This window comes from Scyliorhinus torazame, chromosome 1 (assembly GCF_047496885.1).
Source record: "Scyliorhinus torazame isolate Kashiwa2021f chromosome 1, sScyTor2.1, whole genome shotgun sequence".
Lineage (NCBI taxonomy): Eukaryota > Metazoa > Chordata > Chondrichthyes > Carcharhiniformes > Scyliorhinidae > Scyliorhinus > Scyliorhinus torazame.
The window spans coordinates 340,412,559-340,484,647 of record NC_092707.1 but is presented as its reverse complement, the minus strand read 5'-3'; the positions used below and the strand labels follow the sequence as shown (position 1 = coordinate 340,484,647).

The 72,089-nt window shown below is 47.9% G+C and overlaps 1 pseudogene; it reads right to left on the bottom strand.

Annotated features, from left to right (window-relative positions):
- Positions 1 to 47,220: 47,220 nt before the first annotated feature.
- Positions 47,221 to 49,526, bottom strand: LOC140421703 (nucleosome assembly protein 1-like 1 pseudogene; annotated as a pseudogene).
- Positions 49,527 to 72,089: the final 22,563 nt, after the last annotated feature.

Here is a 72,089-nt window from a genome sequence, read left to right as displayed (position 1 = left end):
GGTGGCGGCGATGTCGATGCTGGCCCGATGTTCAGTGACTCCGGGAGCATGTCGAAATCCTCTTCATCCTCAGGCATGGGCAGGGGAAGGACGGATGGTCCTGCTGGGGTTAATGCTGGGAACGCCGTGGGAGGGGAGGGTGGCGCCAGGCCGGAGGGGTGTGTGTGTGTGGAACCTGCTGGTGCCAGGTCCCTGAGGGAGACAGTATCCTGGCGGCCGTCGGGGATGCCATGTCGGCATACTGGGGGTTTGCATGTAGCAATTGCACCCTCTCCACCAACGGGTCCGCCTTGTGGGGTCGGACGTGCCTTCAGAGCAGGATCGGTCCTGGAGCTGCGAGCCAAGTCGGGAGTGACACCCCGGATGTGGACTTCCTGGGGAAGGCAAAAAGACGTTCATGGGGTGTGTTGTTAGTGGCGGTGCACAGCAGTGACCGAATGGAGTGGAATGCATCAGGGAGGACCTCCTGCCAGCGAGAGGCTGGGAGGTTCCTGGGCCGTAAGGCCAGTTGGACGGCCCTCCAAACTGTCCCATTCTCCCTCTCTACCTGCCCATTTCCACGGGGGTTAGAGCTGGTCGTCCTGCTGGAGGCGATACCCCTGCTGAGCAGGAACTGGCGCAGCTCATCGCTCATGAATGAGGATCCCCTGTCACTGTGGATGTAGGCGGGGAAACCGAACAGAGCAAAGATAGTGTTTAGGGCTTTGATGACGGTGGCAGACGTCGTATCGGGGCATGGGATGGTGAAGGGGAACCTGGAGTACTCATCGACCACAATGAGAATATACGTGTTTTGGTCGGTGGAGGGGAGGGGCCTTTTGAAATCCACGCTGAGGCGTTCAAAGGGGTGGGAGGCCTTCACCAGGCATGCACGGTCCGGCCGGTAGAAGTGCGGCTTGCACTCTGCACAGACCTGGCAGTCTCTGGTGATTGTCTGTACTTCCTCGATGAGTAGGGCAGATTACGAGCCTTGACAAAATGGTACAACCGTGTGACTCCCGGGTGACAAAGGCTGTCGTGCAGGGTCCCGAGTCGGTCTACTTGTGCGCTGGCACATGTACCTCGGGAGAGGGCGTCTGGGGGCTCGTTGAGCTTGCTGGGGTGATACAAAATCTCGTAATTATAGGTGGAGAGCTCGATCCTCCACCTCAAGATTTTATCGTTTTGATCTTGCCCCGCTGTGTGTTATTGAACAGGAATGCTACCGACTATTGCTCAGTGAGGAGGGTGAATCTCCTGCCGGCCAGGTAATGCCTCCAATGCCGCACAGGCTCAACAATAGCTTGGGCCTCTTTTTCGACGGATGAGTGCCGAATTTCTGAAGTGTGAAGTGTGCGGGAGAAGAATGCCACGGGTCTGCCTGCCTGATTGAGGGTGGCAGCTAGGGCGATGTCCGATGCGTCGCTCTCTACTTGAAAGGGCAGTGTCTCGTCTACTGCGTGCATCCCGGCCTTGGCGATATCGGCTCTGATACGGGCCAAGGCCTGTTGTGCCTCGGCCGCCAGGGGAAAGTGTGTGGACTGTATGTGTGTGGCCTTGTCCGCATAGTTTGGGACCCACTGGGCGTAGTATGAGAAGAACCCCAGGCAGCGTTTGAGGGCCTTGGGGCAGTGGGGAAGGGGGAGCTCCATGAGGGGGCGCATGCGGTCGGGATCGGCCCCAGACCCCGTTCTGGACCACATAGCCAAGTATGGCTAAGCGGGTCATGCTAAACACGCACTTCTCCTTGTTGTAGGTGAGGTTTAGGAGAGTGGCGGTGAGGAGAAATTTGGCAAGGTTGGCATCATGGTCCTGCTGGTCATGGCCGCAGATGGTGACATTGTCTAGGTACGGGAATGTGGCCCGCAAACCGTACCGGTCGACCATTCGATCCATCTCCCTTTGGAAGACCGAGACCCCGTTAGTGACACCGAAGGGAACCCTGAGGAAGTGATAGAGACGACTATCTGCCTCGAAATCAGTGTATGGACAGACTGATTTACGAATGGGGAGCTGTTGGTAGGCGGATTTGAGGTCTACCGTTGAAAAGACCCGGTACTGTGCAATCTGATTGACCATATCAGATATGCGTGGGAGGGGGTACGCGTCGAGCTGCGTGTACCAATTGATGGTCTGGCTGTAGCCCACGACCATTCTGTGTATCTCCCCAGTTTTAACGACTACCACTTGGGCTCTCCAGGGGCTGTTGCTGGCCTTGGTGATGCCTTCCCGAAGCAGCCGCTGGACTTCGGACCTGATGAAGGTCCTGTCCTGGGTGCTGTACCATCTGCTCCTGGTGGTGACGGGTTTGCAATCCGGGGTTAGATTTGCGAAGAGAGAAGGCGGATCGACCTTTCGGGTCGTGAGGCCACACACAGTGAGGGGTGGTAAGGGCCCGCCGAATTTGAGGGTTAGGCTCTGGAGATTGCACTGGAAGTCCAGGCCTAGTGGTAGAGCAGAGCAGAGGTTAGGGAGGACGTAGATGGTGGCGCCCACTGGTCACGCGTGGTCCGTGGAGATGAAGATGGCGGCGCCCATTGTTTGTAGACTAGGGGGTTGGGGGCGATAGCGGCGACTGCGCGGGCCTGGCACACCGCAGCGAAGTACCCCTTTTTGCCGCAAGTCTCGCAAAGGCCCGCACGTGCTGAGCAGCATTGGCGAGGGTGTTTCTGCTGGCCACAGAAGTAACATTGGGGACCCCCGGGGTGCGCGGCTGGCGCGTGGCGCAGGCGTACTGGCTGGGTAAGACCCCCGCTGGGGCGGCCATCTGTGAGGTCCACGATGCGTAGGAGGGGTGGGCCACGCAGCTGAGGGGGTAGGCCTGACTGTTGCGCGAGGCGACCGTCATAGAGAGCACTAGCTTCTTTGTCTCAGCTAGATCGAGCGTGGCCCCTTCTAACAATCTTTGGCGTATGAGCTCCGACCCAATCCCCGTAACGAACGTGTCCCACGTAAGGAGATTCGAATGTTCAGTGGCCGTAATGGCCTGACAATTACAGTCCCAGATGAGTGGGATTAGGGCCCGCCAGAAGTCTTCTGTGGACTCACCAGGGAGTTGAGAGTGAGTGGCGAGTACGTGCCTGGTGAAGAGCGTGTTCGTCTTCTGTGCGTAGTTGTCTTTGAGAAGCGCCATGGCGTCGGCGTAGTCGGGGCGTCCTGGACCAGCGGAAACACGTTGGAGCTCAACTTGAGTACAGGATCTGTATCTTCTGAGCTTCCAGAACAGGGGTGGTCGCTGTGCTGATATACGCCTCGAAGCAAGCTAGCCAGTGATTAAAGTCTGTTTTGGCGTTGCTTGATTGCGGATCCAGCTGCAGGCAATCTGCCTTGATGCATTAGAAAATCTTAGAGCAATAAATTGATGCACGATCAATTGAACAAAGACTAGAGTTGGATACAACTGAGGCTTTATTGCTCTAAGGTGTGTGGCCTCCCACAACAGCTGGCGAAATGGCTGCTGAATGGAGGACACACATATTTATACTCCGCCTACTGGGCGGAGCTCGCAGGCAGGGACTACCGGCATCTGGGGGCTCATTGAGCTTCCCAGGTCAGTACAAGATATCGTAGTTGTAAGTGGAGAGTTCGATCCTCCACTTCAGAACCTTGTCGTTCTTGATCTTGCGACTCCTACGTATTACACGTAATAATACACTCCTGCGTATTATTAAACATGAAGGCAACCGACCATTGGTCAGTGAGGAGAGTGAATTGCCTGCCGGCCAGGTAATGCCACCAATGTCGTACAGCTTCCACAATGGCTTGGGCTTCCTTTTCGACGGAGGAGTGCCAAGTTTCGGAGGCATGGAGGTTACGTGAGAAGAAAGCCACGGGCCTGCCTGCCTGGTTGAGAGTAGCGGTCAGGGCAAAGTCCGACGCATCGCTTTCCACCTGGAACGGAATGACTCGTCCACAGCTTGCATCGCAGCTTTAGCGATATCTGCCTTGATGCGGTTGAAGGCCAGGCGGGCTTCAGCCGTCAGGGGAAAAATGGTGGATTTAATGAGTGGGCGGGCCTTGTCCGCATAATTGGGGACCCACTGGACATAATAAGAGAAGAACCCCAGGCATCTATTCAGGGCCTTGGGGCAGTGGGGGAGGGGAAGTTCCAGGAGGGGGCGCATGTGGTCGGGGTCGGGCCCTAGGACTCCGTTTTCCACAACGTAGCCAAGGATGGCTAGGCGGGTTGTGCAGAAAACGCATTTCTCCTTATTTTATGTGAGGTTAAGGAACTTAGCGGTGTGGAGGAAATGTTGGAGGTTAGCGTCATGGTCCTGCTGGTCATGGCCGCACATGGTGACATTATCTAGGTACGGGAACGTGGCCCGTACTGGTCAACCATTCGGTCTATTTCTCGCTGGAAGACCGAGACCCCATTGGTGACGCCGAAGGGAACCCTGAGGAAGTGGTAGAGGCGGCCATCTGCCTCGAAGGCAGTGTATTGGTGGTCCTCCGGTCGGATAGGGAGCTGGTGGTACGCGGACTTCAAGTCAACTGTGGAGAAGACTCGATACTGCGCAATGTGTTTGACCACATCAGATATGCGGGGAAGGGGGTACGCATTGAGCTGCGTGTACCGGTTGATCGTCTGACTGTAGTCGATGACCATCCGGGGCTTCTCCCCAGTCTTGACGACCACCACTTGGGCTCTCCAGGGCTGGTACTAGCCTCAATGATCCCCTCTCGTAGGAGTCGCTGGACTTCCGACCTGATAAAGGCCCTTTATCAGGCACTGTATCGTCTGCTCCTAGTGGCAACGGGCTTACAGTCCGGGGTGAGGTTAGCGAAGAGCGAGGGTGGGGCGACCTTAAGGGTCGCGAGGCTACAGATGGTGAGGGGGGGCAGGGATCCACCGAACTTTAAGGTAAGGCTTTGGAGGTGGCACTGACAGTCGAGTCCCAGTAATAGGGCAGCACAGAGATGGGGGAGGACGTAGAGCTTATAGTTGCTGCACTCTACGCCCTGTACCGAAACGGTCGCGACACAGTACCCCCGGATTTCTACAGAATGTGACCCGGAACCCAGGGAGATTTTCTGGGTCGCAGGTAAAATTGGGAGGGAGCAGCGCCTTGCCGTGTCTGGGTGGATAAAGCTGTCTGTGCTCCCGGAGTTGAAGAGGCAAGCCATCTCATGCCCATTGATCCGGACGGTCATCGTGGATTTTGTGAGATGATGAGGTCGAGACTGGTCGAGTGTGATGGAGGCGAGCTTCAGAAGGTGGTGGGTGGGCCGGTCGGAGGTAGCGGTGGCCAACATATGACCGGGTGAGCAGGGGTCCCGGGAGGCAGCGGAGTGGTTCAAAAATGGCGGCCCATGAGTCGCACGTGGCGGGTGGCATCGAAGGTGGCGTCAAAGATGGCGGCCCCCATGGGTTGCAGATGGAATAAAAGATGACGGTGAAGATGGCGGCCCCCACGGGTCGCACATGGCGGATGGCAGCGGAGATGGCGGCGCCCACAGGTCGCACATGGCGGCTGGCATGGCAGATGGGGGGGTCCCGACAGGCAACAGGCAGCACTGGTGGGCCTAGGAACTTTAGGGACAGGTCGGGCCTGGCAGACTTTGGCGAAGTGGCCCTTCCTCCTACACCTGTTGCAAATCGCGTTCCGTGCAGGGCAGCGTTGTCTGGGGTGCTTACCCTGGCCGCAAAAGTAGCATTTTGGGCTTCCGGAGTTGGCAGGCTGCTGCGTGGCACAGACTTGCGCCGCACTCGAGTCGGGTGATGGCGGCGCCCACGACGTCCACGAGGGTGCCGCGTGGTCAGAGGTGCAGGCCTCCATGTTCTGGAAAGCCACTTCCAGCGAGTTCGAGAGCTGACCTGTCTCTGGGAGTCCAAGTGTACCCCCTTCTAGCAAGCGCTGGCAGATGTAGTTTGATCTAATGCCCGCAACATTGGCGTCCCTGGTCAGCAGCTCCATGTGTTGGACAGCCGATACCGCCTGGCAAGCACACTTCCGGCCGAGTACCCGTGATTCTCGGCTTGTGATTCTCCGGGACGTTGTCGCCTTGTGGCAAGGAGGTGCCTGGCGTACGCCTCGTTTACTGTCCCTTCAGCAGCATTATCGCCTCCGTATACGAGGGGGTGTCTCTGATAAGAAGGAAAACTTGCGGGCTCACCCGTGCATTGAGTATTTGAAGCTTTTGGAAGTCGGTGACGTCATCGGTGGAGGATCCGAGGTACGCTTCGAAGCAGCTTAGCCAGTACTCGAATGTCGCAGTGGCGTCGGCTGCTTGTGGGTCCAGCTCCAGGCGATCAGACTTGAGTGATGAATTCTTCTTCAAAGTTTAGCTTATTAAATTGATGTGCCATCAATTAACACAAGACAAATAGTGAACGAAACTGTGGCTTTAATAAGCTAAACAGGAAGCCTCCTGGCCACTGATCCCGAACTGGGGCAGAGCCGGAGGTCAGCCACCTTTATATGAGCCCGAGGGGAGGAACCACAGGCGGAGCCATCAGGCAGTAGTTTACCACAATACATGTAGTACAGTAACAGTTTACCACAATACATATAATACACTAACAGTGGTTTACCATAACATCTCAGTCAGATGTTGTTTTAAACTCCTTCCCACAAAAGTAAAGCAACCCAAATTTAGAAAGACAGAACTTGGAGTACAATTTCTGCTCTGGGTGCAACTGGCAATGCAGAGACAAATTGCGCTCAAAATTGCAGCAACCTTCCAAAATTATGTGAGAGTTCAAGTTGCCATTCAAACTCACAATCACAGCATGAAGCCTTTGTAATCCTACACAATGAGGCAGGGTTTTTGAGAATGTAAGTGTGTTGTTTTGCTCTGACATTAACAATGTTTCTGGACATGGTAAAAATTGGGAACCTGGTGAAGTTTTCTCAACACAGCTGAAAATTGATTCATCACAAAAAAATATACATTTTTAATCAGTTCACCACTTACAAATAACTCAGAGAGGGCGGGATTTTCCGGACCCCTGCGGTGTATTTTCCGGCGGGAAGGAGGCTCTCCTTTGGTCGCCATTGGCATCTCCCAGTCCTGCCGATGTCTATGCCATTTTGCATGACTCGTTGATCCTTCCACAGGGGAAGCCAAAATGTGTGTGTGTGTGTGTGGGGGGGCGGTCTCCTTCAGCGGGGCCAGAACATCCCTCCAGTCGGACAGACTGCAAGATCTCAACCTCAATCTTAAAATGTGCAGAACTATTTCCTTGTTGCACTTATGTAAGCAACATGATTTTCTAGCAAATTAAATCATTTTTAATATTTTGAAACTATTAAAGATTACTTAGGGTGCCTTTGCACCTGAAAATAAAGTGTAATTTTGGAACCTCGTGAAGGGGCTGGAAACGAGTGAATCGGCTGAAACTCACCATGGTGAGGGGTAGGTTAATGGAGGTGTTTAATGAATGCCCCAATCGGGTAGATGCAGAAAAACTATTTCCTCTATCAGGGTTAACAGAACAAGGGGACATAATCTTAAAATACAAAGTGGGTCAGTTCAGAGTGATATCAAGAAGCATCTTTTTTCACATGTAATGTAGTGGGGAGTTGGAAGTCTCTCCCCCCAGAAATTGAGGATTTCTACAATATGATATAATCTTTATTATTGTCACAAGTAGGCTTACATTAACACTGAAATGAAGTTCCTGTGAAAAGCCCCGAGTCGACACACTCCGACGCCTGTTCGGGTACACGGAGGGAGAATTCAGAATGTCCAATTCACCTAACAGCACGTCTTTCGGGACTTGGGAGGAAACCCGGAGAAAACCCACGCAGACACGGGGAGAACGTGCAGACTCCGCACAGACAGTGACCCAAGCCGGGAATTGAACTAGACTGAGATTGATTGATTTTTGCTGGGTTAAGGTATAATGAAATATGAGAAGAAAGTGGATTTGAGGTACCGATCAGCCATGATCTAAATGCATGCAGATTTGAGGTGCCAAATGGCCCTTTACTGCGTGGCTGTTACGTTTTGTTTCTCCTTTTACTTATTATTTTTTGCCAGTGCCACACCTTGGTGACTTTATCAACTAAATGTATCTCAGCATACAGATATATTCCTTAAGACTGGCTTATCTGGTTATCAGCAGTGTAGCCTGTAATTGAGAAAAATAGCCGAAGAGCAGGAATTTGCTATGAACTCCAGGCTGATGACTGGTATGTCTGTTATCTGTCATCACTCCCCACATACGTGGTTTAGTAATTTGTTACATAATTATAAATCTAACACTTCTGGCAGGTCGTCAAAAGCAGGACAGGTACGACAGAAGCACTCCAGGCATTTTCTTTTTATATAATGGCGTCTCTGGCCATGTGAAAATGGGCAAGCTTGGCTTACTCAGTCAGCCAGAAGAACGAGACTGAGATTGATTGATTTTTGCTGGGTTAAGGTTTAATGAAATAATGAAAACCTTTCAGACTGGATAACCACCATTCCATTGTCCCTGTAACATAGTAACACATTCACATTGTGTGAGTCAGAGTGGAAGGCAGGATTTAAGGTGTCTCCTTCTTCACCATGCCCTCTTTGTAGAATTAATCCACAGCAGCAGGTACCATCCAGTCCCGGCAAGTACTGTATGCAGTCATTTTCATTCACTTCCACATGGGTCTCTGATCACCTTCGGCGATTTGTTCCACCACTGGGGAGCAGGGGTCAGTGGAGTAAGAACCCTGACCTCCACGTGACTTGCTGTTTGGAAAGTGCATCTTCTGCTGGCAGGCCTCCACCCTACTCATACCGACAACTCATGACAGATAAAAATGTGATGCTGAGCTATTATGACAGGGATGAGAAAAGTTTTGCTTTGTATTGTTCATGGAAGAAATCTTTTCTGCATTTTTGATACTTGTGGATTGTTATGCAGACATATCCCACGAGCAATAGATTTTAAACGGTCATTTAGTAGTGGAAAATGTAAATATTGCTGAAGGGAGAGGCAGTGGCGTACTTGTCCCTAAACTAGAAATCCTGGGTAATGATCTGTGGATCTGCATTTGAATCCGACCGTGGTAGATGGTGAATTTGAATTCAATTTTTTAAAAATCTGGAATTAAAAGTCCAATGGTGACCATGAAACCGTTGTCAATTGTCATTAAAAACCCATCTGGTTCACTAATGTCCTTTAGGGAAGGAAATCTGCTGTCCTAACCTGGTCTGGTCTACAAGTGATTCCAGACCCACAGCAATGTGGTTGATTCTTAATTGCCCTCAAGGCTGGGCAATAAATGCTGACCCAGCCAGCAATGCCCACTTCCCATGAACGAATTTTTAAAAAATTATTTGCTGAAGCTTTTCATCTTGATCTCGGTAGGAAAAACACATGAATGCCAAATTTCAAAAGGCCACCACAATTTATACTGGAGGACCAAAGGGTGTTGATTGGCTGATGAGTTGATTGTCAACTTCACCTATTAGTCAGGAAATAACAACTGTACACAAGTGAGACTTAAGGATGCCTGTCACACACACAAGACTTATTGCCAGAGCTATGGTACAAGGGCCTGCCTCATGTAGGTTTTATGTGAGACTGAGTACAGTACCACGTGCATGGTGATGTAAGAGAGTACATGACCAGTACCCAGAATCAATTGAGTGTTGGACAGAGCTGTGTGCACCAGCAGCTTGGAGACAGCTCCTCAATTGTACCCTTTACTCGATATTTGAAAGTAGTTCAAAGAGTCAATAAAGACTCACAGTTAACTTACATATGAACACGAGGATTTCTATAGACTCACTGAACTGTAACCAACACCTTACAACAAGGTGGTAGCTTGTAGAAAAAGCCAAAACCTCGCAGGAAAAACTAAAATGCTGGATAACTCAGAAAAAAATCAGCAAAACATCCTGGCCTAAAAAGAAGTTCCAGCAGCACAGCGCAGAGCAAGCTCCAGAGAAAGACTTTGAAGGCCGAAAGCAAAGATTTAGAGTGCCTTACTGCAGCAGAACACTCCCTTGGTTCTCTTTGGAAGTCCAGCTTCAAATCTCAGAGTGCAGAGTCAGCAGGGTGAACTAAATCTGTTAAAACTCCAGGCTACAGAAAGTCCTGAGAAATCTTCAAATAATTTAGAGCTAGATGTGGAGTATGAAAAAAACCTGTTGCTAAATCTTGATCCTCGAGTCAGCATGGCACCCAAACTTGCTCTGGAATGGAAAGAATAATCAATTAAGTGAACTGAGAGAGAATCGTGACTTCTAAACGCAACTGAGAGAGCAAAAGCCAGGGTTCAGAAAATTTGTGACTCGAAAGTAAAACAGTGAGCAAGTGAACTCTGCAGGCAGCCGTTCCATCCTACCACTGTTGAAGAATTTTGTTCAAGTTGAGCGCAATCACCATTGCCGTGGAGCCCACCAAAACTGGCAAGTGTAGAAAATCCCTTTTGTCTCCAAGAGAAGGGTGATGCAGTCTTGAAATTCTGAAAACTCGTAAAGTAGAACCTACACTTTCAAAAATTTGAACAAGGATCAGAGTTCCGCACGTACAAGTCAATTTGGATGAATCAAAGGCCCAGATCAATCACAAGATTGGGGACTTTGGGGGGAAAGTTTCTCAAAGTACAACATCACTTCAGGTTTAACTACAAAGTCAGAAGAAGAGCAGGCGAACATGCCACTTTATTTATTAGGCCCAATTGTGGATGACATTAATGAATCATCAGCAACATTCAAAAGGGCATCAAAACAATTCAACATTTATTTTAATCTAAAAAGCAATAAAATATATTAATCTTTATTGTCACAATTGGACTTACATTAATACTGCAATGAAGTGGACTTCCGGTTGCGGCTATACGGAGCTAAGTCGCACATTCGGCGCCACCCGCAAAAACGGACTTTTGGGCTCTTCAGGGCCCCCAACGGCACTTTTTCGACGTTTCCCGGTGTGGAAAGGAGTCTATAACAGCTCCCCGTCAGTATATGGCTTCAACTAGGAGCGAGGCGACAGAAAAGGTGGTGGTGAACCCGAAGAAGGTGCGAGGGAAGAAGGACAAAATGGCGGCGGTCGGAGATCAGGCAGCGTGGATGCAGTGGGCGGAAGAGCAGCAGGAGGGTATCCAGCGCTGCTTCAGAGAGATTAAAACGGACATGCTAGAGCCGATGAAGGCGTCTATTGATAAGCTGCTGGAGACACAGACGGCCCAGGGAGTGGCGATCCGCGAGGCTCGACAAAAGATCTCTGACAATGAGGACGAGATCTTAGGCCTGGCGGTAAAGGTGGAGGCGCACGAGGCGCACCACAAGAAATGGCAGGAGCGGTTCGAGAGATGGAGAATCGGTCGAGGCGGAAGAATCTGCGGACTCTGGGCCTCCCGGAGGGGCTGGAGGGGCCGGACGTGGGGGCCTATGTGGTCACCATGTTGAACTCGCTGATGGGAGCGGGGTCCTTTCAGGGGCCCCTGGAGTTGGAAGGGGCCCATAGAGTGCTGGCGAGGAGGCCCAAGGCTAATGAGCCTCCGCGGACGGTGCTGGTGAGGTTCCATCGGTTCGTCGATCGGGAGTGTGTGCTCAGGTGGGCCAAGAAGGAGAGGAGCAGCAGGTGGGAGAACGCGGAGGTTCGGATATATCAGGACTGGAGTGCGGAGTTGGCGAAGAGGAGGGCCGGGTACAATCGAGCGAAGGCGGTGCTGCACAGGAAGGGGGTGAGGTTTGGCATGTTACAGCCTGCGCAACTGTGGGTTACCTACAAGGACCGGCACCATTATTTTGTGTCTCCGGAGGAGGTGTGGACCTTTGTTCAGGCCGAGAAGTTGGACACGGATTGAGGGTCGGGACGGGCGGTTGATATGCTATGTTTATTTTTGTTTCGAGGGGCGGGGCCTTTGTCTTGCTCCGGGTTTCTTTTTCTTTGTGTTTTTTCTCTTTTGGTTCGGTGAGGGTGGCTGGGGCGGGTTGGGCACTGTTTTGGTTGGGTTGGTCGGGGGGGCTCTTGGAGGTGAGATGGGGCCCCGCGGGGGAGAGGGAGGCCCGAGTCAGGGGTGAGGGGACCAGGCCTGTAAAAGAAGCTGCGTCAGAGGTGGCGGGCTTGGTAGGTGGAAAGCGCGGACATTTTACCGCGCTGAAGACTGGAGGGGGCGGGGCCGGGGCGGGGAAGCGAGGGTTGTTTCCCGCGCTTATAACAGAAGGGGGAGGGGGAGAGCCTATGGATGGGGACGGGAGAGGAGGGTGCGCCACACAATGGGAGGAGTCGAAGGAGAGGCGGGAGTGGCCAGGGTCAGCAGGAGTCAGCTGACTTGCGGAAGTGCAATGGGGGGAGTAAATCAGCTAGGATGGGTCCTAGCCGGGGGTGGGGGGAATCGAGTTGCTGCTGCTATGGTCAAGGAGGAGTTGGAGCGAGTTGGGGGGGGGGGTTGAGACGGGGGGTATGCCGCTGTGGGGAACAGGTTGGGTGTGGGGTGCAGGCGCGTGGCTGGCCGAGGAGGGGTCATGGCTAGTTGGCGGGGAGGGGGGCGGGTAGCCCCCGATCTGGCTGATAACCTGGAATGTAAGGGGACTGAATGGGCCGGTTAAGCGGGCCCGCGCTTTCGCGCACCTGAAGGGGCTCAAGGCGGATGTGGTTATGCTTCAGGAGACACACCTGAAGGTGGCAGACCAGGTAAGACTGAGGAAAGGGTGGGTAGGTCAGGTGTTTCACTCGGGGCTGGATGCCAAAAATCGAGGGGTGGCGATCTTGGTGGGAAAGAATGTGTCGTTTGAGGCGTTGAGCATTGTGGCAGATAATGGCAGCAGGTACATAATGGTAAGTGGTAAGTTGCAGGGAGAGAAGGTGGTACTGGTCAATGTGTATGCCCCGAACTGGAACGATGCGGGTTTTATGCGGCGTATGTTGGGTCGGATCCCAGACTAGGAAGTGGGGGGCCTGATAATGGGGGGAGACTTTAACACGGCGCTGGACCCAGCACTGGATCGCTCCAGGTCTAGGACGGGTAGGAAACCGGCGGCGGCTAGAGTGCTGAGGGGGTTTATGGACCAGATGGGAGGGGTGGACCCTTGGAGATTTGCAAGGCCGGGGGCTAGGGAATTTTCATTCTTCTCACATGTCCATAAGGCTTATTCCCGAATCAACTTTTTCATCTTGAGTAGGGCGTTGAAAGCGAGAGTAGAGGATACTGAGTATTCGGCAATAGCCATTTCGGACCACGCCCCGCATTGGGTGGACTTGGAGATGAGGGAGGAGAGGGACCAGCGCCCGCTGTGGCGCTTGGAGGTGGGGCTGTTGGCGGACGAGGAGGTGAGCGAGCGGGTCCGAGGAAGTATAGAGAGGTACCTGGAGACCAACGACAACGGGAGGTCTGAGTTGGGATGGTATGAGAGGCACTGAAGGCGGTGGTGAGGGGAGAGCTGATCTCCATTAGGACCCACAAGGAGCGGAGGGAGCGGGGGGAGAGGGAGAGGCTGGTGGGGGGAGATGGTGAGGGGAGACATGAGGTATGCGGAGGAGCCCGAGGAAGGATTGTTGAGGAAGAGGCGTAGCCTCCAGGCCGAATTCGACCTGGTGACCACCAGGAAGGCGGAGGTGCAGTGGAGGAAGGCCCAGGGGGCGATTTACGAGTATGGGGAAAAGGCAAGCCGGATGCTGGCGCATCAGCTTCGGAAGCGGGACGCAGCTAGGGAGATCGGGGGAGTTAAGGACAGGGGAGGGAGTGTGGTGCGGAGTGGAGCTGGCATCAATGGGGTCTTCAGGGACTTCTACGAGCAATTGTACCGATCCGAGCCCCCACGGGAGGAGGGAGGGATGGGCCGCTTCCTGGACCAATTGAGGTTTCCAAAGGTGGAAGAGGGACTGTTGGGGCCCCGATTGGGCTGGAGGAGCTGATCAAAGGGATAGGAAGCATGCAGGCGGGGAAGGCACCGGGGCCGGACGGTTTCTCGGCCGAATTCTATTTAGCTCACTGGGCTAAATCGCTGGCTTTTAAAGCAGACCAAGGCAGGCCAGCAGCACGGTTCAATTCCCGTACCAGCCTCCCCGAACAGGCGCCGAAATGTGGCGACTAGGGGCTTTTCACAGTAACTCCATTGAAGCCTACGCGTGACAATAAGCAATTTTCATTTCAAAATATATGGACATGTTGGGCCCGCTGTTAGTTAAGACCTTCAATGAGGCAAGGGAGGGGGGCTTCGCCCCCGACGATGTCCCGGGAACTGATTTCCTTGATCCTGAAGCGGGACAAGGATCCCCTGCAGTGTGGGTCTTACAGACTGATTTCCTTGCTAAATGTAGATGCCAAGGTGCTGGCGAAGGTCTTAGCTACGAGGATTGAGGATTGTGTGCCGCAGATCATCCATGAAGACCAGACGGGGTTTGTGAAGGGGAGGCAGTTGAACGCGAATCTGTGGAGGCTTTTGAACATTATCATGATGCCGGCGAGGGAGGTGGAGGCGGAGATAGTGGTGGCGATGGACGCTGAGAAAGCCTTCGATAGGGTAGAGTGGGGGGTACCTGTGGGAGGTGCTGAAGAGGTTCAGGTTTGGGGAGGGGTTTGTCAGGTGGGTTAGGCTGTTGTATGAGGTCCCGATGGCGAGTGTGGCCACAAACAGGAGGAGGTCCGAGTACTTTCGGTTGCACCGAGGGACGAGACAGGGGTGTCCCTTATCCCCCCGCTCTTCACACTGGCGATTGAACCCCTGGCTATGGCACTGAGGGAGTCAAGGAACTGGAGGGGGTTGGTGCGTGGTGGGGAGGAGCATAGGGTGTCACTTTATGCGGATGACCTGCTGCTGTATGTGGCGGACCCGGTGGGAGGAATGCCGGAGGTAATGAAGATTCTTAGGGAATTCGGGGACTTTTTGGGGTACAAGCTCAACATGGGGAAGAGGGAGCTGTTCGTAGTTCATCCAGGGGACCAGGAGAGGGGGATTGGCGAGCTCCCACTAAAAAAGGTGGAGAGGAGCTTCAGGTATCTGGGAGTCCAGGTGGCCAGGAGCTGGGGGGCCCTGCATAGGCTTAATTTTACAAGGCTGGTGGAGCAAATGAAGGAGGAGTTCAAGAGGTGGGACGCGTTGCCGCTGTCCTTGGCAGGTAGGGTCAATCAAATCAAAATGACGGTGCTCCAAAGGTTTTTGCTCCTGTTCCAGTGCCTCCCCATGTTTATCCCGCAGGCTTTTTTCAGGCGGTTTAACAGGAGTATAATGGGGTTTATGTGGGCGCGAGGGACTCCGAGGGTGAGAAGGGTGTTCCTGGAGCAGAGTAGAGATAGGGGGGACTGGCGCTGCCAAACCTCTGTGGATACTACTGGGCCGCCAATGCGACGATGGTGCGCAAGTGGGTGATGGAGGGGGTGGGAGCCGCATGGAAGAGGCTGGAGACGGCATCTTGTGTGGGTACGAGTCTGGGGGCGCTGGCAACGGCGTCGCTGCTGCTCCCTCCAAGGAGGTATACCACCAGCCCGGTGGTGGTGGCTGCCCTCAAGATTTGGGGGCAGTGGAGGCGGCACAGGGGGGAAGTGGGGGCCTCGGCAGGGACCCCATTACGGGGGAACCACCGGTTCGCCCCAGGAAGAATAGGTGGAGGGTTTGCGGGGTGGCACAGGGAAGGGATACGAAAGTTGGGTGACCTGTTTGTGGATGGGACGTTCGCATGCCTGGGTGAGCTGGAGGAGAAGTATGGGCTCCCCCCCCGGGGAACAGCTTCAGGTACTTACAGGTAAGGGCGTTTGCCAGACGGCAGGTGGTGGAATTCCCACGGCTACTGCCACACACAGTACAGGACAGGGTGCTCTCGGGGGGGTGGGTGGGAGTGGGGAAGATCTCGGAAACTTAGCAGGTGATGCAGGAGGAGGAGGAGGCCTCAGTGGTGGAGGTAAAAGGTAAGTGGGAGGAGGAGTTAATAAGAACATAAGAACTAGGAGCAGGAGTAGGCCATCTGGCCCCTCGAGCCTGCTCCGCCATTCAATGAGATCATGGCTGATCTTTTGTGGACTCAGCTCCACTTTCCGGCCCGAACACCATAACCCTTAATCCCTTTATTCTTCAAAAAACTATCTATCTTTGTCTTAAAAGCATTTAATGAAGGAGCCTCAACTGCTTCACTGGGCAGGAATTCCATAGATTCACAACCCTTTGGGTGAAGAAGTTCCTCCTAAGCTCAGTCCTAAATCTACTTCCCCTTATTTTGAGGCTATGCCCCCTAGTTCTGCTTTCACCCGCCAGTGGAAACAACCTGCCCGCATCTATCCTATCGATTCCCTTCATAATTTTATATGTTTCTATAAGATCCCCCCTCATCCTTCTAAATTCCAACGAGTACAGTCCCAGTCTACTCAACCTCTCCTCGTAATCCAACCCCTTCAGCTCTGGGATTAACCTAGTGAATCTCCTCTGCACACCCTCCAGTGCCAGTACGTCCTTTCTCAAGTAAGGAGGCCAAAACTGAACACAATACTCCAGGTGTGGCCTCACTAACACCTTATACAATTGCAGCATAACCTCCCTAGTCTTAAATTCCATCCCTCTAGCAATGAAGGACAAAATTCCATTTGCCTTCTTAATCACCTGTTGCACCTGAAAACCAACTTTCTGCGACTCATGCACGAGCACACCCAGGTCTCTCTGCACAGCAGCATGTTTTAATATTTTATCATTTAAATAATAATCCCTTTTGCCGTTATTCTTACCAAAATGGATAACCTCACATTTGTCAACATTGTATTCCATCAGCCAGACCCTAGCCCATTCACTTAGCCTGTCCAAATCCCTCTGCAGACTTCCAGTATCCTCTGCACTTTTTGCTTTACCACTTATCTTAGTGTCGTCTGCAAACTTGGACACATTGCCCTTGGTCCCCAACTCCAAATCATCTATGTAAATTGTGAACAGTTGTGGGCCCAACACTGATCCCTGAGGGACACCACTAGCTACTGATTGCCAACCAGAGAAACACCCATTAATCCCCACTCTTTGCTTTCTATTAATTAACCAATCCTCTATCCGTGCTCCTACTTTCCCCTTAATGCCATGCATCTTTATCTTATGCAACAACCTTTTGTGTGGCACCTTGTCAAAGGCTTTCTGGAAATCCAGATATACCACATCCATTGGCTCCCCATTATCTACCGCACTGTTAATGTCCTCAAAAAATTCCACTAAATTAGTTAGGCACGACCTGCCCTTTATGAACCCATGCTGCGTCTGTCCAATGGGACAATTTCCATCCAGATGCCTCGCTATTTCTTCCTTGATGATAGATTCCAGCATCTTCCCTACTACCGAAGTTAAGCTCACTGGCCTATAATTACCCACTTTCTGCCTACCTCCTTTTTTAAACAGTGGTGTCACGTTTGCTAATTTCCAATCCGCCGGGACCACCCCAGAGTCCAGTGAATTTTGGTAAATTATCACTAGTGCATTTGCAATTTCCCTAGCCATCTCTTTTAGCACTCCATTTAGCATTCCATCAGGACCAGGAGACTTGTCTACCTTTAGCCCCATTAGCTTGCCCATCACTACCTCCTTGGTGATATCAATCCTCTCAAGGTCCTCACCTGTCATAGCCTCATTTCCATCAGTCACTGGCATGTTATTTGTGTCTTCCACTGTGAAGACCGACCCAAAAAACCTGTTCAGTTCCTCAGCCATTTCTTCATCTCCCATTATTAAATCTCCCTTCTCATCCTCTAAAGGACCAATATTTACCTTAGCCACTCGTTTTTGTTTTGGGAGAGGAAATTGAGGAAGGGACGTGAGCAGATGCCCTGGGGAGGGTGAACTCTTCCTCATCGTGCGCGAGGCTCAGCCTCATACAGTTTAAGGTGCTGCACAGGGCACACATGACCGAGACAAGGATGAGTCGGTTTTTTGGGGGTGAGGACAGGTGAGTTAGGTGCTCAGGGAGCCCAGCAAACCACACGCATATGTTCTGGGCATGCCCAGCGCTGGAGGAATTTTGGATGGGCGTAGCGAGGACGGTGTCGAGGGTGGTAGGATCCAGGGTCAAGCCGGGCTGGGGGCTCGCAATATTTGGGGTGGCAGAGGAGCCGGGAGTGCAGGAGGCGAAAGAGGCCAGAATTCTGGCCTTTGCATCCCTGGTAGCCCGGCGAAGGATTCTTCTTCAGTGGAAGGATGCGAGGCCCCCAAGCGTGGAATCCTGGACCAACGATATGGCGGGGTTTATTAAGTTGGAGAGGGTGAAATTCGCCTTGAGAGGGTCGGTACAAGGGTTCTTTAGGCGGTGGCAACCGTTCTTAGACTTTCAGGCAGAGCGGTAGACATTGGTCAATGGCAGCAGCAACTCGGCGGTGGGGGGGCGGGGTCACTTTATTTTTTTGTTTTTGTTATTTACACTGGAGGGTCTGAGGGGTTGTATATACTTGTTGTATTAAGTCGGGGTGTTAATGTTAATTTATTAATGTATGGGGGGGAGGGGGGTATGGAGGGTTGCTTTTCTGGACTGTGTTTTGTACTTAACCCTGTTGGGTTTCTTTTTCATTTTGTTATTGATATTTTATGAAAACCTTTAATAAAAATTATTTAAAAAAAAAAAAATACTGCAATGAAGTTACTGTGAAAATCCCTTAGTCGTCACATTCCAGCACCTGTTCGGGTACACTGCGGTAGAATCCAGACTGTCCATATTACCTAACAGCACGTCTTTCGGAACTAGTGGGAGGAAACCAGAGCACCAGAAGGAAACCCACGCAGACACAGGGAGAACATGCAGACTCCGTACAGACAGTGACCCAGCCAGGAATCGAACCTGGGACCCTGGAGCTGTGAAGCCACAGTGCTAACCACTGTGCTACTGTGCTGCCCTACTAAAATGAGCTAAATTAAATGGAGAATTCAGCAGCCAGGGAATCTGTCAATTCATTTATTAATTAATTTATCTGTACAGATTGGCAGAAAGGTGCAAGTACAGAAATTTTAAATCAGAACTCATCAGAGACAGAATAGTGATAGGGGAAGCAGATGGTTTCTCTCTGACCTCCTGCAAGCAAGGGAAGATCTAACCCTGGAAAAGGCAATCGAGATAATTACACAATCAGAACTCCATAAGCAGTACAGGACCATTCCAAAGGGAGAGAATAAATCATGGTGCAGAGATCAAACCACTGTCCAGCTCGTTAAACAACACTCCTCGTCAGAGGTAATACCCAGATTGGCCAGCAGAGTGTCCATGCCAATGCTGTAGAGCAAATTAGATCAAAGTCCTGCAATTTCTGCAAGCCTGGAAGACACACAGCCATGCTTCTTGCTTGAGATTTAAGGTTTTGGTTACTCATATGGAATTTCAGTCAATGACCGTTTAATAATTTAAAAATTACGAGCCAGTGTTACAGTGCTGACAGACAAAAAGCCTATGGCTGGTGACCCAGCAGCTGACACCGCCATCAACAATCCTATTGGGCAGGAGGCTTGACGCTTCCAGTAAAAGGCAGCCTGCAGACATCACTGAGCTCCAAGAATAAAACAATCCGTGAGGCCATCTGTGTGATCCATAACCAGGACTGATCATTCTAAAAGGTTGTGTTGAATTTAACCTGTTACAGAAGATTTACAAGGGCCACAATAGTGGGACTGCCAAGGTACCTGGATGGTACTGCCAAGACAAGAGGCTGGCAGTGCCAGGGAGCAGAGGTGCAGGGTACTACCCTGCCCTGGCCCCAACCCTGGGTCTCCAAGGCCTGCGGGGTCCTCCGAGGTGCCATTACGCCTGGTCCATATTTGTGTGGACCAGTACTACCCGGCGCCCTGGCGAGGTCCCGCAGATGAATTTGGCACCCGGGTATTTAAATGAGTCTTCAAGATCTTGCCCAGTGAGGGTGATCTGGATCGCGCCAGGCGGAGCAAGTCGGGTGACTCTGAATTGGCCCAGTGTGCAGCCCGATTTGGGGCTCTCGCGCAATTCGCCAGTTGTGCCCGGATCCGCGTCGGGTGAAAAGGGTCATTGAATCACACCCAAGGTCAACCAACAAGGGTCTGACTCCAAGTACAAATGTGAGTTTCCGAAACTCTTCACAGGACTGGGGAGACTGAAAAACGCGCACAGGATTATACTGAGAGAAAATGCCAATCCCATGTGCCTCTTCGCACCATGTAATGTCCCACATCCATTCAACAAGCTGGTACAGCAGCAGCTGGATGAGATGACAAAACATGCGGGTCACCTCCCCAGTCACATAACTAGCTATATGGTGTTCCGAGATGGTCCCAGTACAAAAACTGAACAGGCCTATCGTACCTGTGCCGACCTGACACAGCTCAATAAGGCCATATCCAGAGAAGTATGTCCCATGTCTCCAGTGTCGTGTTGGGTGCTCTGCTACACAGACGAACCAACACGGTTGCGGAAGGTACAACTCAGTTTTATTACTAACAGTATTAACATTTGTAAACTGGTTACTGTGGCTCGTTCATTACCCTCTAACCTGTGGACCCAGCCCTAACACTATCTTGGAGAGGCACTCAGCACATAGTGAATGTCTGAGTGGCTTGCTGTGAGCTCTGTGCCCTGAGCTGTCTCCTGCTGGAATGAATCGGAAGTGTCGTGTTCCCCGTTTTATAGTGTGTCTGCTCTTGCTTGTGATTGGCTGTGGTGTTGCGTGTGTATTGATTGGTCCGTTGGTCTGTCTATCAGTGTGTATCTGTGTTTGCACCATGATGTTTATCTGAATATCATGACATCCAGTAGGCGAAAGCCTGACTAAACTCTCAGTATTGTCAAATCTAGCCTTACACAACAGTTTTTAGCAACTCCCCATTGATGAAGAGTCCAGGCTGCTGACAACTATTATTACCCCCTTCAGCAGATTCTACTTGCCATTTGGGATCACGTCGGCACCAGAAGTATTCCAACACACGATGTTAGCCATTTTGACGTATCTTCAGGGGTCCCTAATACATGGGCAATGTATTAGGTCATGGTACAATGGTAGATGAACATGATAAGAGACTCAGTGCAGTTTTAGAGCCCCTGCAGGAAGAAAGACTGCACTGACTGATAAATGTGAGTATTCCTAAACATCAATTCAATTCCTGGGCTGCATTGTCAGCAATAAAGGCATCATGGCAGAACCACAAAAATCCAAGGCTTTCAACGAGTTCCCAACCCCATCCTCAATTCCAGACTTCCAGTGATTCTTGAGGATGGTGAATCAGTTGGCAAAACTTTTACTAAATTTGGCACGGATCACAGAACACCTGACGCATCTATTAAAGAAAGACCAAGCACGGTGCTGGGAATCACCAAATCAAGAGCAAGCTTTAATTCGTATCAAGGCAATACCATTCTCCACTGAAATTCTGCCCCACTACTACCCAGCCCTGCCCACCACCATAGCAGTGGATGCTTCATTCACAGGCCTGGGAGCGGTGCTGTTTCAGGAACAAATCGATGGAAGTCGCTGACGTGTGTACTACATGTCCAGAGGGCTGTCGGACCTGGAATGAGGTACATCACCACATCATCTTTCAATGGGAGGCCTGTCACACTTACCAGGCCAGCTACAGGCCTCCAGTCGGATTAAGTTTTAAATTGAGTCAGGTGGCAGTGGAACTGCTGAGAGCTGCCAGCCAATCAGAAGCCGGCAGCTATTCAGAGCTAGTAGCGCCATTGCAGCACACTGAGGCCTTCACTATTTTTCAATGCTGAATCCCTGGAGAGAGTTAAGTAGGGTGGAATAGGGATCAAGGATGAAAAGGCACGGATGCTTTAACATAAAATGTGGATTAAAAAGTGCTCATCTGAACTGGTCTTGTATACTTAAAAATGGAACACCAGTAAAACGGGGAAATAAAAATACTGATCCAATTTGTTTTTTCTTCCTAGGGGGCCCACCCCCTTCCTGATGCCAAGTCCCTCAACAGAACACGAGGTGCCTGTGAATGAGGGACACCCCACTAACCCGATAGTTTGTTGACGAGCTTTCTGGATGCATGGAAGGCTTGTGCAAGTCTCATTTAATCCCTGAGTTGTCATTAAATCCTGGCAGGCTCAGTGATAATTAGATTTACGTGGTTCATTAACAAGCCTGATTGCCTTTTGACTGCTTGGGGACGGGTTTCCTTATTCACTCCCTTCCCACCTCTCACTTAAGATGGGACAGTTTTCCTGTTGGTGTGAGTAATTTGCATGGCCTCACACGTGATTCTCTGGGCCAGCCTGCCATCTTGCCATTCCCAGTGGACTCCACTAAATTCTACCCTCCAAATGTAATACTTGCAAAGTTAAAGATCATTGTTGGAAAAAATAGAACTTACCATTAATTATCCTTAGATCATTTTCAGTGAAGGCCAAATTATGGTTTGATTCTTTGCACGGGGTGGAAACATTGCATCGACCACATAAAACATCATGGGATTTGCTTTAACTGTTCCTGCTGGGCAGAAACAGATGGCAGTGGGTTGGTCTCCCAATCTGCACCCCACACAATTTTCCTTTGCACTGAAAACAAATGGGCAACATTAAAGTCAACTTCAATTATTGGGACAGATACAAAACATTTTCTCATTAAGCCATGCTAATATTGGACTTACAACAGACATCTTTGTTGACTTTCAGGGACTGATTCATTCCGTCTTATTATCCTGCTACTAGTATCTTGCTATATTTTTCAGTTTGTTTTTATTTATAAATTTGTTTAAAGAATTTGACCAGCGGTCTATGTCTGACCAACATAATCTGCCCAGTGCTTTCTGCTTCTCAGAGTGGACAGGGACACATAGTGGACAGTCTCTGAGATCTTCAGCGCAAGATAGTCTGGCAAATATTGTCCATCCTGTTGTGTGCAACTCCCTTCACATCACACACAAGAGTTGCGAGTTTCAGATAATGGAAGATCGAATCTGCTCTCCCAATAGGCACAAACAATTCGGACCCGTATTTTTATTTTCCAGTTTTTACTGTATTTTCATCCTGGGTTGCACAACTGACTCTTTCTGTAGACATCGGTGAGGAGAATTGGGAGTTAATCCAATTTCTGACATATTCTCCCAGTATCTGGTCCTCAGCACCGATTGATTTTGATGATTCAATCGCCCCGTGAAAAACAAGTTTCAAAGTCAACATTTTCCACTTTCCTGAGTATTTCCATTTGCTAATTGGAGCAACTGTTACAATAGTCTTTTGTCAGCAGATAATGATGTCACACTGCTTGGTGTTGCTGGCGAAAATACAGAGGGAAACTATAAATGTCATCATAGGAGGCCATTTTAATTAGGAGATTTCATAAACATAGATTTTTACCAGTGACTAAACAGAAAGGGAGTTTAACTGTGTGCTAATAGCTATCCTGTGTGCTGATGGAAGAAAGCAAGTAATTTAAAACACACAAAACTCCTACATTTCCATGCAGATTCAGCCAGAAGCAAGCAGTGCTTTTTGCTGCTGGCTAAACTCATGTGGAAATGTAGGAGTACAGTGTGTTTTAAATTAGATATTTTTTCTTTCACAGCATGTGGGATAGACATTGTAATCTGTAGATAAAAGGTCGCTAACAATCTCTCCATGGCAATTACTGTTTGCTCACAGTAAGTGGAAAAACACTGCCCGTGTGTTTGAAATTCTAAAAAAAGAAATTACCATACTGCCTGGTGTACAGCTCACATATTTATTACGTTGCCGTGAACTGCAGTCCAGGATGGGAGGTTGCAGCTTATCTATCAACTATGTAATTAGCAGCTTATTCGATTCTGGGGGTACCTTGTCCAACATCTACATGCTTGAATGTACCAGCTCAAATCTCTCGATGGCAATAAGCTGGAACTTGGTTGAAATGTCCCTCCTTCCCTGGCCCCGGCACAGTGTCCACACTGCTACTAGGGATGAGTTACCTCAGCAAAGATCAAGATTTGGTTTGGGGACTTTCAGAATAATGTCCTACATTAGGTGGAACATTCATCTACCAGCTACCAGAAGAATCTACATGCATTCACTTCCATTTCAGAAACCTAGATAGTTTCCTATAATGTGGGAGGGATTGTGGTGTAGCGGTAATGTCACTGGATTAGTAATCCAGGGGCCCAGGCTAATGAATGCTCTGGGGACACAGGTTTAAATCCCACTATGGCAGCTGGTGGAATTTAAATTCAATTAATAAATCAGGACTGAAACTATAATTGATTATCATAAGGAACCACCTGGCACACTAATGTCCTTTAGGGGAGAAAATCTTCTGTTTTGACCTCCATGTGACCCACAGCAATGTGGTTGACTCTTAACTGTTTTGTGAAATGTTTCGTTCAAGGGCAATTCAGGGGGGGGGGGGGGGGGGGGGCAACAAATGCTGCCTTTTCCAGCAATGCCTGCGTCCCATGAAAGAACAAAGGAAAAAAGTGGGACATTTCCAAGGTTGAAAGGAAGAAAAGAAGATAATAAAATAACTCAAAGAAGCTTAGGTTAAAAGACATGAGCCTTGAGTTTTAAAATAATCAGACTAGTGAAGGAAAATACGATTGAAGAACTTAAGGAGTTGCAATGTTTTTGAGATTGTGGGTGTGATGGGTCTTCAGTTTAATACACTGAGGATGTATTAAAATGGCAAATTTAGTGTTCAGGCTTAAAAAAAAAGGGAAAATCAGGCCGGTAATGCTATTACTGAAATAGGAAGAAAGGAAAAGGTAAGGAGGGTTGTGACAAAAAGATTGGATGCTGGTTACGTGAGATATTCTCAAAGGGGAATGCGAAAGTAGAACACACATGGAGTTCAGTGAACAGCTCTGGGCACCACATCTGAGGGAAACTATGCTGGTCTTGGAGGCAATGTTTTGTCGATTTACCTGAATAATATTTGTGCCTAGATCTTCCCCATTACTTCAGGAGAAAAGAGCCATAATTTCCCGACTTCGCCATCCGAAACCCATCACTTCTTCCCACTCCCGCAGAATTTTCAGTTCTGTATCCACGGAAGCAGTTAGAACAGATTTACAGAATTCAGTTTTAACAAAAATCAGTGTCACAAGTAGGCTTACATTAACACAAGCAATGAAGTTACTGTGAAATTGCCCTAGTCGCCACATGGCGGCGCTTGTCTGGGTACACAGAGGGAAAATTCCGAATGTCCAATTCACCTAACAAGCACGTCTTTCGAGACATGTGGGAGGAAACCGGAGCACCCGGAGGAAACTATAATAATAATAATATTTATTATTGTCACAAGTAGGCTTACATTAACACCCAATGAAGTTACTGTGAAAAGCCCCTAGTCGCCACACTGCGGGACCTGTTCAGGTACACAGAGGGAGAATTCAGAATGTCCAATTCGCCTAACAAGCACATCTTTGTGGGAGGAAACCAGAGCACCCGGGGAGACACGGGGAGAACATGCAGACTCTGCACAGATAGTGACTCAAACGGGAATCGAACCTGGGACCCTGGCACTGTGAAGCGACAGTACTAACCACTCTGTGCTACTGTGCCACCATACTAGATGGTCTCATTATGAAAACTTGGCTGAGCTCTAAGAATCACTAATGCACTTTGCTCAACATGGTTCTGTTGATGCATGCATGAAAGTACAAGCTTTGTTTGACTCTTACGTTTATTACCCAGTAATACCTTATCCTTTCTTTGATGTGATTTTTTTCAATGCTTGAATGTGTTTATTGATACAAGATTACAAGGTTTGAAAACTGTTTAAGTGCAGGAAGAGATTGGTGCGGTATTCGACCCGACACCGCAGCCTCCACCAACCTACCTGTTAGGGTGTCCTCGGGTCACCCCTCGCCCCACCTCATAAGGGCAGGGCACCCACGGGTCCAATCCCCGGTACGGGCAACCTGACATCCGAGCACCTTGCCAATTCTCAACTGACCCTGACAGTGCCACCCAGGTAGTTCCAGGGTGGCACTTCCAGGGTGTACAGGTGGCAGTGCCAATGTGCCAGACTGAGAGTGCCAAGGTCCCGGGGTGGCAGTGAGAGTACCAGGGTACCACCCTGCCCAGAACCCAACCACCTGGGGGCCCAAGACAGCCTGGGCCATGTTTGTAGGGACGAGTGCTAAACATCACCATGGCAAGGTCTGCCAGGCGCGGGCGTTGCTCCCGCGTTTTGGGAGAATCCAGCGATGATACCTCTAAGTGAATCTAACTGTTCGCTTAAATATGCAAATCTGGATCACGCCCAGAGATAGTGGGATCCAAATCGCGATGCCTCTTTAGATCTTGTGAGGCGATCTGAGCATCGCAAATCTCACAAGAGGCCTCTCACAAGATTTAATGGCCTTGCTGCGTCACCGAGTTGAGCGTGACAAGGCCATTCGATCACGCCTGCGGTGCCCTTTCTCCAGCTTGTGTTGGGCTTCAATGGAAGAGCAGCCAAGGACAGAAATGTGAGCATGAGAGTCAAATAGTGAATTAAAATGGCAAGCGCCCAGGCAGAAAGACTGCATATTGTGTCAGTTTCAGGAGCATTTCAAAGTCGTGCCTGACATGCCAACAGTTCGTTAGTTTTATACATAGCAGATATTGTAAATATTGGTATGGAGGATGCATGGGGGGAAGGGAATGGAAGGGGAATGGAGTATGGAAGGAGCATAGGGGTGAAAAGGGCTTGGGGGCATGAAGGGGATATGAGGAGTCATGGAAGGGACATGGGGGATATGAGGGGACATTGGCAACAGTTTTTAAATGTATCTGTCAAAAGGTTCCCCACTCGTCAGCCAACTTTCCGCAAGTTCACAAAGTCTGGTAGGGTTCTCATACTCTGTGGGAAATACCTGGCTAAATGTAATTACCGAAGACAGGGAAGTTTGAATTTCCAGCAGGGATTTAAATTGTAAACCATTCCCGTACCAGCCTCCCCGAACAGGCGCCGGAATGTGACGACTAGGGGCTTTTCACAGTAACTTCATTTGAAGCCTACTTGTGACAATAAGCGATTTTCATTTTCATTTCATTTCATTCATCACTTTAAGTGAGCATCAGATCGGAAGAGCTCCCGCAGGTGGCCACTATTTGCGGCGCTTTTGGAGGTTTCCCCGATTCTTCGCTCTCCCCCCCGATTATTGGCGACCTTTGGGGTCGTCCCGGGTAACAAGCGGAGCCGGTTTGACAACCGGCGAGGAACCCCACGTGGATGTCGGGCGGCTGGTGCTGAGGCATTGGGCCCAGCGCGTGCGGAGGTCGGAGCAGCGGGGGCGGAGCTAAATGGAGGCCAAGGCGGCAGGCCCGAAGCCACGGCGCGATGTAGGTGAGATGTCCACATCGGGTGTCTCCCGCCTAGAATGTGGTGAGAAGATTGAAGTCCGGTCCCAGGGAAATTCTGGAGGAATACAAAAGAGAAGAGAAAAAAGTTTTAAAGAAATTTGGTGAAAGTTTTTTTTGCCCTTTTTTTTTTGAAGGAAGGGAAAAAACATTTTTTTTGTTTTTTCTATTAAGAGAAAAAATAAGGAGAAAAAAAAGATTAAAGAAGGAAAGAAGGGTGGGGAAAAAAGCAGTTAAAGGATGCGAAGAGCAGCGTCGAAGAAGGGAGGGCGAGCAAAAGTTCTGACAGGATGGTGGATGCCGGACCGCATGGTGGGGCCGCACTACTTACAGTGGAGAAGATGACCGAGGTGATGGTGGTGGAGCTAGAAAAGCAGTTTGTGAGGCACATGGAGGCTTTGAGAAAGCAGACGGCAGTCGCATAAAAGTCATTGGTGGATAAGGCAATCACCCCGGAGAGGGTAGCTGTGGCAAAGACATCGGCCGAGGTGAGAGAGCTGGGCGAGAAGATGGAGGAAGTGGAGGAGGCCGTGTCGCAGCACAGCAACCAGTTCACCTCGATGGGGGACGAGGGTGGTGGAGGTCAACAGAGGACTCCGAGCAAAGCTCGAGGACTTGGAGAACCGCTCGAGGCGGCACAATCTGAGAATTGTGGGCTTGCCCGAAGGGGCAAAGGTTTCCAAGGCCAACAGGGTACTTCGCTAAGAAGTTGGTGGAGCTGATGGGGGAGGGTGAGAACCCCTCCCGATACGAACTGGACCGAGCTCAAGAGTCATTAAGGCCGAAGCCCAAAGTGAATGAGCTGCCAAGAGCAGTAAGCATCTGCTTCCATAAGTACTGCATGAAAGAAAAGGTGTTAAGCTGGGCGAAGTAGAAGCACAAGGTGCAGTGGGATGGTGCTGGAGTTCGGATCTACCAGGACCTGACGGTGGAGTTGGCAAAAGGACGAGCGGTGTTCGGGCGAGTGAAGGCGGCACTGTACAAAAAGGGGGTGCGATTTGGTATGGTGTACCCGGCGAAGCTGAGGGTGACGTATGATGCCAAAGACTTTTATTTTGAGACAGCGGAGGTGACTGAGGCATTCGTGAGGGCAGAAGGCTTGGGACAGATGTGAGGAGCAGAGGTAGAAGAGAGACTGTGGACTGTGATTGGGAAGCGTGAAAATGTATAAATACTATAACTTTCTTTTTACTGACGTGTATTGTAATTTACTTCTCTTCACATTGTTACAGAGTTCAAGTTATTGATTGGGTTAATTGGCATTCTGTGTTGCGACGGTTATATCTTATTTTAGTGAATTGTATGGGTTGGATTGTTGTTTTTGTATTTCTTTCTTTGGGACTGGGTGGGAGGGGACGGTATATATTGGCGGGGGAGCCATTCGCGCTAGCTAACTAAAGTCGGCTAGTGAACGGAGGTGAGGTGAGAGGAGGGCTGCGGACATTGGAGTCTGGTTAGCAGGTTTTGATGGACCTACGAGGCGAGCGAGGGGGAGGGAAGTGATTGTTGCTGGGAGATGTTATTTCGAGAGGAAATGTAGGGAGGGTTTTTGGGAAGGGGAGAAGGGGTTCGATGTTAATAATGGATAGGGGCGGGTCAGGCTCATGGGGCAGGGCCCGGTGGTATGGTGATAGTGGATAAGAAGGGTGGGGGGGTGAGAGACCCCCAGTTAGGATAGTCACGTGGAACGTGATGGGGTTAGGAAGTCCGGTCAAGAGGTCAAGGGTGCTTGCGCATCTTAAAAGTTTGAAAGCTGATGTAGCAATGCTGCAGGAGACTCACTTGAGGGTGAAGGACCAGGTGAGACTTAAAAAGGGCTGGGTTAGTCAGGTGTTTCACTCTGGGTTTGACAGAAGGGCTCGAGGGGTAGCGGTAATGGTCAGCAAAAGAGTACGCTTCCAGGTGGAGAAGGTGGTGGCAGATAGATATGTGATTGTGGCAGGGGCGCTGGAGGGGAGGTTCATGGCACTGTTAAGTGTGGGACGATGTGGGATTCGCAAAGAAGGTGTTTGGGGCCAACCACGGCTTGGACACACAAACAGATAGTGGGGGGGGAACTGGAACTTGGTGCAGGAGCCAAGTTTGGACAGGTCACGGCCGTGCTCGCTGGTCCCATCAGGGGGGGCGAAAGTGTTGGCTGGGCTTATGGTGGAAATGGGAGGGGTGGACACTTGGAGGTTTCTGCACCCGAGGGAACGGGAGTACTCATTTTTCTCAGCAGTCCATAAGGTATACTCGCGGATCAACTTTTTTGTGGTGGGGAAGGCTTTGCTGGCTGGGGTTAAGGGGTCGGAATATTTGGCAATTGCAGTGTCAGATCATGCTCCGCATTGGATGTATGCGGTTCTGGAGAAAGGGGTAGCGCTGAGGCCGGGGTGGAAATTAGATGTGGGACTTTTGGGGGACCAAGTGTTCTGTGACAATATTGAAACGGTAATTAAGGAATATGTAGGTTTCAACTGTACGGGTGAGGTGTCGAAGGCAGTTGTGTGGGAGGCTCTAAAGGCGGTGGTGAGGGGTGAGGTGATTTTGTTTAAGGCCAGGGTGGACAAAGAGGAGGTTGGAGCGGCAGAGGGTAATAGATGCGATGTTGGAGGTAGATAGGAGTTATGCAGAAGATGGGGACCCAGCGAAGCTGGAAAAGAAGAAGGAACTACAGGCGAGCTTTGACCGGCTATCTACCAGGAAGGCAGTGCGCCAACTGAGGCGAGCAAGGGGTGCAGTTTACGAACATGGAGATAAGGCGAATGTTAGCAGGTCAGCTCTGGAGGGAAGCAGCGGCAAGGGAAATTGTTCAGGTGAGGGATAGGGCAGGGAAGTTGGTGGTAGCTCAGGATCTGATTAACAAGATTTTTGAGGAATTTTATGAGAGGTTGTGTGGTGAAATGTATTCACCAGGGGATGTGGTGTCTGTGTAACCTTTAACCTTTAAGGATTGAGCTGGAACTCTGGTGGGCTCCGCCTTTGACTCCGTCCCCTTGGGATGGTATATAGTCCTGCACCCAGTGGGTGGCGCTCATTTGTACACAAGTCACTGGCAGGCTAGTTCTTTGTGTAATAAAGCCTTCGTTCACTTGTTCATATGTTTTTGCTGTGAATTGATGGTATATCAAGTTGTACAGGTCAGAGCCACCTGGGGGAGACCGTGAGATGCAGGAATTTCAAAATGAGTTGGAGTACCCGAGGTTAGGGGAGGGGGACAGGACTACATTAGGAAGAGCAATAGTGGAGCAGGAGATAAAGGATGCGATTGGGAGGATGCAGTCATGGAAGGTGGCAGGGCTGGGTGGGTTTCCGGTGGAATATTATAAAAAATTCAAGGATAAGCTGGCACAGCTGATGGTGGGAATGTTTGAGGAGGCGATAGGGAAGAGGGTGTTTGTAGCGCACAAAGATTCCGTGAGACGAATAGAGTGAAGTCGATGAGGCTTTATTAAGCGTGTCTGTTCCCCAGCAGCCCGATAGTAAACTGGCCAGCGGGGGAAGACACCGGCTTCTTATACTTCGCCTTCAGGGCGGAGCTTGAGGTCAACGGCCAACCAGGACCCGGGATCTGTCAGCCAATGACATTAGGGCTTCCAGTCCCACATGACCCCCAATACATACTACCACATTCACCCCTTGTCAAAAATGAACCCGGCGGGGTGATGCTTCGTATGGTGGTAAGGGTTTACAGGGCTGGTCCTGGGAGGATAGAACAGTTACATGGTAGTACAGTATTGGACAGTTTCGTCCTGTTACAACTATTTACAGAGGGTATAGGAAAAACAAAATGTTCATTGAACAGTCCATCTTTGTTTTACATCGACGCCACGAGTCGGTCGGGCGGTCTGGTCGTCCGTGTCGATCGCCTCGGCCCCGGCGGTGGTGGTGGTGCTTGTACCAGTGTTGTCGCCTCCGGGAGCCGCACGGTTTCAGCTGTCGGTGCAAAGGGGAGGGGGACTGATCCTCCTGGGAAGGGGGCGGTCGCGGGGTGCGGCGGTGGCAGGAAGGGGGGCAGTTGGGTTGATGGTGTCGGGGGGGTGTGCGTGGTGCCGGCGGGCACCAGATCCCGCAGGGAGACCGTGTCCTGTCGGCCGTCGGGGTACTCCACGTAGGCGTACTGGGGGTTTGCGTGGAGGAGGTGAACCCTTTCGACCAACGGGTCCGCCTTATGTGCCCGCACGTGCTTTCGGAGCAGTGTGGGTCCTGGGGCCGCCAGCCAGGTCGGCAGCGACGTTCCAGAGGAGGACCTCCTAGGGAAGACAAGGAGACGCTCATGCGGCGTTTGATTAGTGCTTGTACATAATAACGACCGGATGGAATGGAGAGCGTCCGGGAAGACCTCCTGCCACCGTGAAACTGGGAGATCCCCCTAGGGGGTCCTCCTTCATGAGTGACGAGCTGCGCCAGTTCCTGCTCAGCAACGGTATAGCCTCGAGCAGGACGACCAGCTACAACCCACGGGGGAACGGGCAAGTAGAGAGGGAGAACGGCACGGTCTGGAAGACCGTCCTACTGGCCTACGGTCCAGGGACCTCCCAGTTTCACGGTTGGAGCTTCTTCGAGTGTTTGGGTCTTTCTCGGGGTACAAACTAAATCTAGACAAGAGTGAGTATTTTGTGGTGTCTCAGCCGGGGGTGGGGACAACGGTGGGGGGGCTGCCATTCCTTAGGGCAGGGACTCACTTTAGGTACCTGGGGGTGCAGGTTACCCGGGAATGGGGGGGGGGCTCCGCAGGTACAACATTTCTAGTTTCACTCTTGGGGAGAGTGAAAGCTGATCTGGCAAGGTGGGGTAGTCTCCCTCTGTCACCGATGCGTCGGGTACAGGCGGTTAAAATGAACCTGCTGCCGCGATTTCTGTTTATTTTTCAATGCCTGCCGATTTACCTGCCAAAGGCTTTTTTTCAGAGAGATTGAGGGAAGGATTACTTTGTTCATATGGGGAGGGAAGGTGGCCAGAGTTAGAAAGGTGCTGCTACAGAAGGGAAGGCAGGCAGGGGGTTTGGGTCTTCCGAATCTGATGTATTACTACTGGGCGGCGAATGTGGAGAAGGTGCGGAGCTGGGTCAGAGAGGTTGATTCCCAATGGGTCAGAATAGAGGAGAGCTTGTGCAGGGTGTCGAGATTGAAAGCACTAGCAACAGCGCCGCACCCGATAGCCCCGGGGAAGTACTCAGGGAGTCCGGTAATAATAGCTTCATTGAGAATTTGGAGGCAGTCTCGCCAACACTTTGAGTTGGGGGCAGGATCAAGGGAAATGCCGATTCGGGGGAACCACAGATTAGAGCCAGGGATGTGGGATGGAAATTTTCGGAAATGGGAGGAGAAGGGGATTAAGACACAAAAAGATTTGTTTCTTAGGGGTCGGTTTGCAGGGCTGAAGGAGCTGGAAGCGAAGTGTGGGCTGGAGCAGGGGGAAATGTTTAGATACATGCAGATTTGAGGTTTTGCCAGAAAGGAGATACAGAGCTTCCCGGTGGACACGGCCTCCACATTGCTGCAGGAGGTGCTGACGACAGGGGGACTGGAGAAGGGGGTAGTGTCGGCGGTTTACGGAGCTATTTTGGAAGAGGAGAAGACACCACTGGTAGGGATCAAAGCAAAGTGGGAGGAAGAGTTGGGAGAGGATATGGAGGAGAGGTTCTGGTGTGAGGGGCTCCTGAGAGTGAATGCCTCCACCTTGTGCGCGAAGTTGAGGCTGATACAGCTGAAGGTGGTATACAGAGCACACCTCACGAGGGCGAGAATGAGCCGATTCTTTGAAGGAGTAGAGGATGTGTGTGAACATTGCAGGGGGGCCCCCGCTTATCACGTTAATTTATTTTGGTCCTGTCCAAAGCTAGAGGATTACTGGAAGGAGGTTTTTAGGGTAATTTCTAAAGTGGTGCACGTGAAACTGGACCCGGGCCCCCGGGTGGCCATATTCGGGGTGTTGGACCAGCCAGGGTTGGAAACGGGTGCGGAGACAGATGCTGTAGCCTTCGACTCGTTGATCACCTGAAGGCGAATCCTGATGGGATGGAGAGCAACCTCTCCACCCTGTGCCCTGGCGTGGCGGGGGGACTTGTTGGAATTCTTGACTCTTGAGAAGGTTACGTTTGAACTGAGGGGAAGGATGAAGGGGTTCTACAATTCATGGGCATTATTCATCATGCCCTTTCAAGAACTGGATAATATCAAACATTAGTTTGGGGGGTGGGGGGGAGCGTTGTGGGGGAGGGGGGGCGATGCGTGTTAATGGTGGCCATGGGTGATTCCTGATTCCTTTTTGTCATGTGTTTATGTGAACATGCGGGCTAATGTTTGGGGATTGGTGGGAGGATGGGATCGTTGTTATCGATATGGGGATTGACACATTTGTTACTGATTATTGTTTGTTGTTGGTGGGTGTACATTTGGGAGAAAATGTGAAAAAGGAGGAGACTAAAAAATATTTTTTTTTTAAAAGTGAGCATCAGATCACAACCTGTTATCATTCTGGACCTGTTGAAAATGTTGGGTGGTGGGATTCATCGGGGAAATTAAAATTTGTGGCATCTCACGTCTGCATTTTGGAGCTCCCTCGCTTTGTCCTGAGAATTAAATCAAGGGAAAAGTTACACAAAGCTAGACTTATGTTCCCTGGAATTTGGAAAAATACAGATTGGATTCTCTGGTTGCCCAGCCGCGTGTTTCTTGGTGGCGTGCCGTTCACTGACGCCGGGATTCTATATTCCCACCATTTGTCCATGGGATTTCCCATTGAAACCACCACGCGCTGTCAGGAAACCCATGGGCAGTGGTACACTGCCAACAGGAAAAGTGAATCACACCAATCGGAGAATTCCAACCTATGGTTTGATTTGATTGGAACTTTCATGATATTAAAGGGAACAGATAATGTGGATAGAGAGAAATTATTTCCACTGGTTAGGAAGTCCAGGACTAGTGACATAGACTAAAGATTAGAGCCTGATATTTCAGCAGTTAAATTAAGAAACATTTCCATAAACATAGGGTGTAAGAAGTTTGGAACCCTCTTTCGCAAATGGCAATTGATTCTGAAACCTGTGGGGTTGCAGATAGCGAGTCGGGCCCATGCACAGCCAGTGCCATGTTGTACGGCACGAGGGCTGCAGGTCATTGCCGTGAGCATTGCGGCCCAGGACCTGGCCATTCTCTGGTCATTTTCGGCGTGGGAGCTGGGCGATTCACCCAGCACCGTTGCTAGCCCCTCATCGGTCTCAGAATCGGTGATCGGTTGCTGCCGATTTTTTCATCGTAAAACGCCCACGAATTCTCCGTTCGAGCTGGCACCTGGCCACTGAAATGGAGAATCCAGCCCCAGGTCTTTACTTTTTGTTAAAACTCTGAATTAACCTGCAACACAGTTGACTAAGCATGGCTTAAACTGAGAAGCACTTTTAAGTGTAAGTATGTATGGTGTCTCCAGTCAGATCCCATAGCAGGAATTAGATAAATATGCTCTATGAAGTCTAAACTGATGACTGTTTGGGATTATGCATGTTACAATTTGTCTGTCATCGCTTCCCACAAATGTGGTTGAATAATTTGTTACGTAATTATAAATCTAATACGTCTGACAGGCACACAAAAGCAGGACAGATATGACAGCAGTACTCCAGGCAAAATTGTTACAAACTAAATGGTGTCTCGACAAAATAATTAAAAAGTAATTTGGAAAACATAGATGGAGAAAAATCAAACAGCTGATCTTAATCAGTCTGCTCAAAACAATTTTTACATTCTCTTATGCCCAAGTTTGTCCCACTGCTACCATTAACATTCCCAGGGGACCATTACATGCTCATTCTAATAGAATTGATACGACAAAAAAACGCAGCGTCTATAGGTGTTGTACGATTCTACAAATGCAAGTGTACGCAATGAGAAGTACATCACTGTTACCTAGTGACCTGTTAACTTAATTCAAAAATATTGCTACTAAAACCTCACAGCACTCTAATTGTAGTTCAAGTTTTATTCTTTTGGTCTATATTATTACATCTGTTTTATTAAATTCCAGGCATGCAAATTACTCCTAACTAATTGTAGTACAAGTTTTATTTTTTTGGTCCATATTATTACATCTGTTTTATTAAATTCCAGACATGCAAATTATTCCTAACTAATTAATTGTACTATCTATGACTGATTTCAAATGTAATTTTTTTATTGTTGATTAATCAAAAGTATATTTTATTCCAAATGTTGTGTGGCCATGTTTTTAAGAAGTATCCTCATCAACATTCTACCTTTTTGGAAAACAAAGCAATAATGAAGTGAGAGGGGAAGCAAATTTCAGAAAATAAAATCCTGATGTTAACCTCGAACCTTGAGGGAACAGTATGGGTGAAGTGGGTTAAGATGATAGGGAACTGGACCTGCTTGAACGTATTATTCTGAGCACTTTTACTGGGAGAATGTGCAAACTCTGCACAGACAGTCATCCAAGGCCGGAATTGAACACGGGTCCCTGGTGCTGTGAGGCAGCAGTGCCAACGGAATAGCCTCCTTCTGCACTGTAGGAATTATATGGGCTGCCTGAAATAAAGTCCTAGGCACCAGAGACCCAGGTAAATAAAAGGGGTCCTGGGGTGGGGTGGGGGGGGGGGGGGGGGGGAGGAGTGGGAAAGGGAAGGCCTGGGAGTCACAAAGGGGATGATAGGGGTCATGATGTTAGACTGGGATGGGGAGGGGGGGGCGGCGATTAGGGATGCTGGAAGGTCACTGAGCTTTAAGAGGTCCCCAATTAGTAAGGGCCTTCTTATGGAGGTACTCCCCACCCACACCTCTTCCTTCCCGAGACCTAACTTTATTTTTGGGTTTCCTCACGGAGCTTTGATCCGCGTGACAGCCTAAAAGTTGAGTCTGTGTGGAAAACAGCCCTTAAGTAGCCATGAACTGGCCACTTAGGGGCCTCAATGTACAGTTACCAATTCACAAGCTCACTAACTTTGGATGGAGTGCAACCACATTGTTTTGTTTAATTGAAAAACCTATCAGACATTTTTTGCGTGAAATGCATTCTCTGGTACATTTTGTCCAGGAGTGACTCGATGTACGTTGGTGAATACAATTCTCTTGAGCTGACGTTTGCTGGAGGAATTAATTTGGCAGTATCTGCCATGAGGTAGATTCAGATTTTTACATTTGTGCATGATCAGTAATCTGACAACATCAATGCAAGGGAAAGAGAGCATCTTGGACCTCAGGGGCCATGTGAAGGACATTTATATCTCTTTAATATTGTTATATGCAAGGCAACTCTTTAATAGGGTGGCATGGTGGCTCAGTAGTTAGCACTGTTGCTTCACATTTATCATGGCCAATCCACCTAATCTGCACATCTTTGGACTGTGGAAGGAAACTAGAGCACCCAGAGGAAACCCACACAGACACGGGAGAACGTGCAGACTCTGCACAGACAGTGACCCAGTGGGGAATCGAACCTGGGACCCTGGCGCTGTGTAGCCACAGTGCTGTCCACTTGTGCTACAGTGCTGCCCAAATGCCTTCATGAGTAACCTCAGCTGGTATGGGAATTGAATCCACGCTGTGGCCTTGCTCTGCATTACAAGCCAGCTGTCCATCCAATTGAGCTAAATCGGCCACAACCTAAAACAATTGCTGGATATCTTATATGTCCAATTCACGTCAGAGCAATGCAAAGATGATACTGGTTCCAAATCTACCACAAGTTTGTTTACATTACTTTAATTCGTCTCATTACACACAGGATGTTCTATATGCACACAAAGTCCCAGCTCAGAGCTTCAGGTCTTTTCCGGAATCTCCTCTTTGCTCACTCGCTCCACCCATAATAAGCAATCAAGTAAAATTACCTTTGATAGGGCCCAAAACTGCCCATAGTACTCCAAATGGGGTCTGACCAGAGCCTTATACAGCCTCAGAAGTACATCCCTGCTCTTGTATTCTAGCCAGCTCGACATGAATGCTAACATTGCATTTGCCTTCCTAACTGCCGACTGAACCTGCACGTTAACCTTTAGAGAATCTTGAACAAGGACTCCCAGGCGCCGGAATGTGGCGACTAGGGGCTTTTCACAGTAACTTCATTTGAAGCCTACTTGTGACAATAAGCGATTTTCAATTCAAGTCCCTTTGTGCTTCTGATTTCCTCAGCATTTCCCCTTTAGAAAATAGTCTTTGCCTCCATTCTTCCTACACCTATTATAGCTAATTTTCTGTGCCAGAGCGGTTGACTTCAGTAGCTTACACCTAAGTCATTAAAAAGGCGCTTACACAGAAATGGATATGTTTAGTTTGTATGTATCGAGAAAGTACATCAACTTCACATCTTTGCATGCATTTCAATTATGAAGCAGACAGCACATGACTGTAAGTTCATGGTGGAATGGGACATCTTGGACAGCAGCTTTTGGATTTCTATATTTAACCCTACAGTTGCTGTTTCCTGGTATTGCTGTAGCATTCACACAATAATGGTGACTACTATTATACTCACTCTTAATCTGATAAATTATGTGCCATTATAAAGTTTGTGTCAGATAGTGGTGGGAGACGATTAGATCGGCCATTGCCCATTACTTTATCTTATTTGCATTCAAATCAATGTAAGTTAGGAATATGTCTGCAATCCATCCAGTCAGATGAATAAAATGCAAATCAAAGAAAAGGTAGAGGCATAGCTTATGAGCAAGGAGCTTTCAGTAATTTCCAACCTAATCTTGTCCCTTCCCTCCCTCACCCCAGTCTATGAAGGATGATTGGTTTCCAGTTGGCAATGCCCCACATCTATAATAGTGAAATCATAGGCTTGTGGAGGGAGAGAGTTTTCTCTGTGGACTGCTTGTAGCAGAACTGCAAGTATATTCTTTCTAAATGGTATTGAATGCTGTTACTCATTGAAAACAGTGGAGAATTGTTACACCGATTCACTCCTTGATGAAGTGTAGTGGAAAATTCATGAGTAGCAAAGAAAGACTCATGAGTTTTCAATTTTAGAAAAACACTGTGGTTGTGGATTCCCCCCCCCCCCCCCCCCCACAAGAAATAATGAGTTAGTGAATTGTACAAATTTACCACCAATAGCCTACTAAAATAAAAAGTATATATTTCTGTAAACGGAACTGGGTGGGACAGCAATTCCAAACACTGTCCTTTTTCCTGTTGTCTGGTTTCATTCCAGCTCAAACCGCTGTGATGAAAGTTCTTTGGTTCCTGTAAATGTCCTTATTGTAAAATAAATTTGAGCAGGACCAATTCTTAGTGGATGAAATTCTACAGTGCAAAACTCTCCATAATTCAGGATTAATCACCATTCAAACTGGCAGTCGCACTCAGAGAAAACATAAAAAGACTGGCGTGGGAAGTGGAAAAATTCACACTGATGCAGTAGCGTTTGCTGTTCTGAGGTTATCGTTAAAAGAACAGTTTGGACTAGAATACTGCAGAGGGAGCTTTATTCTACATCTGGTCATATTATACCTGACCTGGCAGGCAGTGACACTGACAGTGAGTGCCAAGAGTGAAAAAGTATTCCATTCCCAGTGCTGACATTCCTCGTCTTGATGACTGCAAAAATCATATAAGGCAATTTAATCCAAATCTTTGACATATATTGATATACATTTCACATTACATATATGAAATGAGAGTAAAATCATCTTTCCTTCACTGAAAGTGAATCTGATACACTTAGTTGTTAGTCCTGCCAGTGGTAGCATACAGAACGGGGGTGCAGTAGGATAGTGGTTATATTATTGGGCCAGAAATACAGAGACCTTGACTAATGAACCAATGGCACCAGTGCAAACCCCACCATGGCAGCTGGGGAAATTAAATTATGGCAATTAAATAAATCTGGAGTAAAAGGTTCGCATCTTTAATGGTGAACATGAAACTACCAGATTGTCATAAAAACCCATCCGGTTCACTAATGCTCTTATGGGAAGAAAATCTGCCATTCTTACTTGGTCTGATTTATACATCGCAGCAGTGCGATTGACTCTTTACTGCCTTCTCAAATGGCCTAGCATGCCACTCAGTTGTATTAAACTACAAATGATTAAGTCTGAGAATAAAACTACTTGCACCACCAGACATTGCCCTCGGCACTCGACTCGGCAATGACACGCCCAGTCCAGTCCTCCTCAGCAAAACTGGGAGCTTGTGCCATAATTAAGGGTTGTCCCACAGACGAGTCAAGAAACAGCCTGACATAGTCATACCCTTCAGCTAACATTCCAGACTTCTCTATCACCATCTCTGGGTATGTTTTGTGCCATTAGTGGAACACACCCCACTGGATGGTATACGGAGAGGAGAATGTGGCCCTACGGCTCCTCAAGATTGACGATGGACATCATGAAGTCTCATGACATCAGATCTAACATGGGAAAAGAAGCCTCTTGCTGATTACCACCTACCACCCTCCTTCAGATAATAAATTGGGCAACACGATCGCACAGTGGTTAGCACTGTTGCTTTGCAGCACCAGGGACCCGGGATCGATTCCTGGCTTGGGTCACTGTCTGTGCGGAATCTGCACGTTCTCCCTGTGTCTGCATGGGTTTCCTCCGGGTGCTCCAGTTTAACATAGAACGATACAGCGCAGTACAGGCCCTTCGGCCCACGATGTTGCACCGAAACAAAAGCCATCTAACCTACACTATGCCATTATCATCCATATGCTTATCCAATAAACTTTTAAATGCCCTCGATGTTGGCGAGTTCACTACTGTTGCCAGCATGGTGGCTCAGTGGTTAGCACTGTTGCTTCACATTTATCAGGGCCAATCCACCTAACCTGCATGTCTTTGAACTGTGGGAGGAAACTAGAGCACCCAGAGGAAACCCACACAGACACAGGAGAACGTGCAGACTCTGCACAGACAGTGACCCAGTGGGGAATTGAACCTGGGACCCTGGCGCTGTGAAGCCACAGTGCTGTCCACTTGTGCTCCAGTGCTGCCCAAATGCCTTCATGAGTAACCTCAGCTGGTATGGGAATTGAATCCACGCTGTGGCCTTGCTCTGCAATACAAACCAGCTGTCCATCCAATTGAGCTAAATCGGCCACAACCTAAAACAATTGCTGGATATCTTATATGTCCAATTCACGTCAGAGCAATGCAAAGATGATACTGGTTCCAAATCTACCACAAGTTTGTTTACATTACTTTAATTCGTCTCATTACACACAGGATGTTCTATATGCACACAAAGTCCCAGCTCAGAGCTTCAGGTCTTTTCCAGAATCTCCTCTTTGCTCACTCGCTCCACCCATAATAAGCAATCAAGTAAAATTACCTTTGATAGGGCCCAAAACTGCCCATAGTACTCCAAATGGGGTCTGACCAGAGCCTTATACAGCCTCAGAAGTACATCCCGGCTCTTGTATTCTAGCCATCTCGACATGAATGCTAACATTGCATTTGCCTTCCTAACTCCCGACTGAACCTGCACGTTAACCTTTAGAGAATCTTGAACAAGGACTCCCAGGCGCCGGAATGTGGCGACTCGGGGCTTTTCACAGTAACTTCATTTGAAGCCTACTTGTGACAATAAGCGATTTTCAATTCAAGTCCCTTTGTGCTTTTGATTTCCTCAGCATTTCCCCTTTAGCATTCCCACAGCATTCCCACAAGTCCCTAAAGATTGGATTGGATTGGATTTGTTTATGTCATGTACCGAGGTACAGTGAAAAGTATTTTTCTGCGAGCCGCTCAACAGATCATTAAGTACATGAAAAGAAAAGGAAATAGACGTGCTTGTTAGGTGATTTGGTCATTCTGAATTCTTCCTCAGTGTACCCGAACAGGCGTCGGAGTGTGGCGACGGGGGGGGGGGATTGTCACAATAACTTCATTGCAGTGTTAATGTAAGCCTACTTGTGACAGTAATAAAGATTATTATTATTAATAAAGATTATTATAAATCAGTACTCCTCCATAATGTGTCCAAAGATGTGCAGGTTAGGTGGATTGGCCGTGATAAATTGCCCTTAGTGTCCAAAATTCCCCTTAGTATTGGGTGGGGTTACTGGGTTATGGGGATAGGGTGGATGTGTTGACCTTGGGTAGGGTGCTCTTTCCAAGAGCTGGTGCAGACTCGATGGGCCGAATGGCCTCCTTCTGCACTGTAAATTCTATGAACTCTATGATAATAAATGCCACATGAAATAGGCATTGAGGGTCACAAGTGCACAAAATATATTCTGGGTAAAGAACTTCAATGTCCATTACTTGTCAGAGCTGACCGAATCCTTCGAGGTATATCTGCCTAATCTAATTGTGGCAAATGATGCAAAAACCAACAGGGGGCAACCCATCAATCAGTTGCAGTTGCGTTCTTCCTTGACAATGCTTCCTTAACAAGGGGCTGGTTTAGCACAGGGCTAAATAGCTGGCTTTTAAAGCAGACCAATGCAAGCCAGCAGCGCGGGTTCAATTCCTGTACCAGCCTCCCCGAACAGGCGGCGGAATATGGCGACTAGGGGCTTTTCTCAGTAACTTCATTTGAAGCCTACTTGTGACAATAAGCGATTTTCATTTCATTTTTTTCATTTCAATATTGCCACTGCACAGTCGTCGTGAAGGCAAAGTTCTGTCTACATATCATGCTGTGTGGCACTACCATTCTGCGAAATTGGATAGACTGAGAACAGATCTAGCAGCTCAGATATGTCATCAACGAAACAAGTGGGTCATCAGCAGAATGGTATTCAACCACAATCCGTAACCACATGGCATGGCTTTTAAAAAAATTATTTTTTATGAGTTGTGGGCTTCGCTGGCTAGGTCAGCATTTGTTACCCATCTCTATTTGCCCCAGGGAAGGTGGTAGTGAGCTGCCTTCTTGAACCGCTGCAGTCTATGTGGTGTAGGTGCACTCACTGTGCTATTAGGGAGGGAATTCCAGGATTTTGACTCAGCGACAGTGAAGGAACAGCGATATATTTCCAAGTCAGGGTGGTGAGTGACTTTGAGGGGAACATCCAGGTGGTGGTATTCCCATGTACCTGCTGCCATTGTCCTTCTAGATTGTAGTGGTCATGGGTTTGGGAGGTGCTGTCTGTGGTGTTGGGTGCTCTGGTGCACAGATGAGCCAACACAGTTGTATGTGGTACAACTCTATTTTATTTTAACTCTTATAATACAGTTCGTTCTGGATACTCTGCACGTGCTGTCTCCCTGAGTGTTTCGTGTAGCAGCTCTGTCCTGGTCCTCCTCTCCAGCTAATACTGACCACCAGGTGTCGTGTTTGTGCTTTTATATCTTTCTGTGATTGGTTGTGGTGGTGTGTGTTCTGATTTGTCTGTTGGTGTGTCTATCATGATGTGTGTGTTTGAATATCATGACATCCCCCCTTTTTACAAAGATATGTGCCTACGTGGTTATAAATATAATCGTGTCGTGAGTGCATCTAAGAGTGTGTGCGTGTGTTGTGTACAGCGTGTGTATATGACGTAACTATTTACATGGGGCGATGTCGGGTGCGTCACACTAACAAGGTTGTACCATAACAAAACATGAATGCGAGATAAAAAACAACTTGAACAGTGGTCCGGTCAGACGATATCTGGAACGATAAACAACAACAGGTTATAATACAGAAGTGTTTGACTTTTTGAACGTATGAACAGCGTTATAAGTCCAGTCTAATGGGTGACCGCCTCAAGAATAGGCTGGTCCTCAAGCCGGTTCAGCTGTGGAGATTTGGGTTCACACTGATTCACCTTGGACTGTTGGAGGTGATGCTGTTGCCGAAGTCTCTACTTTTCCATTTGTTGTACTTCGCACAGTGCTTGGTTTTTCCTTCGTGCAAATATAACATTCAACATCTTTGTTAGTGTTGCCTTGGCTGTGGTCTGGTTCTGGTGGCGATGGAAGGGGCATGATCCGTGGCATCTCCACGAAGTCATCCTTGGGAACCAGTGGAGGATCCGGCGTGTGCGTACGGTTCAGTTGCGAGCGTGGAAGGCGGCGCAAAGCTCGCTGATTGCGCCTACGCACCAATCCATCCGCCCTGCATGCCAGGAACAAGGTGGAGTCTGTCCACGAGCTTGCTGTGGAGGCTTGTGACACTGGAGTCACTTCTGGTTCATGCGAAGATGCTCTGGAGTCTTGCATGTCTTCTTTCATAGAGTCGGGAACGTTGAGCGGGACATGGACCACGCTCTGTGTGGCAGCAGGGCGCTCTCCGTGTGCTTGCACCGCTCCCTGTCTGTTAATGTCAGGCTGCAGCATCATCCGGTACTGATAAGTTGGGACGTCATATCTGCTGGATTGAAGATCCTCAAATCCGAAAAATGAATCCGCATCTGCGTCGGATTCAATGTGGGTCCGCCAATGTGCAACACGAAAGGTTCGTCCGAGTCATAGTCGTATAGGACCACGGAGCTATCATTGGGCTCGCGAGGTCCGGAAACACTGTAAAGATCGTCATCGAAGTATTCGAGGTCGGAATCATCGGCTTGTGCATAGGTAACTGCTTGTCGGAGGGTTCTTCGGAGGTCAAATTCATCTCCTGGGTCAATTTGCGGCAATGTGCTGTCATTCCAGGTGAGGGAAGGTTGTTTTACAGCTTTAACAGATTTTTGTTTTTTTGATTTGGGACGTTTCCCTTTTAAATTGGATTTGGGACGTTTCCCCTTTAAATTGGTGCAGTCTGGGGCCTCTGACATCCTGACGCTCGGTATGTAGCACGTAGGAAGCGACTGCGCATGCTCAGATCGCTGTTCCTTTACCGATGGCCGTTTTCTTGACTGCGCATGCGCAGCATCTCGCGCATGCGCAAACAAAACTTCCGGTTCTGCGTACTGCTCGCGCAACTGTGCTAGCGTGATACCTTTAGCAAGATGGCCACCGACCTCAACCCAGCCCTCTCTCAGGCCCGGGATTTCTGCCTCTGGGAATTCGGGCTCCGGGATCCCAGCCACGAGGTGAGTACTGCCGCTTTTCTTACCTTTACTTGCCGATTGGATTGCGTTTTCTTCACAGTACTTGGAGAATTTGTCCAGGACTGCCTGGTAATCGTACCTTTGCTGCCTCCTGAAGAACCTGAACCTTGTGAATATTTCTCTTGCCCTTGCACCGGTGATGGTGAGGAGAAATTCAATTTTTTCGCTATCATCCAGGTCTTGGAGTTCAGCTGCCACCAGGAACAATTCGAACACTTGCCGGAATCGCCGCCAGTTTTTGCGGAGATCGCCGTAGCACTGGAGCGGCTGCGGAACCGAGAGCTCTATCATTTTGCCTGGGCACTGCTGGTTGTCTGTGTACACTGAGGTATGCCGGCAGGTATCGATCCACTCCTGTACCATGTGGTGTTGGGTGCTCTGGTGCACAGATGAGCTAACACAGTTGTATGTGGTACAACTCTATTTTATTTTAACTCTTATAATACAGTTCGTTCTGGATACTCTGCACGTGCTGTCTCCCTGAGTGTTTCGTGTAGCAGCTCTGTCCTGGTCCTCCTCTCCAGCTAATACTGACCACCAGGTGTCGTGTTTGTGCTTTTATATCTTTCTGTGATTGGTTGTGGTGGTGTGTGTTCTGATTTGTCTGTTGGTGTGTCTATCATGATGTGTGTGTTTGAATATCATGACACTGTCTAAGGAACCTTGGTGAGCTCCTGCAATGCATCTTGTAGATAGCACACACTGCGTAGGTGATGGCGGGAGTGAATGTTATTGGAAACTGTGCCAATCAAGTGGGCTGCTTTGTCCTGGATGTTGTTGAGCTTCTTGCATGTTGCTGGAGCTGCACTCATCAAGGCAAGTGGGGAGCATTCCATTACACTCCTGACTTGTGCTTTGTAGATGGTGGACAGGCTTTGGGGAGTCAGGAGGCAAGTTATTCACCACAGGATTCCTAGCCTCTGACCTGCTTGTGTAGCCACAGTATTTATATGACTAGTCCAGTTCTGTTTCTGGTCAATGTTAACCCCCCCAGGATGTTGATAGTGGGGATTCAGTGATGATAATGCCATTGAATGTCAAGGGGTGATGTTTGATTCTCTCTTATTGGAGATGGTCTTTACCTGGCTCTTGTGTGGCATGAATGTTGCTTGCCACTTGTCAGCTCAGACCTGGATATTGCCCAACTTTGGGTGGGATATAGCACAACTTTGCTAATTAAAAGTTATAGCACAACTTTGCTAATTAATCCTCTTGCATTGCACAATACCCAGTCTAGGATGGCCTGCTCTCTAGTTGGTTCCTTGACATATTGGTCGAGAACACTATCCCTTATACATTCCAAGAAATCCTCCTCCATCGCACTGCTACCAGTTTGATTAGCCAATCAATATGTACATTGAAGTCACCCATAATAACTGCTATACCCTTACTGCACGCATCTCAAATTTCCTGTTTGATGCAATCCCCAACTTCACAACCACTGTTTGGTGCTCTGTACACAATTCCCACTAACGTGTTTTGCCCTTTGGTGTTCTGCAACTCCACTCATACAGATTCCACATTGTCCAGGCTAATGTCCTTCCTTACTATTGCATTAATTTCCTCTTTAACCAGCAATGCTACCCCACCTCCCTTTCCTTTCCTTCTATCTTTCCTGAATATTGAATACCTCTGGATGTTGAGTTCCCATCCTTAGTCGCCCTGGAGCCAGGTCTCCGTGATCCCAATTACATCATCTCCGTTAATGATTGTCAGCGCAGTTAATTCATCAACCGTATTACAAATGTTCCTCGCATTGAGACACAGAGCCTTCAGGCTGGTTCTTTTGACATTTATTGCCCTTTTAGAATTATGATGTAATGTGGCCTTTTTGGATTTTTGACTTTGGTTTCTCTGCCTTCCATTTTTTCCTTTCCTGCCTTTTGTTTCTGTCCCCACCTTACTGCCCTCCAATAGCACGAGCAAACAATCCCCTGAAGACATTGGTTCCAGTCCTGCCCAGGTGCAGACCGTCCTTTTAGTACTGGTCCCACATCCCCCAGAAGTGGTTCCAATATCCCAGGAATTTGAATTTGAGGTCCTACCATTTAGTTTAAATCCTAACTCCCTAAATTCAGCTTGTTGGACCTCATCCCGTGTTTTACCTATATTGTTGGTGCCTATATGTACCATGACAGCTGGCTGCTCCCCCTCCCCCTCCAGAATGCCTGACAGCCGCTCCAAGACATCCTTGACTCTTGCACCAGGGAGGCTCTGGAGTCCCGTTTCCGGCCGCAGAAACACCTATCTATTCCCCTTATAATTGAATCCCCTATAACTATAACTCTGCCACTCTTTTTCCTGCCCTCCTGCGCAGCAGAGCCAGCTGTGGGGCCATGAACCTGGCTGCTGCCACCTTTCCCTGGTGAGCCATCTCCCCCAACAGTACCCAAAATGGTATATCTGTTTTGGAGAGAGATGACCGCAGGAGACCCCTGCACTGCTTTCCTACTCTTTTTCTGTCTGGTGGTCACCTATTCCCTATCTTCCTCAGTAATTTTAATCTGCGGTGTGACCAACTTACTGAACGTGCTACGCACGAGATCCTCAGCATCGCGGATGCTCCAAAGTGAATCCACCAGTAGCTCCAGAGCCGTCAAGAGGTCTGACAGGAGCTGCAGTTGGACACAATTTCTGCACTTGAAGGAATCAGAGACACCGGAAGGGTCCCTGAATTCCTACATCGCACAGGAGAAGCATGACATGGGTCTGAGATCTCATGCCATGACTTAACCCTTAAGTTAACTTTACAACAACACCAAGAGAGAGTAAGAGAAAAGAAAATAGAAAATAAAAACTACTTACCAGTCACCAGCCAATCACTTACATGCTGGCTGTGATATGCTTCTTTATCCTTGCTTGACCTCCTCACAGTCCCTGTTTTTTTGGTTAGAGGAGGAGGAGGGAAGGAGAGAAACACTAATGTAGTGCTTTGGGCTTAACCGCTCCTTGACACCAGTTCTTTGGCTATCCATAGTACAGTCAAGGTGACTAAGTTGACTTCTCCCAGAATCCTCTTCTGCCACCTCTACTGGATGAACGTCCTCCTGTTTGTCACTGGATGTTTCTTCGGCTACTCACAGTACAGTTGAGGTGACTGAGTTGACTGTGTTGCTGTGCCGCCCATTTCATGGGCATGAAATCATTCACTGTACGCCTCTGGAACCAGTTTTTCCAGAATGGGGATTATTTCTTCAGTTACCAGCCTGTTCGCAGTTGAAGTGCTCTGATCTGATGTACCTGCTACTTTCAGCCTCTGCACATGCCATCTTAGAGCTTTCACAATTTTTGTTGTCCTGCACAGACTGGGCGCCCCTTGTGATCACCTCATCACGACAACCAAACCACCTGAATAGCGTTTCACAGTTGTCCTCTTCTGGCTCATCATCTGAGTCTCCACTTTCCTTATCATAATCATGGTCGTCGTAATTATCATCTTCGTAATCATCATCGGAGTCATTATCATCTGCAATGGCTTCTCCTGTAAAATATGACATTGCATGTGGAATTATGTGTTGACGTAAGAAGTGATCAATTTCAAAGTCAGCAGCGAGTCTTGCTGCACAATTTTCATCTAACACTATATGCTCTGGAACGTCAGGAGGACTGAAAAAATTGAAGAAAGATTCATTTGGTACAGTTTTCGTAACTGTTCTGCCAGTGCTCCAACCCTTATGTTTCTGCTTCGTTTTAATGGTTTTCAGTGTGACGTTTTTTTCCTTTCTTCCACTCAATCTGGCACCCTGTGCATCCCGTGATTTCTGATTCGTCAACGAATAAAAAGTCTAACTTGTCAGGCCGCGGCTCCATCCGGTACGCTTTTGTGACAGTTGTCTCATTTGTGAAATACTCATTTGGCTCAAAATTAAACTCCAGAGTGAAGCTTATTGGCTGTTCGAAATGTGAATATTTAATGTTCACATCTTGTAGATGCTTTAGGATAGGTTCATCATGGTCCTGTATCATGTCACTGAGCAAATTCACATTTTTGAAGACTGTTAACCAGAATTCTGGAATTCTTTGTGGCTCCTCCATCTTTTCATCTGGTTTGTCTTCCTCCATTTTAACTTTTGCTTGTACCTCGTCGGATAACTGCGCTATTATATCTCATTGCCAGTCGCAGCGCTGTCTGGAATGTACAGCCACTCAACTAGGTTCAAGGCGTCACATGCATCCGCACCTATGATGGACTCGCGTTCCATGTCCACAATGGAAAATGGTATGATGCAACTTCTGTTGTGTACCCACAGCTTCGAGTTCACATGCACCCAGCGTTGCAATCTCATTCCCATTGTAGTCTTTCAGTAGGCTTTCTTTTAATTCGCAGCCGATCTATTCGGTCCAGCTGAGGAGGTTGGCCCTCGCTCCCGTACTGAGCTTACATTTTATCAATGTGGCATTCAGTATCACTGGAATTGTCCATCTATCTTCGATGGTACCAACATCTCCAGTACTATTGTCACAACTGGTCAGTAAGACCTCTTTACATAAAACATAAAAAATAGAACATACAGTGCAGAAGGAGGCCATTCGGCCCATCAAATCTGCACCGACCCACTTAAGCCCTCACTTCCACCCTGTCCCGTAACCCAATAACCCCTCCTAACCTTTATGGTCACTAAGGGCAAGTTATCATGGCCAATCCACCTAACCTGCACATCTTTGGACTGTGGGAGGAAACCGGAGACACGGGGAGAACGTGCAGACTCCGCACAGACAGTGACCCAGTGGGGAATCGAACCTGGGACCCTGGCGCTGTGAAGCCACAGTGCTATCCACTTGTGCTACCGTGCTGCCCATACTCGAACATATTGTGTCCTTGGTCGAAATCAGATCAATGAGAAACAGTCCTTCAAGGGACCTCTCATCAATTGCGTTGGCTGACATTGTTTGGTCCACTGTTGGACGCGAAAAGCATTGCTTCGAAAAATAATTTGTGCGGCCACACTTGGAACATACTTTCCCAAATGCGGGACATTGCTGCGGCCCATGTCGATTGCCGCATCGCTGGCATAAGTTGGCAGACCCGGCCAGCCGCTTAAAATGGCTACCCGCACTGAGATCACGTATTTTATTCAACCGCGTCACAGTGCTTTTGGTGCTGCCATCTTCTTCCAGATTGGCGCCAAATGTTTCAGGTTGAGCGTCCTGATCTGCTGTGCAGCTAGCTCGCTTGCATGGCAGATTTTGATAGCATTTTCTAATTTCAGGTCGTCTTCCCTTAATAACCTCTCACGTACTTTACCATTTGATATCCCAAACACAATCTGGTCGCGGATCATCAACGACTTTAAAGAACTACAATTACACAACTGCACCTTCAACCGCAAGTTGGTTATAAAGCTATCAAAAGATTTGACTGCATTTGGGTACGCGTACGGAATATGTAACGTTCAAATGTTTCACTTTTCTTCGGGGAGCAATGCCAATTAAAATACTTTATTACTTCATCAAAGCTCTTGCTTTCCTCTTTGCTGTTGAATGCAAAGGTGTTGTACATTTCTATTGCTTGACGGCCTGCTACCGTGAGCAGCAACGCAATCCGTCTCTCGTCAGGCTGTGCCTGCAGGCCAAGGGCTGCAATATAGAGTCTAAATTGCTGCTTGAAAGCACACCAATTTTCACATATGTTACCTGTGACTTGAAGCTGGTGGGATGCCTTCAAACCTCCTATCTCTAACTTCTCAGTCTTTCCGTGCATTGAGTTCCAGGTGACTGTAATTCACCAGATCGGCAGAAGAATTTTCTCTATTCTTCCTTCAGACTACTCCAAACTCTCGCAGGAGCTTCATGATCCCTTCCATGCCTTTTTGTGGGTCCGAGATGTAGAGGCTCTGTGCTCTCTGTCTCCTCTTTGGATTCCTTACAAGCTTTTTGCCACTCTGAAGGCGATCGCCAATGGCTCGTTTGCCAGGGCGAATAGGAACGGCGACTGCGGACATCCCTGCCTTACGCCTCTGTGCAGCTGGGAGTATTCAGAGTTGGTGGTATTGGTCCGTATGATCGCCTTGGGGACGTTGTACAGGAGTTTCACCCATGAGGTGAACCCTGTCCCCAGGCCAAACCACTCCAATAGCTTAATGAGGTATTTCCACTCGACTCTGTTGAAGGCCTTCTCTGCGCCAGGGAGAAAATCACCTCTGGTGTTCTCGCCCTGGATGGGATCATTATCACGTTTAGCAGTCGTCTGATGTTTGCTGTTCGCTGTCTACCCTTAACAAAGCCTGTGACCACCTCTGGTATGCAGTTCTACAGTGAAATGGATCTATATGATTTGCATTCGGTTGGGTCTTTGTCTTTTTTGGGTCTCAATGATATTGTGGCTTGTATTAACGTAGAAGACATGGTGCCCAGTGTTGTCGCACATTTTTTATAGATGTCTGCCGGGAGCCCATCGGGTCCCGGTGTCATCCCCGCCTGCATGGAGCTGATGCTCTTCATGACCTTTCCCAGTTCTTTCGGTTCTTCCAGCTCCCCCCACGACTGGCATGTCCAGTCCATTGAGGAACCGCTTCATCCCTGAGTCCCCGTTGGGGTGCTCAGAGGTGTACAGGCCCCGGTAGAAGGCCTTGAACGCGTCATTCAGCATTTTTGGTTCGACTACCAGTCTGCTTTTGCTATCCTTTACCTGGGCTATTTCTCTCGTGGCTGCCTGCTTTCTCAGCTGCTGAGCCAGCAGGCGGCTAGCCTTGTCTCTGTGTTCATACAAGCCTGCCCTGCACCATTAGCTCTTAAATATTACCATCTTAAATATGTAAATTCTTGGCTTCACTAATTTAAATAAAGGAAAGAATTTCAACCTCAGAGTCAATACTGACTCTAAGGTACGATATTACGATATCATTTGAGTTTGTTTCAGCCACACAATGTGTGATTTGCGAACCTAAAACATGGTCTGCTCTGGTGAACATGGTGTATTCCATGTCTAAGGGTTAAAATCACTGCTAAAGAAATACAGACTCTGACTCTCATTTGAGCTTATTGTCAGTCTTATTAGTATTCGATAGTAGTGCAAGGGAAGGTCTTTTTATTCGTTCACAGCAGATGATTCATCATGGCGAATCCGACCACAGACCACCAGAAGGAGACACCTCATAGTTTATTTGTTTCTCCAGCAGTTACTCAGAAAGAAAATACCCTGTGGAAACAGAGATCCTCAAATTCTATTTGCCAGCCTTTTCAAGTTGGATACTGTGGATTGCTGAACGAAAGCTTTGTGCAGGAGCCCTTTGACTGCGGAGCGGGAGCAAGTTACAGTGAGTCATGTTTCTATGTTGGCACCTGTGGCTTCCACTGGTCAAAGTCAACTCGAAGAATGAAAGTCATTTTATTATCTGTGACCGAGCTGTGCACTAGAATTTCAGATCCGACGTGGGCAGATGTTCCAATGTGGGATGAGAACCTTATCCCATTATTTTATAGGCATGGAAAATGTTCTTCTTTAATCAGGGGAAGTTGAATCATCTCCACAAGCATGCTGTTACTGTTTTTGAGATGTGTGGTGGCGGGGGGGGGGGGGGGGGGGGTGCAAGCATTTGACACTTGGTTCTGCTCCCAATCTCCCTCAGAGCTTTGATTTTTTCTTTGCAGTTTGATTATAATCTTTTTTGAAATTCATCAGACAGGTCAGCTCCATTCATCAGTTATAGTACTTTATTAGAACTGGGAGAAAGGCTATTTTCGTAACCTTTTAACCTCTTAACAGATACAGGCGTCCCTCCTGAAGCATTTTACTTCTCATCAGTATCCCATATACACGTTTTCCCACTGAACAAAATCATATTTGAACTTTACATTTCTGATGGATCAGCATCATCAAGGACTGAAATATTGTAAGATGTGCGACAAAAGTTAATGATATATCTGATGGGTGTTCACAAAATGAGGAAAACAAATTATCTCCCCAGGTCAATATCACCCCAGGCTTAGTTCCAGAATTTCTTTGAAATGTTTTAAATTCACAGCCTGTAATCTCTGTCCAGATTCTACTCCCAGGCACGATTTTGCAAAAGTAAATACACTATTACTGAGTAGAATAGATGTTAATTTAGTGTAATAATAATAGGGCTTACATTAAAACAAGTTAAATTCATTATCCAGCATGGCAGATATATTTGAACGTTGACTTGAGTTAATAATCTAAGTCACTTTAACCAATTAGCTTCCGGCCCATTAATTCTTTCTTTAAGTAATGGAACATGCAGATCATATCTAATTGTTACCAATTAAATAAAATAAATAGATATTTACTTTTTACATTTATTTTCCCCTCACAAACATAAACTCTGCATTCAATTCATCTTTGCAAGTATAGGTATAGTCGCAATAGTCCCAGGCTGCTTTCCCCTTTGAGGAGAGCTAACTGGTGGTGGTTTAACCTGAGGATCACCACACCTCAGTCGAGGGGCAAGGTTGAGAGGGTCGGCCTTCATCTTTGTAAGTAGACCATTTAGATCCATAAACTTTAGGGTGATCATGGCAATTAAGAGTGCTTCAGAGGAGAATAGGTGGGCAATAGGGAGAGGAATTCTTGTATGGGGGCAGCGGGATGAATCCTGAGTATGGAGCAGAAGTGATGTGTAGAATGGGAGGTGTTGTGTTTTAGGTACACTGGTATAACACTGGCTGCAACTGGATGCAGCATAGATCAAAAAGATACTCCAGACCATGAAGTTAGTTCAATCAGGTTTATTGAACTAATAGCATAGTTAGCACAGTTCTCTCTTAGTTTGACTCTGTTAACTTAAGTGTGGTTACTCTGTCTGACTGAACCAGACTAGCTCTTAGCCACGTGGTGGAGGTGTGAGATTGTAACAACACCCTTGACTGACTCTCTAGATGGTCATCAGTGGAAATAGGCGGAGTGTGAGTGCCTCGTATCTTTTATAGTCAGATCCCACCCCTGAGTGTCCTGCCTGCTTATTGGTCATGTCCTGTTCTCTGTGTCCATTAGCTGCTTGACTGTATATCATTATGTGTGTGTCCGCATATCATGACAGGAGGCTGTGAAAAACTCTCCTTACTTCAATTCTTATGCTTTTTGAATTATTTTTCTCCCCATTTGGTAATTTTTCTTCGTACCACGCTTTGACCAGGAAAGTGGCAGGTAAAAGCAGGACATTTAGAAAATCATAATAAACTCAAACAGATTCTTTATGGCTCGAAGGAAAGGAACTTGTGTTTGACCAATTAATTAGAGTTCTTTGAGGAAGTAACAAACAAGGTGGATAAAGGGAAACCTTATGTGTGTGTCCGCATATCATGACATCTCCCCTTTTTTTAATATTTTGATGACATATGTGAACGTATTTACAAGAATAGGCCAATATTAACATATATATATGCAGTGGATGTGAACAGATGTACATGTGAAAACAGCTGTCTAATGCGAGAGCACAGAACATAGCAAACAGAACAAATGTTCATAAGTCCAGTCTCTGTGGCTTGCGTCTGATCCTGCTCGACCGCCGGAGAGGTGGTGGTGGGGACGACAGCGCCTTGATGGGTGGGATTGAAGCCTGACTGGTGGCCTCGTGAGTCGAGGTATCAGGAGGTGGCAAAACAACAGAAGGAAACGGAGAAGAATGTGGTTGCGGGCAGGCAATTTTGCGCAGTGCCCGTCTGTTTCGTCGCACAACAGAACCATCAGCCAGACGCACAACATATGAGCGGGAGGAAGCCTGTCGAACAACGACAGCTGGAGCTGACCAGCCTCCATCAGGGACCTTGACCCGAACAGTGTCTGACGGGGATAACACGGGCAAATCGGAGGCATGAGCATCATAGCCCTGTTTTTGCCGGTCTCGGAGTTGCTGCACCTTCTGCAGCACCGGGAGGTGATCCAGGTTGGGCACGTGTATGGCTGGAAGTGTCATTCGCAGGTCCCTATTCATCAGTAGTTGAACCGGCGACATGCCAGTGGACAGTGGGGTCGCCCTGTATGCAAGCAGCGCAAGGTGAATGTTAGATGCAGAATCCGCGGCCTTGCAGATGAGCTGCTTCACTATGTGCACCCCTTTCTCAACTTTTCCGTTTGACTGCGGATAGTGTGAGCTGGAAGTGACGGGTTTGAACTGATACGACTGGGCAAACAGAGACCATTCATGGCTGCTGAAGCACGGGCCATTGTCACTCATGACAGTGAGTGGGATACCATGCCTGGAGAACATCTCCTTACAGGCCTTGATGACGGTCCGAGATGTGAGGTCTGAGAGCTTCACGACTTCAGGGTAATTGGAAAAGTAATCAATGATTAACACATAATCACGACCATTTGCATGAAAGAGGTCGATGCCAACCTTGGACCACGGAGAGGTTTTGATTTCATGCTGCTGAAGTGTCTCCTTGCTCTGCACTGGCTGGAAGCATTGACAGGCCGCACAATTAAGGACCATGTTCGCGATGTCCTGGCTGATCCCGGGCCAGTAGACAGCCTGCCTGGCTCTCCGTCTGCACTTTTCCACACCCAGATGGCCCTCATGAATTTGACGGAGCACCAAGCTCTGGAGACTGCGTGGAATTACAATCCGGTCCAGTTTGAGGAGGATGCCATCAACCACCGTCAGGTCGTCCTTTACATTGAAAACTTGAGGGCACTGCCCTTTTGGCAGCCATTGGCGAGGTGTTGCATAACACACTGCAAGAGGGGGTCTTTGGCTGTCTCCTCACGGATACAAATCACCTTCTCATCAGATGCTAGCACACAGCTGCACCTGTGACTCAACCTGTGACTCAATTTGCCGGATGACGTTCAGTGGTTCACTAGGCACGGTGATGAGCGGGACAGTGTATCGGCAATGATGAGCTCCTTGCCAGGCGTGTAGACCAGGTCAAAGTCGTACCTTCTGAGTTTGAGGAGAATGTGCTGCAACCGAGACGTCATGTCATTAAGGTCCTTGGGGATAATGTGGACCAGGGGCCTGTGATCCGTCTCGACTGTGAATGTCGGCAGGCCGTGGACATAGTCGTGAAACTTGTGAATGCCAGAGAGAAGGCCCAGGCATTCCTTCTCGATTTGTGCATACCTTTGTTCGGTGGGCGTCATTGCCCTTGATGCGTAGGCAACCGGTGCCCAGGATGAGGTGTCATCGCGTTGCAGCAGGATCGCACTGATGCCATCCTGGCTCGCATCTGTCGATATTTTCGTTTCCCTGTCTGGGTCGCAAAATGCCAATACGGGTGCAGTGGTGAGCTTGGCTTTCAGCTCCAACCACTCTGCCTGATGGGCCGCCTTCCACTCAAAGGCAGTGGACTGCTTCATTCGGTTTTGTAGGGCCGTGGTGTGTGAGGCCATGTTTGGGATGAAATTGCCCAGAAAATTGACCATGCCCAGGAAGAGGAATACCGCCTTCTTGTCTTCCGGGACCTTCATGGCTGCGATGGCCTTGACCTTGTCTGTGTTGGTGCACACGCCCTGCTGAGAGATCTGGTCTCCTAGGAACTTGAGTGTCGACATGCCAAAGCAACAGTTGGCCCCGTTCAGCTTCAGGCCATTGGCGTGGACACGGCGGAATACCTGCTGGAGACAGGAAACATGCTCCTCAGGCAGCGTGGACCATATGATGACATCGTCCACGTACACACGAACCCCTTCGATGCCCTCCATCATCTGCTCCATGATGCGATGAAATATCTCCGATGCCGAACGGCATATAGTTACAGCAGTACCTGCCAAACAGTGTGTTGAAGGTGCAGAGCCTTCGGCTGGACTCACCCAGCTGGATTTGCCAGATTCCATGTGATGCATCTAACTTCGTGGAAAAACCTTGCATGTGCCATCTCACTGGTGAGTTCCTCCCGCTTCGGGATGCGGTAGTGTTCACGCATTATACTCTGGTTGAGATCCTTGGGATCAATGCAGATGCGCAGGTCTCCAGAGAGTTTTTTAACCACCACCATCGAGCTGACCCAGTCAGTCGGTTCCGTTACCCTGTAAATGATCCCCCTGCTGCTACAGCTTCTTGAGCTGTTCCTTCAGGCGCTCCTTCAGCGGAGCCAGGACTCGGCGTGGTGCATGGACCACTGGCTTGCCATCAGGTCACAGTAGGATCTTGTACCGATATGGCAAAGTGCTCATCCCGTCAAACACATCTGGATACTGAGTGAGGATGTCGCCAATGACAGCTGGAAGATCCACGTTGGAGGATGTCGTTGAATAGACCCGTTGCACCAGGTTTAGCTTTTTGCAGGCATGCGTGCCCAGTAGGGATGCCCTGTCTGGCTTGACAATTTCAAACCATAGCCGTGCATGGGTGCTCCGGTTGGAGACGAGTAGATGACAGGACCCCAGTGCCGTGATGGCATTACCGTTATAGTCCAGGAGCTAGCAGACTGCTGGAAGGACCTTGAGGGGCATCTTGATGCGTTTGAAGTCTGCCTGTGAGAGGAGGTTAGCAGAAGCACCTGTGTCCAGCTTGAACTGGATGGAGCAGCGGTTGACCTGCATCACCGCACGTCATTCGTCCTCCGAATCCACAGCGGGGATGGACTGAATGCGAGATGAGTTAGGTGTGACATGTTCACTTGTAGTAATGATGCCCACTCGGTAGGCGGACTGCAGGCACTCGTCCTCTGGATCTGTTGTACTGCCAGGATCAGAATCCTGTAATCGTCGTTGCACATTCTGGATGCGCCGTCGTCGGATTTGGGAGCGCTGGCCTCTGACTGGTAGTGCAGACCTGCACAAGGCTAAATAGTGTCCAGGCTTCCCACAGTTTAAGCATCGCCTGCCTCTTGCAGGGCAGTGTCCCTGTAAGTGGGCCTTGCCGCAGTTCGGGCACGTCATGATGTTGGTGGCGTGACGCGGTGTACGTCGTCGCACATGCGCAGTGCGGTCGGCAGACGTCTGCACCTCCGCAGTGTGGGTGTTGGCCGCTTCGTTATACTGTTTGCATCACGCATGCGTGGGGCTCTGGGAAAAGCGCGCGAGATGGCTGCTGTCTTCAATGCTGAGGCGTGCATCCGGGAGATGGCCTGCACACTCTCTGCCTCGTGGGAGGCAAGTTTCTCATTTTCAGCCGATTTGTATTGGGAATACCGATCTTTTGCGTGCTCATGCACTGTAAATGTTTCAATCGTGGCTGGCAGGGTCATATGCTTGATTTTTAAGAGCTGCTCTCTCAGAGGATCAGAGTGAACTCCAAGCACGATTTGGTCTCTGATCATAGAGTCAGCAATATCACCAAAGTTGCAGGACAGCGCTAGCAGGTGGAAGTTAATTAAGAAGGCACTGAAAGATTCATCTTTACCTTGAAGACGTTGTTTGAATATGTAGCACTCGAACATTTCATTGGTGTCCACTTCACAGTGACTATCAAACTTGTCCAGGGTGGTCTGAAACTTTGTCTTGTCCTGGCCTTCGGTGAAGTGAAAAGAGTTGAAGAGTTCGATGGCTTGATCACCCGCTGTCGAGAGGAGAAGCACGATCTGTCTTGCATCAGACGCACCCTCGAGGTCAGAAGCTTTGATGTACAGCAGAAACTTTTGCTTGAATATCGCCAGTTGCCAGAGGTTCTGAGCTGGTGAGGAGCCGGAATCTCCTCCATGGTGCCGGGATACATTTGCTGGTCATCACGGAACGGACTGAGGTAAGCCACCTTAAATTAGTAGTCTCCTGGTGTCATGTCGTGTTAGGTACACTGGTCTAACACTGTCTGCAACTCGATGCAGCATAGATCAAAAAAATACTCCAGACCTTGAAGATAGTTCAATCAGGTTTATTGAACTAATAGCACAGTTAGCACAGTTCTCTGTGAGTTTGACTCTCTGTTTAACTTAAGTGTGGCTACTCTGTCTGACTGAACCAGACTAGCCCTTAGTCACGTGGTGGGGGTGTGAGATTGTAACAACACCCTTGACTGACTCTCTAGATGTTCATCAGTGGAAAGAGGCGGAGTGTGAGTGCCTCATGTCTTTTATAGTCAGATCCCACCCCTGAGTGTCCTGCTTGCTTATTGGTCATGTCCTGTTCTCTGTGTCCATTAGCTGCTTGACTGTATATCATTATGTGTGTGTCCACATATCATGACAGGAGGCTGTGAAAAACTCTCCTTACTTCAATTCTTATGCTTTTTGAATTATTTTTCTCCCCATTTGGTAATTTTGGTAATTTTTCTTCGTACCACGCTTTGACCAGGAAAGTGGCAGGTAAAAGCAGGACATTTAGAAAATCATAATAAAATCAAACAGATTCTTTATGGCTCGAAGGAAAGGAAATTGTGTTTGACCAATTAATTAGAGTTCTTTGAGGAAGGAACAAACAAGGTGGATAAAGGAAAACCTGTAGATCCGGTGTACTTGGATTTCTAAAAGATAATTGATAAGGTGCCACATTCAAGCATACTTCACAAAATAAGAGTTTATTTTGTAGGGGTAACATATGAGCACGGATAGATGATTTGTTAGATAATAGAAAGCAGAGATTAGATCCAAATGGGCAATTTCTGATTGATAACTATTGAAGTGCCACAGGGATCTCTGCTGGGATATCAACTACTTACAAGCTTACCTTAATGACTTGGATGATAAGGGACCAAATGTATGCAACTACAGCAAGTTATTACAAAATAAAATTGAATATTGACTTTTTTTTGCAAGGGGAATCAAGTATAAAAGTAAGGAAGTGTTGCTAAAACTGTACAAAGCCATGCATTTGGAGGACTGCGTACAGTTTTGGTCTCCTTACTTAAGAAAGGATGTAATTGCGTTAGAAGCAGTTCAGAGAATGATCACTCCACTCATTCCCAGGATGAAGGTTGAGAAAACTGGGCCTATGCTCATTATAGTTTAAATGGATGAAATGTGGCCTTATTGAAACATGTTAGACCCTGAGGGGACATGACAGGGTGGATCCACAGATATTTCCTCTTCTGGGACAGTTTAGAATTAACAGACAGAGTTTACAAATTAGGGGACTCCCATTTAAGACTGAGATACGAGATTGTTTTTCCAGCAGAAGGCTGTTAGTCCATGGGAGTCAATTCCCCAGAGAACAGTGAAGGCTGGGTTATTGAATATATTCAAGGCTGAGTTACATAGAGTTTTGATCGACCAGCAGGGAGTCGAGGGTTATGGGGGGGGCAGACAGGAGATTTGAGTTGAGGCCACAATCAGATCACCCATGATCTTATTGAAAGGTGGAACAGGCTCGAGGGGGCCGAATGGCCTATTACAGTTCCTACTGCTTGTGTCCATATGTGAACATGGCATTGCTTATACACGGGGAGTGGCGGGGGAGGGGGGGGGGGGATTTTCCATTTATATGATTTGCATTTGGAATGAGTTACAAAATTATCCTTACTGTTAAGTTCCCACAACATTTTATGTTGGCAAGTGAGATATGCTTGCTGCTTTGGTGGCCATGTTGCTGGCTGCTCCAGTGGAAATTCCAGCATTGGGTGCAGCATGAAAAATAAGTGCTTGGATGTCCTGACTATTCGTTGAACAAGAAAACAAAATCCTCCTGGACTCCTGCCGCTCTAGAACAGGAGTCTGTGGCCTATTTTGTTAAATTTCCATGGGGACATCGACAATTGCACTGGTACCAAGAGCATTAACGTCTTTTCACCAAAGCAAAACTTCCGCTGATTGCAGCTAAATGAATTAATGATTAATTTAGCAAACTGACTTTTACATCCATACTTCTATGTGGGTTTATGGAATAGTATAATTGCCTTTGTGTTGTCGCAGACAAGCTTGAGGATTTATCGCTACTAATACAGGGCATAACAAAGATTAAAATGCCCTGCCTTAATGTAATGCTTTAATTAACTATTATGTTATAAATTATATGTATTACATACTAATGGAAATGTTTGGAAATAGTTATTAGGGAGTTGGCATTTGGTGAATACTCATACCAGTAACTCCGCAAACTGTGACCTGTGACATTTAATTCTGGTAAAGGTTTGACTTACTTAGTTCCACCTAGCTTGTTGCATTCTTTTCTTTCATTTTTAATCAAAGAGGTTAACAAGTAATGTATAGCAATATTCCATGTATTGAGTGTCATTAACTTGATAAACCGTTCACAGGGATGAAATGGACATTAAGCAGCAACAGATTTAGGAGAGTTGACTGCAAACATGTTGGTAAAATTGGGTATCCAAAGCAGGAATGAAGTGGTGGTATGGAGTGAGTGGAATTGCACAGGACAGAGCGGGAGGATTTTGAAAGGCACCAACCTGGGATATGGAGCTGGAAGAGCTTGGACCAGCAGGGTGGGGTGATAACTGATGTGTTATCTATGTTGGATTAACACGGACTGCAACTCGATGCAGTATCACTTGAAAACAGGCTTCCAACGCTGTAGATGGTTCAATACTGCTTTATTGAACTTGTTGAGTAATGTACATAGTTCGCTGTGAGTCGACACCACATTCATCTAAGCTTCCTAACCTTGGTCTAGCTTGCCCAGACTTGCTCTGTACCATGTGTAGTAGGTGCTGACTGTACATTGCACCCTGACTGTTGCTGCAGCTATCACCAGTACGAAGAGGCCAAGCCTTCCTGCCTCGTGTGTTTTATACTGGTACTGTACCCTGTAGTATCCTGTCTGGTGATTGGTTGTTCTGTATTCTGTGTGGTGATTGGTTCCTGTGTGTGTCCATCACTGCCTGTCTGTATCTCATTATGAACATACGTGCATATTATGACAATAACATTGGAGGGTTTTGTAAATTAAGACGAGGATTTTAATTTCAATGTATTGTAAGACAGGGAGCCAATGAAGAGTGCCAAGAACAGGGAAATGAATGAACAAAACCTATTTAAGGACAGGATACATTTCACTTTCTTTGAAAAGTTGAAGCTTACACCAGATTTAGCTGAGGAGGTCAATGAGAAGAGCTTTGCAGAAGTTGAATTTGAGGTAATAAAAGCATGTATGATGGCTTCAGCAGGAGTGGGAATGAGGTAAGGGCTGAAAGATGTAAAACTGTAACGGTAGAGGAAATGGTTATGATACATAAAATATGTGGGAGCTCAGTACTTCCTCTAGAGGGTAAGATAGACACCAAAGAGAGAGTCACTTTGAATGTCTCCAAGGAAATAGTGGGGTAGAAATATTGGTGATTATCTAAGGAGGGGCAAAAACTGAGGCCTGATATACACCATTCTCAATTTTCCATTCCATTAACTTTCGTAGGAAAAATGTTGGCTTATATTCCTGCCTCCTATCAAAGACCATGGGGCACCGATTTCGAAGTTGTTTAATTGTCTTTAAACCACCAATATGGCAGGAAGGAAGCACATGATCTGACATATCTATAAAGGCAAAAAAATCAACATGCTCTGCCAAATTCTGAATCAGGTTTTATGCTTTGTATAGTCAAATAAAGGGGCAAATGTCAATTGGAAGACTCCTCTGCAGGATTGGTTTTCCCTCAGGAAAATTAGGCCCATGTTGCAGATTAGTAGGAATCCTTTGCCCAACTCCATAGCCGCCCTCCCTCTTGCTCCCTTTTCCATAACTTCTCATCCTCCATCCACCAATCACCCACCCACCTAGCCACCACACCTCCATCTTTAAGCCTCCGCTTCTACCCTCGGCAGCAAATACCAACCCTCAGCCACTACTCACCAAAACCTCCCAACTATCACTCTCTTCCTAACCACCTATCAGCCAACTGCACAGCCACTACAAGCCAACCACCATTTCTCCTGCCATTGCGTTTTCCCAGTCGCTGATTACCCATCTCACTCTAGCCATTGCTCTTCTTCACCGGCCGGCAATTACCCCTGCCTGCTATCAATACCTCCCAACTAAATTGTCCACCATTTCCAACTTCATACCTCACTTATACAAACCAGTCTCCATCCTTGTGATCTGATCGTCCAACCTTTTTGACCAGATCACACACCCACTTTGCTGATACAGTTGCATGCCTGGCACCCTTCACTTATCTGAAGACTGCTGTTAATGTGCAGTGCCCCAGTCTTCAATTCTGCTTCACTTGTGAGATGCCTCCCACTCTGCTCAGCTCGATGGCCCAGCTTTGAATGCATCTGAATTCCTGCGCCCTCAAAACCAATCTTGGCATTGCTACATTCAACACTTTACTCAAACAGAGCACAGATTTGATTTTCCTTTCAAATGTTTATTGCTGTTGTAAATTTGCAACATTTACACATTAATCACATCTTAAGTTGGTGCCAACCATTAATAAAACCATGCAAATTACATTGCATAATACATATATCAATCCATATTATGCCACTGCGGAGTTTTGACTGACTATTCAATAATGCACCTTTGAGACGCCTGTTGATTTATATTGTGCATTTTCCTTTCTTCATAGTGGAATAAAGCTACCCAACAAAGTGCATTATGAAAGTTTATTTGTAAACCAAGCAGTCACTGTGACAGATATCTTTCTGAAACAATGATCACAATGTAAGTGAATTAATCGGGTCTATAAATTAAACTAAAGATAAATGAATGCAATAAAAATTTCAAAGAAGAGAAACGTTGATAACAACTGGAATTGGAGCATTTACAAGTGATAGCAAGGGCACAGAATGTACTCAGGACGGAGGACTTCAATGTTCGTCACCAAGACTAGCTCAGTGACACCACGACTGATTTAGCTGGCTGAGTCCTCATGGAGGATATCTGGCTGACTAGGCTTATTATAGGTGGCGAGAGAACTAACTTGGGGGAAAGACCTCGTCATCATCACAAATCAATCTTTGCAGATGCATATGACCATAACAGAAATGGTAAACACATTGCCCTTGTGGTGATGAAATTCAATCCTCACGCTTCGAACATCTTCAATTGTCTTGTGTGGCACTAACACCGTGCTAAATGAGCTAGATGCAGAACAGATCTAGCAGCTCCAAACTGGACATCCATGAGGTGCTAGATCTACAGCTGGTATGTTGTTTAGATCTAGCACCTAATGGATGTCCAGTTTGGAGCTGCTAGATCTAGACAACATTCCAGCTGTAGTACTAAAGGCCTGTGCTCCAAAACAAGCCACACTTCACATAAAGCAGTTAGAAAACAGCTACAATACTGGCATCTACCATACAAAGTGGAAAATGGCCATACCATGGGCGTCATTCTCCGACCCCCCGCCGGGTCGGAGAATCTCCGGGGGCTGGTGTGAATCCCGCCCCCGCCAGTTGCCGAAGTCTCCGGCACCAGAGATTCGGCGGGGGCGGGAATCGCGCCGCGCCGGTTGGCGGGCCCCCCCGCTCGATTCTCCGACCCGGATGGGCCGAAGTCCCGCCGATAAATTGCCTGTCCCGCCGGCATGGATTAAACCACCTTTTGAACGGCGGGACAAGGCGGCGTGGGCGGGCTCCGGGGTCCTGGGGGGGGCGCGGGGCGATCTGGCCCCGGGGGGTGCCCCCACGGTGGCCTGGCCCGCGATCGGGGCCCACCGATCCGCGGGCGGGCCTGTGCCGTGGGGCACTCTTTCCCTTCCGCCTCCACCACGGTCTCCACCATGGCGGAGGCGGAAGAGACTCCCTTCACTGTGCATGCGTGCGAAACTGTCAGCGGCCGCTGACGCTCCCGCGCATGCGCCGCCCCGAGATGTCATTTCCGCGCCAGCTGGCGGGGCAACAAAGGCCGTTTCCGCCAGCTGGCGGGGTGGAAATTCCTTCGCCGCCAGCCTAGCTGCTCAATGTTGGGGCTCGGCCCCCAAAGATGCAGAGCATTCCGCACCTTTGGGGCGGCGCGATGCCCGTCTGATTGGTGCCGTTTTGGGCGCCAGTCGGCAGACATAGCGCCGTTTCGGGAGAATTTCGCCCCATGTTTTCCATTCCACCCCATCAGCCAACTTGCAATCATCCACAAAGTAATGGAAGGTGTCATTGGCGTTATCAGGCAGCACTTACCCAGCAATAACCTGCTCACTAATGGTCAGTTCAGCTTCTACCAGGACCACTTGACTCCAGACCTCATTAGAGCATAGTTCAAAACATGCATTAAAGAGCTGAACTCCAGAAGTTAAGTGAGAGTGACTGCCCTTAATATCTTCTGCTTATGCTTTGGTTGTGTCAGCATCACAGAGTAACATCCGTATTCCACCAACATTTATGAATGTGTTTAGGGCTGGCTGAACCAGACATGACCCACTGGTGTGGTAGTCATGATAATCAAAACTTATAAATGGGGATGAACTAAAGATGAGTCTTGAACATAGAACAGAGAAACAGTGCAGAAGGAGGCCATTCGGCCCATCGAGTCTGCATCGGCTCTTCGAAAGAGCACCCTACTTAAGCCCATGACTCCACACTAACCCCATAACCCAACCTAACCTTTTGGATACTAAGGGGCAATTTAGCACGGCCAATCCACCTAACCTGCACATCTTTGGACTGTGGGAGGAAACCGGAGGACCCGGAGGAAACCCACGCACACACGGGGAGAACGTGCAGACTCCGCACAGACAGTGACCCAAGTCGGGAATCGAGCCAGGGACCCTGGAGCTGTGACGCCATAATGCTAACCACTGTGTTACTGTGAAGATTTCAAGTGATGGCAGCTTGTTCTATTGTAACATTGTTCTTAGAAGAAAGACTGCAGATAAACTGTTTTGGAAACAAGGAGCTCGATTCTCTATTTCAGCGGCTAGGTACCGGCTGAAATGGAGAATTCACGAGCGTTTTACGATGCCAAAATCGGTGCCAAACCCTCACCAATTCCGGGACCGGAAAGGGGCTAGCAGCGGCGCCAGGTGAAAATCCCGGCTTCCGTGCCAAAAACGGCGGGAGAACGGCTGGGTCCATGGCCACACATGCGCATGGCAACAACCTGCAGCGGTCATGCCGTACAACAGGGCGTTGGCCTTGCGGGAACCCGACCTGCCAAGTACGGCCCCACAGGCCACCACCTGGCCACTCCCCACCAGTCCCCCCAGCCCTCGAGGAAGCCCCTCCGGCCATTGACAAGGCTCGCAGCCGAGTGTGGCGGTGCTGGATACAGTCGCAGCCGCCACCAGACCATAGGTCAACCGCATGGTCGGGGACTAGGCTCATCGGGGGCAGAGCATCAGAGGAGGGCCTTTTGATGACACGCCAACGCTGTTCTAACGCCGTGCAGTGCGTGACATGGTGATGCCATTTTGGAGGGGATGGAGACTCGAAAACTGCCATCAAACCGGCACCAGCCCTGGTTTGGTCATCGGAAGGGATTCTCTGCCCAATCGGCGATTACGATATTGACATCGGACAATGGAAAACCCCACCCATCGTCTTTGTAGTTTGTGTAGATGGCTGCCTCATGTTTCCTCATTGCTGGGGGCAATAGGTACTTGTTTTCGTCAATCATCGCCAGTTCATTCCTTGGGTGGAATTTTACTGGGCCATTAAATTAGCACAGTGGGCCAAACAGCTGGCTTGTAATGCACAACACGGCAGCAGCCGGCCTCCCCGAACAGGCGCCAAAATGTGGCGACTAGGGGTTTTTCACAGTAACTTCATTGAAGCCTACTTGTGACAATAAGAAATTATGATTATTATTATTATGAAATGCGGTGAGCCATTCAAGTTCATTGAATTCAGTGGCACTGGGAGATCCCGCTAGCGTAACATTCCGACCCATATTTTATGGAGTATTAAGGCTCAGTAAAGCTGTGTGTGCATCAAGTAGCCTTAGTGAAATTAAAGTTATATTACTTGGGAAGACTTCACTAGTTGCAATCATACCTGGTACAAAGGAATATGGTTGTCTGTTGGATGCCAATCATCTCAGCCCTAGGCCAGCCCTGAAGGAGTTCCTCAGGGGAGTGTCCTAAACTGAACAATTTTCAGCTGCTTCATCAATGACCTCCCCTCCATCATAAGGTAAGAAGTGAGGATATTCGCTGATGATTGCAGTGCTCAGTACCATTCACAACTCCTCATGTAACAAACAAATCCATTAGTAAATATATCAATTACAAATCCAATACAGTAAGAAGTCTTACAACACCAGGTTACAGTCCAACAGGTTTGTTTCGAATCACTAGCTTTCAGAGCGCAGCTCCTTCCTCACATTCATCTGAGGAAGGAGCAATGCTCCGAAAGCTAGTGATTCAAAACAAACCTGTTGGACTTTAACCTGGTGTTGTAAGATGTCTTACTGTGCTCACCCCAGTCCAACGCCGGCATCTCCACATCATGGTTACAAATCCAAGCCTGTGAGTAGCAAGATCTGAACAGCATGTAGACTTGGGCCGATAAGTGGCAAATACTTTCACACCACTGTAGTTCCAGGCAATGACAATCTCCAACCAAAATAGTCTTACCCCCTCCCATTGACATTCAATGTCAATATCTTTGTCGAATCCTCCACCATAAACATTGAGCAGAAACTTCATGGACCAACCAAATAAAAACTGTGGCTACAAGGGCAAGTCCGATTTGGGGAACTCCGCAACAAGTGACTCATCTGCTGACTCCCCAAAGCCTTTCCGCCATTTACAAGGTATAGACAAAGGTGGAACACTATCTACTTACTGGGTGTCTGTAGCTCCATCGATACACAAAAAGCTGAACGTAACCGAGGACAAAGTTGCCCACTTAATCCCACCACAATTTTAAACATTCACTCCCTCCACCATTGGTGTAACATTGCTGTATTGACAAGATGAATTGCAGCAACTTGCCACAGTTTCGTTGGCAGCACCTCCTATATTCAGAAGCTCTACCACCTTGAAGGAAAAGGACGGCTGCTGTTGGCATCCTTCCATCGACAAGAGACGATTAAACAATTCATTTAGGTGGGGTCTCTTTGTTTGGTGCACCTTTGCTGGTAGTTGTGAAGGCCGATCCTTGAGTCAGGTTCTGCCACATGAAGTGCCGCACATGAAGCTACCACATGACATTGTAGGCTGTTTTGGGGAATTGGTGCCTGTTGCCTAATTGCTGTAGCCACTGGTCAACATGGTAGTCATAAGAATGGCAATACTAGAACAGTCTGCATGCCAGCCCACAGGAGGTGCCTTCATTTCCTTCTTTCACCAGTTTTCTTTGCCAGCACCTCCTAAATCCTCAAGCACTATAACCGAGAAGGAAAAGGACGTATAGAGCACCATCACCTCTAAGTTTTACTCCAAGTCAACACCATTCCAACCTGGAAATATATCACCATCCCTTCATAATTTTTAAGTCAAGATCCACCTTCGTGAATCACTAAGTTTATGCAGTGAACATACTCTAAAAGGATTGTTCCTTCCATAAACTGGAGCGGTTCAAGAAGGTGATGATGTGTTGGGTGGGTGTTCTGGATCACATACAGGTCACCAACACTTGAAGTAGTGCAACACTATTTTATTAAAAGGGTAACTATTTAAACATACTTGAACTGTGGGTAAATATGATACCAGCTTTAACTAAAGACCTTTGCCTTGTCCTAACCAGTTGATGCACTGAGCAAATGGTGAATGTCTGTGTTGCAGGCTGTGAGCTCTGTGCCCCTAGCTAGCTGCTACTCTAATGAGCAGGAACTCTGATGTCCCCTGTCTTTATAGTGTGTTTGCTCTCACTGGTGATTGGCTGTGGTGTTGTGTATGTTGATTGGTCCCACTGTGTGTCCATCAGTGTGTGTCTGCACCATGATATACTGGTGTATATTATGACAGGTGAAACAGCAATACTTTTTCAAGGGCAATTAGAGATGGGTAATAAATACTGGCCTTGCCAGAGATGCCCATATCCTGTGATTTTTAAGTGTTGCTTTCAAATCAATCAAATTGTAATCAGTGAAGTGCTGCAAAATGAAAGAAGATATGCCAAACACTTTAACCGGGCTGGATTCTCTGGTTCCCCAGCAACGTGTTTCTCGCTAGCATGCCATTCTCTGGTGGCAGGATTCTCTATTCCCGCCACTTGTCAATGGGATTTCCCATTGAAGCCACTCCACGCCACTGGTGAACCCAGGAGCAAGGGTGCACTGCCATCGGGAAAAGAGAATCGCAACGGCTAGAGAATTCCGACCACTGTCAGATTCTCGGCTCCAACTATTACACCACCACCTAAATGTATAGAATTTGGGACACCTCCTTATTAATTACCATTGTAAACTGATTTCAAAAAGGTGCCATGCCAATTACACAGCTCTGTATCATCTATAATTGATTAAGCCAACAGCACCAGAGGGCGAGCACCACCAAACCTATTTGTTGCAGTCTCCAGCTCCTTTTGGGCTCGTGTGGACATCATCACAGTGGTTAGCACGGATGCTTCACAGCACCAGGGACCCAGGTTCGATTCCCAGTTTGGGACACTGTCTGTGCAGCATCTGCACGTTCTCCCTGTGTCTGCGTGGGTTTCCTCCGGGTGCTCTGGTTTCCTCCGACAAGTCCGAAAGACATGCTAATAGGTAATTTGGGCATTCTGAATTCTCCCTCTGTGTACCCGAACAGGCGCCGGAATGTGGAGACTAGGGAATTTTTGCAGTAACATCATTGCAGTGTTAATGTAAGCCTACTTGTGACAAGAAAGATTATTATTATATATGAATTATCAACCAATTATACAGCCCCCATCTGTCTCAAGTGTTAGATCCATCAGGATTACCGGAATTTTGTTCGCCTTTCAAACTGAACAGCAACCAGGAGCAAGGCATGGCTTTCCAATTTTATTTATTGCATTTCCCAATGTGCAATGGACAATTGATAGAATTCACATGACTATGCAACAAATTCTTTCTCCACCTCACCTGAGTAATGTGATTCTCCCGTGCTAGTTCTTCAAGATCATCCTCTGAAATGTATTTGGCTGTTTTATGCTTATAAATGATATAGAGAAGGTGCTGAAAGATGCTGACTCCTAAGGCACTGTGGAACTTGTTTTGCTTTGGGTGGGAGGAGATACCAAAAGAACAGGAGCATTTTTTTAAATGCTGGCTGCATGGAACTATGCATTGTGACAGTGTGTGCACTTCAGTGTAATCTTGGAAGAATTAATAGGAAATGAGTGATCGAATGAAGAAGAAATGAAATAAGAAAGATAACATGAGCATCTTAGGTTGAAAGATGCCTCCAGCTGCATCTTCTCTCATAACACAATTTATAAATTATCCTCACAAAACACTCAGCGGCAACTAATATTGGGAGCACCCTCCAGTTCTGCTGAATCCCAGATACCTTGCTCTGCCCGGCAAGCAGAAAGGTAGTTTTGAGATATTAGGAGTGGCATGAGTAAAGTGACACACGAGTGTCCATGCTATCATGTGTATGTGCATGAGAATGTACCATTTTCATATATTTTGTTGTCGGAACTGACTTTATGGAGCCCTTTTAAAATGTCAATATGTCACGAGTTTCAGTGATAAATTAAAGCTATAACTGATGCCTTACTGCAACATGGACATGTATGGAAGCATTCATATTGCTGTAATGTAGTCAAATTGCTCTGTCAATTGCCACAGTCACTGTGAAACAAGGTGCATGAAAACAGCTTGTGACATGCATACATCGCTCACCTATTTAAATAAAATACTGCAGGTAACTTCACCTTGGCTCATATTTCTTTTCATTCCAAAGTTTCTACAACTATCTGCCAAGCACTTTGTGCCACTCCCCTATGAGAATGGTGCCCTGGAATGCCAAACCAGGCAGCCCTGCTTTCCACATTTTGTCCAGTGTCGGTAAATCTTGTGGTTCTATCTGGCTGGTACTCCGTTATAAGCCTGCAAACTCCAACCAATTAACTAAACCTTCGAAAGGCTACATTTTAAAAATTGACTGGCACCCCATTTTAAAATGATTGCAACTGCGCTGGATGGTCCAACATTTGAATCTGCAATCATTGGTAATGGACAAATTATATTTCAGGATCTTGTAGGAATATATATTTAGGCCCAAGTCCAAAATATTTAGCAGGGTCAGGCCTGGTCTGCTTGGGGCAAGACCTGACTACAATGCCACACCAGAACTTTCAAACTGTGTGTAAAATTGGGCCATTAGTACATATATCATTTACAGTATGTGCCAATGATAGAATTTTCCATTGAGTTTTGAAACAAAGTAATTCAATCCAAAACTAGGGTCTTAAGTCTAAACAAAGAAAACAATAAAGGTGTGAGGGGCAATGGCTGTGGTGGATTGGGAAGATACATTAAAAGGTACGATGGTAGACAGGCAATGGCTAATATTTAAGGAATACATACATGGATTACAACAAATATACATTCCTTTAAGGCACAAAAACTCAACAGGAAAATGAGTTAATTGTGACGAACACGGAAGTTAAAGATTATTTTCAATCAAAGGAAGGGGCTTCTGAAGTTGCGAAAAGAAGTAGCGAGCCTGACAATTGGGAGAATTTTACAATTTAGCAAAGGAGTACCAAGAAACCGATAACGAAAGTGAGAATAGAATATGAATGTAAATAAGCACGAAACACACCAAAAAAAGATGGTAAAAGGTTTTATCGATATGTAGAAAGGGAAAGACGGGCAAAGGCAAACGTGTGTCCATTACAGGCAGAGGCAGGAGAATTTATAGTGGGGAAGAGAGGGATGGCAGAGAAGCTAAAATCATTACGTTACAGGCAGGAGAGAGAGAAACTGAATTTCTTTATCCTCTCCCTGTCTGTCTGCAAACAGAGGTGTTTTAAATTATTTTTAAAATAGGCTTTAGCATGTTTCCCCAAACCCTCAGTTTGTGTAGTCCAATTTACTAATAACTCACAGTAAACTCATGTTATGATTAACTCAGATGGTAAATTTATTCACTTTCAAACCTGGGGTGGAGCAAGAAGTGTTTGCAACCTCATACACGCACACATATACAGTAAGGGGGAACCATAAAAGAGGAAGATACAACTATGGGCAACAACATTAAAAAAAACACAGAAATGAACATTAGTTCACAGATTTTCAGAGTCCAAGGAGTTAAAGTGTAGTGGGCGTTTACTTCATGGCAGAGTTCAGACCAGACGGGTTTCTGGTCAGAGACAACAACACAAAAATCTTTGAAACAAATGATGCTCGAGCCTGATGGAATTTCTGTGCTGAAATCACTTGAAAGGCGATGCTAAGGGCTTTTAAAATCAAACAGGCTTCAAGGAGTTGAGAGGTGGTGGCTGGCTGCTTGCTTAGCTGGGAGCTGTTGGAGATTCCAGTTGGATTCAGGAGGGCTAAAAGGGATCGCGAAAAGTCATTGGCAAACAGGATTAAGGAAAATCCCAAGGCTTTTTATGCGTATATAAAGAGCAAGAGGGTTGCCAGGGAAAGAGTTGGATCACACAAGGACAGGGGAAGGAATCAATGTGTGTGGAGCAAGAGGAAATGGGTGAGGTGCTAAATGAGTACTTTGCATCAGTATTCACCAAAGAAAAGGATTTGGTGGATGATGATTGGGGAAAGATGTGTAGATAGTCTGGGTCGCATTGAGATCAAAAAGGAGTAGGTATTGAGGGTATTGAAAAGCATTAAGATAGTTAATATCCCAGAATATTGTGGGAGGCAAGGGAGGAAATTGCTGGGGCCTTGACAGAAATCTTTGTATCCTCACTGGCAACAGGAGAGGTCCCAAAGAACTGGAAAATAGCCAATCTTGTTCCTTTGCTTAAGAAGGGTAACAAGGATAATCTGGGAAATTACAGGCCGGTGAGCCTTACGTCAGTGGTAGGGAAATTCTTTGAGACAGGATTTACTCCCATTTGGAAGCCAGTAGAGAGGAAGCAAGCTTGAAGAGCATGGTTTTGTGAAGGGGAGGCCATGTCTCACTAACTTGATCGAGTTTTTCGAGGAAGTGATGAAAATGATTGATGAAGGTACGGCAGTGGATGTTGTCTACACGGACGTCAGTAAGGCCTTTGACAAGGGCCCTCATGGCAGATTGGTAGAGGAGATGGAGTCACACGGGATCAAAGGTGAGCTGGCAAGATGGATCAGAACTGGCTCAGTCATAGAAGACAGAGAGTAGCAGTGGAAGGGTGTTTTTCTGAATGGAGGGATGTGACTAGTGGTGTTCCACAGGCCTTTGCTGTTTGTAGTATATGTAAATAATCTGGAGGAAAATGTAAGTTTGTGGACGACACAAAAGATGGTGGAACTTCGGATAGCGTCAGAGGATAAAGCAGGATCTAGATCAGTTGGAGACTTCGGCGGAGAGATGGGAGA